Source organism: Camelina sativa, chromosome 7 (genome assembly GCF_030686135.1).
Source record: "Camelina sativa cultivar CO46 ecotype springtype chromosome 7, ASM3068613v1".
Taxonomy (NCBI): domain Eukaryota; kingdom Viridiplantae; phylum Streptophyta; class Magnoliopsida; order Brassicales; family Brassicaceae; genus Camelina; species Camelina sativa.
The window spans coordinates 21,303,611-21,374,800 of NC_141886.1; the positions used below are offsets into that span (position 1 = coordinate 21,303,611).

Genomic DNA, 71,190 nt, shown 5'->3' on the forward strand with positions numbered 1-71,190 from the left:
TAATAAGTCGATAATCACATGGCTTTTAAATATTAACGCTCATGTTCTAGCACAGATATATATATATTCCATTCATAAAAATATTTGTGGTGATTTACAACACCAATTAATCAACAAGTCTCTCAGCCTTCCAGAACAGCGAACCTACGGTTATATGAATATGGGTCTATGGACCAGAAAGAGGAGATAGAGATCAATGGAAAGTATCCATTGAAGCATTATAAAGATCCATGGGGGAAAGGAAAACCAAGAAATTTTCAGTCCCTTTGTTTTGGTACTAATGGAGAATATAAATTATTTACATATCTTATAGATTTATCGTATCTTTTCTTAACTTGGTCTCCAAAACAATACTTCTTTGTAGAGTTGTATATATACTCGACTTCTGGATACGAAGGAATACACAGAAAATTCATTATTCAATCTCTTCTTTATTTATCATGGTATCAGAGCAGGTATAAAATCTTTTGATTTGATCCTGGTTTTGTGACATAATTTACGATCTCTTTATTGAACCTGTTTTATTTTTTCTGTGACGATGACCAAATACAACAAAACGATGGTGTCTACGAAACCGACAACGATGGAGATTCAACGATGAACGATTTCTCCATACGACTTGACCTCGAACGACAATCCCAGAAGCATCATATCACGTCCTCTCTTGAGAGGAGATAACTACGAAGAGTGGGCCATCAACTTGGAGACGGCTCTTTACTCACGAAAGAAATTTGGATTTCTCTATGGCTCCATCAAAGCCCCAACCGAAGGATCACCAGATTACGATGATTGGAAGCCAATCAATGCATTGATTGTCTCTAGGATTAAGATGACAATCGAACCGAAGCTGCTGTCCAATATCTCACACAAGCCACTAGCACGAGATTTGTGGGAACACATAAGAAAGAGATTTCGTGTTACCAACGGACCTCGAGTACAACAATTGCGCAAAGAACTTGCAAATTGTCAACAAGTTGGGATGAGTATTGAGGCATACTATGGAAAGCTTACGAAGATTTGGGATTGTCTTGGATGTTATCGACCTCCGCTGAGCTGTACATGTGGACTTTGCACATGTAATTTCGGTGCCGAAGAAGAGAAGAGAAGAGAGGAAGATAAGGTTCATGACTTTGTGATGGGACTTGACGAAGAGGTTTATGGAATGGTGAAATCTAACCTTCTTTCTCAAGAACCGTTGCCTACGCTTGAGTAGGTTTACTTGAAGGTGACACAAGATGAGGATGCTCAGTTGAAGAAAAAGAATCCAGAAGAAAAATCGGAGAACATGGCATTTGTGGCCCACAAAAGCCAAAGTATCGAGGAGATGACAGAGACGTTGGAATTGTCTGTTCAAACTGTGGACGAACAGGACATCGATCTGAGACTTGTTTTCAAATCTTGGGATTTCCGGAGTGGTGGGGTGATAGACCACGAAACCGTGTGGGTCGTGGAAGAGGAGTCGGACCATCAACCGGGATTTCACGAGGAAGAGGTGGAGTTGCTCGTGCAAACGTGGCAAGAGTAGTTGGACAGACCAACATTTGAGTGGCAAACGTGGCGGTCACGGATGCAGAGAGAACAGCTGTGTGCGGACTCACGGACGAACAGTGGCTCAGTGTTAAGTGTGTGATGAAGGCTGCGGCCATTGGAGCAGACGAACAATCATCGGGTAAGTTGCTTTCTCCTTCTTGGATAATAGAAAGCGGAGCGACTCATCACTTGACTTGTAAGAAAGAGATTCTTACGAATTTAAGAACATCGACACCAACACAAATAATTTTGGCTGATGGACGGACAGTGGTAGGAAACACAGTTGGAACAGTTGTATTAAACTCTCATCTACGATTGATTGATGTGTTCTACATAGAAAATCTAGGGTTTGATTTGATATTGGTTTCACAGTTGATGGAGGAAAATAATTGTGTTATACAAATGTCTGTTCCATTTTGCGTTGTTCAGGACCGCACTACGAGGATGCTGACTAGGATAGGTAGACCAGTTGGAGGTTTGATGTACTTTCAGAATATGAAGATAGTCGCAACGGCAAAGGGTCAAACAAGTCAGTCTGTGGAGTTGTGGCATAGGCGTTTGGGACATCCATCTTTGAAAGTAGTGCAAAAGTTGTCTGGTTTTGGTTTTATTAGCAATAGTAGTGATTTATCGAATAAGGTGTGTGAAACTTGTATCCACGCAAAACAAACCCGTTGTCCTTTTCCGTTAGCAATAATAAGACTTCAGAGATTTTTGAAATGATTCATTGTGACGTTTGGGGTCCGTATAGAACTACGTCATTCTTAGGAGCAAGATACTTCCTCACCATAGTTGATGATTTTTCTCGTGGTACTTTGATTTATCTTATGAATGCAAAGAGTGAAACTCCGACAAAATTGAAATACTTTCTTGCTTTGGTTAAATGACAGTTTGGGAAGGAAGTTCGAACGATCCGTAGCGACAATGGCAGTGAATTCATGTCATTAACGACATATTTTTTAGAGGAAGGGATCCAGCATGAGACATCGTGTGTTGGAACACCACAACAAAACAGTCGGGTGGAGCGAAAGCACCGACACTTACTTAACGTGGCTCGAGCAGTAATGTTTGAGGGACACTTACCGGTTAAATTTTGGGGAGAGTGTGCACTTGCAGCTGCATATCTGATTAATCGAACACCATCGATGGTGATGAATGGCAAGACATCCTATGAAGTGTTGTATGGAAAACAACCTTCTTACGATCATCTTCATGTGATAGGATGTGTTTGTTATATACGTAATCAAGATAATAAGGGTGACAAGTTTGTAAGTCGCAGCAGGAAATGTGTGTTTGTAGGCTATCCTCATGGAAAGAAAGGGTGACGTGTGTTTGACTTGGAAAAAGAAGTTTTTTTTTGTGTCACGAGATGTGGTGTTTCGTGAAGACACCATTCATTTCCTGTCTACAAAAAGGAGTATAACTGAAGATCCTTTTGCTGATAATGCACATGCGGCTCTCACAACTGATGATGATCAAAGAGGTCTGGTGGGAACTGATCTGATGGTAGTAACTAGTGAAAATACGAATGTAATTCTTGATAGAATTGAAGTGTCTCTGCCAGTGAATATAGAATCGAATGAAAGCGATATTGATCACGTTTCTACTGATAATACTGAAGAAGATGATGATATTGAGCAGCACGCCAGCGACACTCCTGCACAGTTACACGTCACGGCTCCTTTGCGTGTTGGTGAACGGGAACGCAAAAAGCCTGGGTATCTTAAAGATTATGATACCAATTTCGTTTGTGTAGACTCCGGCAAGCCATATCCTATTGCAGCTGTGGTTTCGTGTAGTCGGTTCTCTGAAAATCATAAAGTGTTTCTGGCCGCGATCACTAGTGCGCATGAACCACGAAGTTTTGCAGAAGCAATGAAAGATGATCGATGGAAAAATGCAGTGGGTAGTGAAATAGGTTCACTTGAGTTAAATAAGACATGGACACTTGAAGATCTTCCAAAGAACAAAAAGGCAATTGGTTGTCAATGGGTGTTTCGTATAAAGCATCGTTCCGATGGGACAATCGAACGGTACAAAGCGAGACTGGTGGTGTTAGGAAATCGACAAGTTGCTGGAGTAGACTATGGTGAAACTTTCGCTCCAGTTGTTAAAATGACTACGGTTGGATCCTTTCTCTCTATGGTTGCAGCTCGAAACTGGGAAGTCCATCAGATGGATGTACATAACGCATTTCTTCACGGAGATCTCGAAGAAGAAGTGTATATGACGTTGCCACCTGGATTTCCTTCACGCAACGATGGTAAGGTATGTAGACTGCAGAAGTCGCTGTACGGGCTAAAGCAAGCTCCACGTTGTTGGTTTGCCAAGCTTGCGTCTTCACTCGAACAATATGGTTTTGAACAGTCATTTGCAGATTATTCTCTTTTTATCTACAAGAAGAATGGAGTAGAAATCAGGGTACTTGTTTATGTGGATGACTTGGTCATCACGGGAAACACAGTTCAAGCGATAGAAGACTTTATAAAATATCTCAGCACATGTTTTTACATGAAGGATTTAGGTGTGTTAAAATATTTTTTGGGTATCGAAGTTGCAAGGAGTCCAAAAGGGATTCACTTGAGTCAAAGGAAATATGTACTTGATATCTTGGCTGAGACCGGATTGTTGGATTCGAAACCGATATTCTTTCCTCTTGAACAGCATCATCGACTTGGTTTGGCAGTTGGTCCGTTTCTCTCAAACCCGGAACAGTATCGACGTCTAGTTGGTAAATTGATTTATCTTGGTGTTACTACACCCGACCTAGCATACTCGGTGAATATCTTATCACAATTTATGAGTGCTCCGCGAAAATAACATTGGGAAGCTGCTATTCGAGTTCTTCATTATTTGAAAAGCAGCCCAGGCCAAGGAATATTGCTTCGTGTGAACAGTGATCTTCAAATGTATGGGTGGTGTGATTCCGACTATGCAGGTTTCCCAATGACACGACGATCTTCGACTGGTTGGTTTATTCAGCTCGGACAGTCACCAATCTCTTGGAAAACAAAGAAACAAGATGTGGTGAGTCAATCTTCTGCTGAAGCAGAGTACAAAGCAATGGCTATGACGACCAAGGAGTTGAAATGGCTGAAAAACCTCCTTTTAGATTTGGGTGTAGTTTTGACGCAACCGATGCGGCTTTACTGTGATAATAAAGCTGCTTTACACATTAGTGCGAATCCGGTTTTTCATGAAAGAATCAAACATATCGAAAAAGACTGTCACTTTATCCGAGATGAAATCAAGTCGGGCAACATTGCCACAGCTTATGTCTCCACAACAATACAACTTGCGGACATTTTTACAAAAGCTTTGGGACGACGAGAGTTTGATGAGTTTCGGGACAAACTCGGTATTTTGGATCTTCATGCTCCAGCTTGAGAGGGGGGTAATGGAGAATATATATTATTTACATATCTTATAGATTTTTCGTATCTTTTCTTAATTTGGTCTCCAAGACAATACCTCTTTGTAGAGTTGTATATATACTCCACTTCTGGGTACGAAGGAATACACAGAAAATTCATTATTCAATCTCTTCTTTATTTATCAGGTACCACACGAACACGAATGTAATTGTTACCATGCACATTAATTTGCATGTACATATATGCATATACATGTGACTGCGACTGTTTACGTGAGAGTAAATTATAAACACACAGTGTGTTTCTGCGTGAGAAACAGATCGTACATTTCATATATATACTCAAGACTTCGCCGTTGCTTCAATCCGACGTCTCGTTCCACATGCAATTTGCATCATTGCTTCGGTCCATGCCTTTTTTTTTTGTTTGGAGTTAAATTGTGACCTCTTTTTTTTTTTTTTTTCTTCAATTACTGAATTATTTGTAATAAATTGACATATGTAAAAGAAAAAAAACCTGAAATGTCTGAAACTACACATGTCATAAAAATGGTTCCAGTTACAATTTATAATATTATTTGTATGGCTGTAAAAACAAAACTAGTTATATACTTACTTATATATACTTCTATTAAACATTGATTATAAAGATAGGGACTACGGAAAAATAATCACCCTAATTACATATCTTTGAATTTAAGTATTTAACATTAGAAAAAATATAGAAAAATAAAAAATTAATATATGTCGAAAAAGCCCATTTGTTTCTTAACCATGGTTTCTAATAACTATACAGTATGTCATAAAACTAAAAGCCTCCTATCCAATAAGAAGTCTAAGCCCATTTTCTAATGTACAAAGAAATAAACGGTTGCCCTAGATTTCGATTATTTTTCCTGTCAACACACACATACGTTTTCGTCTCGTTCATTATTCCATCAATGTGGTCTCCGGAGACTACGACGAAGAAGAAGAAACCGTCGCCAACGCCACAATCGATCACAAATCCATCACTTCCTGATGAATTAATATTGAGCTGCCTTGCACGTGCTCAAGATTTTACTATCCAACCCTCTCCCTTGTCTCCAAGAGCTTTCGATCGCTCCTAGTTTCGCATGAGCTTTACAAGGTTAGAAATATGACCAAACTCTAACCAATGACACTAATAAGTTAAGGAAATCATTATCAAAAAAAAAAAAAGAAAAGAAGTCAAGAGGGTAAGTTTTGGTTTCAGTTCAAATCATGCATTCTAAAGGAAATCAGAACAGTTTACTCGCTTGAATAGTCTGAATACTTCGTGTATTGAATCAAAAGAGAATTACACCTTTTATAGAAGCATTACAATAATTGAAAGAGAAACTGCAGGAATGAAAACGGAAATAGACTCTAACAGAGTTTACTTATTCAAATCCTAAAAACTCGTTTGATTTATTCATCTTCACTTTGTCAAACCCAACAAATTCCTCCCCTTAAACTGAAATGTCTGCATCAGTTTAATTCTCCAACCTTCTAACTCCAAGAGACCACCTGAGCTTCTCATACTGATCAAGCTTGATGGGCTTAGTCATAATGTCTGCAGTTTGATCATTGGTTCCACAATAAACCAGCTTCATAACTCCATCATTCACCAGGTTGCGCAAGTAATGGTACCTCACATCAATGTGCTTGGTTCTCCGGTGCATAACTGGGTTCTTTGACAACTTGATCGCTGAGCTGCTGTCACACATGATGTCCATGCTTCCTTCACTCAACAAACCTAACTCTTGCAGAATTCCTTTTAGCCAAACACAGTGACATGCTGAAGAGGTTGCTGCTACGTATTCTGCCTCAGTGGAAGATAATATGACAATAGCTTGCTTCCTTGAGCTCCAACATATAGCTGCTCCATTCAACAGGAACACATACCCTGAGGTACTTTTTCGATCGCCAACATCACGAGCGTAGTCACTATCTGTGTATCCCACCAGATTCATGGTTGGTGATCTCCCATAGAAGACTCCAAAATCCAAAGTTCCCTTTAAGTACCTTAGTACTCTCTTCGCTATCATCATGTGTTCTTCCCTTGGATCTGCCATGAAACGTGCAATCAAACACACTACAAACATCAGGTCAGGACGTGTTACCATAAGATACATCAGGCATCCTACAAGCTGCTTGTAGAGCGTTGCATCAACTTTATTGCTCCCCTCCTTCGTGATGACAGTTTCAAGAACAATTGGATCTCTGACAAAGTTGCAGTTCCCCATCTTGAATCTCTCCAAGACCTCTTTTGCATATTTCTTCCGATTGATATGAATCCCAACACTACTTTGATGAACCTCCACTCCAAGAAAGAACTTCATCTTCCCCATGTTAGTCATCTCAAATTCTCTTTGCATTGACGACTTGAACTCAGAACATAAAAGCTCATCATTTCCAGTGAATATCAAATCATCAACATAAAGACTTACCACCAAAAACCCCTCCTTCTTGAAATAACTTTCAATCCTGCTGAACCAGGCTCTTGGAGCTTGTTTTAGACCGTAAAGAGCTTTTCTCAGGCGATAGACTTTATCCTCCTCCCCTACTCTGATAAACCCTTCAGGGTGTACTACATAGACCTCCTCTTTCAGCTTGCCATACAGAAAAGCGCTTTTAACATCAAGCTGATATACAGACCAACCTTGTTGAGCTGCTACTGCCAAAATGCTCCTTATTGTATCCCAACGAGCAACAAGCGCAAACACCTCTGTGTAATCGACTCTGGCAGTTTGAGAATATCCTTTTGCTACCAAACGTGCCTTGCACTTCTCCACTTTACCTTCCTCATTGAACTTTGTCTTATAAACCCATTTAACACCAATTACCTTTGCTTGAGATGGTAGCTTGACCAGATCCCACGTTTGGTTTTTCTCAATGGACTGAATCTCCGATTTCATAGCTGCTTTCCACTTCTCTTCCTTTTCAGCCTCATAAAAATTTTCCGGATCATCATTGGAGATATGAAATGCAAAAGTCATCACAAAGTTCATCACATCCTCTTCTTCTTCGTTTTCTTCTCCACTTATGTAATCTTGCATCCAAACAGGTTGTTTCCTTGCTCTTCTTGATGGTTCATCATGCTCGACACCTTGATTTTCTGCCCTTGGAGTCTCAGTTATCTCCTCTATTTCTGCTTCAACACCGTTTTCTGCTTCAACTGATTCAAGCTCATGTCCCTCGTCGTTCTCATCTTCTGCATCTGTCTCATCTCCATCAAAGACACCATCATCTCCCCAAGCCAGACCTCCGAAGTGCTTAAATCCCAATCCCACTTAGCATCTTCTTCAAACACAACATCTCTACTTGTGGTGATTTTCTTTGTGAGTGGATCAACTATGCAATGCGCCTTGGACTCATCACTCACCCCAAGTAAGATGCATTTGTGACTGCGATCTTCGAGCTTTATCCGCTTTTGAACAGGGATATGAACGTGTGCTACTGCTCCAAATACTCTGAAGTAATCGACCTTAGGCTTGATCCCAGTCCATCTTTCTTCAGGAACCTTGTCTTTTATTGATTTAGTGTGACTTCGGTTTAAGACATGGGCTGTCCATCTAGCTGCATCTGGCCACAAATACCTCAGCATCTCCTTCTCAGACAGTAAACAACGGACCATATTCATGATTGTACGGTTCCTCCTTTCTGCTACGTCGTTTTGTTGTGGAGTGTATGCTGCGGTTAACTGCCGCTTTATGCCTTGCTCTCTGCAGAATTTGTTGAAGTTGTCAGACGTGAACTCCCCTCTTCTGTCTGTACGCAACCCTCTAATGACAGTCTTAGCTTCCTTCTCCACATAGCTTTTAAAAACTTTGAAAGTTTCAAAAGCTTCTGATTTTTCTGCAAAGAAGTAAATCCAGGTTTTCCTGCAGAAGTCATCAACAAGTACGAACAAGTAGCGTTTACCACTGTGAGAAATCGGAGTAATTGGTCCGCATAGATCAGCATGAATCAGCTCCAATTTTTCGGTAGCTCTCCACTTGCTTTGCTTTGGAAACTTGCCTCTTTGTTGCTTTCCCACATTACACGTTGTGTACACCTTTGTTTCATCTTTAAGATTTGGCAACCCTTTCACCATTTCTTTCTTCTGCATGAGCTGGATTGATTTGTTGTTCAGGTGACCAAATCTTCTATGCCAAAGGGACTCCTAGTCTTCCTCCTCCACCTTATGACAGCTCTCAATCAAGGGTTTCTTCATAGCATAAGCCAGAAACATTCGGTTTATTGTCATTTGTGTCTCCACGATTAGCCGTATCTGACGATAGTATATCTTGCACACACCATCCTTGAACAGAATTGTCAACTACTTCTCCTACAGCTGTCCCATACTCAGCAGATTGTTGGTGAGGTGGGGAACATAGTAGGCGTCTGTTATTACTTGTGTGATTCCTTCCACCTCCATTCTGATATTCCCTTTTCCTTGAACAAACATCCTTGAGCTATTTCCCAAACGAACAAAATGTTTAAGGCTCTCATATGTAGCTCCTCCACAAACCAAAAATTTTCTCCAGTCATATGATTTGAACATCCGGAGTCAACGAACCATACTCCTCTTTCTTCTGCATTACTCATCTCAACATGGGCCATCAAAAGTAGCTCCTCCTCTTCATCAAACTCCGCGTAATTGACTCTTTTCTCCACACTATGACACTCGAACAGATAGTGACCCATTTTTCCACATCTGAAGCAGTTTATGGTTGATCGATTCACAAACGATCTGCTTCTTCCTCGTCCTCTGTCACTGCTTCTTCCTCTATGTGGATTCCATCTTCCTCTCCCTCGAGCACTCCTTGGCTCATTCTCCACTTGCAGAACCTGCTCTTCACTTCTCTTCTCAATCACCTTACTTTCATGGATTTGTAATGACGCTTGGAGCTTGTCAACGGTAAGACAATCGATATCTTTCGACTATTCGATAGAGCAGACCACGAAATTGAAATTTTCTGCGAGACTCCGAAGGATCTTTTCAACAATCTTGACATCATCGATGCTTTCACCACAATTATGCATGTCATTTGTTGTCTCCATGATTCTCCCAAAGTATCTGGCCACACTTTCTCCAGCTTTCATCTCCAAGGTCTCGAAAGTTTTTCTCAGCCTTTGAAGTTGTGCACGCTCCACTCTGGCACTCCCTTGATGCTTGACTTTCATTGACTCCCACAATTGTTTCGCTGTCTCCTTCTGTGTGATCGTCTTGAGAGTCGTCTTGTCAATGGACTGAAACAAGTAGTTTTTGGCTTTAAGATCTTTCAGGTTTGCTTCATCAAGCGCCTTCTGTTGGGCTGGAGTTGGTGTTTCAATGCTTCTTAACTCTTCAAACCCTGGTTGAATGATACACCAGTACTCCTTGGATTTGAGAAGATTCTCCATCAGAAGGCTCCAGTGGTCGTAGTCTCCATCGAATTTTGGTACAACAGGTGCGGTGAAATTTCCAGCATCTCCCATTCTCTATGTGATGTTTTTCCTCTCAAACACTCACTATGTTTTGCTCTGATACCAGATAAAGGAATAGTCTGAATACTTCGTGTATTGAATCAAAAGAGAATTACAGCTTTTATAGAAGCCTTACAATAATTGAAAGAGAAACTGTAGGAATGAAAAATGGAAATAGACTCTAACAGAGTTTACTTATTCAAATCCTAAAAACTCGCTTAACTTATTCATCTTCAGACTTTGTCAAACCCAACATATTCTCCTCCTGCGCATTCTACCCAAAGATCTCTTCTAGTGTTTGGACTTTGGATTGGTGGTCTCACACGTGGCGCAAGGCTCCAAGCTTGCCAGTGGAGCCACTGTCATTTTCTGCCAGCGTCCTTGATCGAAAGATATACTTAACAGGACGCTACAGAGATGGTGATTCTAAATAGCTTAAAGAAATCGTTTCAAGTGTTCGACACATTAACACAAACTTGGGATCCTGAGCCCATACCTTGCATAAAAAAAAAACGGCAAAGTTTACTCCCAAACTGTGTTTTAAAAGGCGAGGCCTAGGCGCGCCTAGGCTCAAGGCGAGGATAGTCTCATGATTCACCGCCTCTAGTAGCTGAGGCGAGGCTATAAGGCAAAGGCGCTCGCTCCTTAGACGCCTTGACGTGAATCTCGCTTCGGAGCTTTGGCGCCTATTGCAATAAGAGGTAACAATTGTTAAAAATTGATATTTATTTGCTTTATACTGTTCCGAAATATATGTATACGTGATTTGATTGCTAAAAAATAAAAATCCTATTAGAAATCGTGTATATAAACTACTTTTAACGTATCCAGCCTCTTCTCACATCTCCAGCCTTTTTCTCGACTAGATTTTTCTCCATTCTCCGTACTCTAAATTCTTACTCTTCTTTTTTCAAACTCCTCATCATGTCTAATCCTACTAAGCCAAGAGATCCAGCATTAAAATACACGACTCCAGTTTCGGGTAAAAATGGTAGCTTTATGTGTATCTTTTGTAAGAAAGTCACAATTGGTGGAGTTCAATGTGCAAACTAGTTAATGATAGTGTGAGGGAAGAAGTGAAAACTTTCATGCTTAACAAAGCTGAAGTTAAAGCCACTACTCAAAGGATGCCACCACAAGCCATTATATACGATGTGGGAGATCAAGATGAGGATGAAGGTCAGCCTAGTCAGCCACCTTCCAAAAAACGTAAGGGTCCAATGGATAGGTATGTTCTTACAACTCCTCATGATATCTTGAAAGGAAGAAAGGACAGAAAATAAGTTTTTGAAAAATCTGATAAGGAACTTAGAGACAAGGCATGTGCTTCTATTGCTAGGTGGTTCTATGATGCAAGGCTTCTGTTTAATGCAATTACTTTTGATAGTTTTAGAGAAGCACTTGAATTAATTGGTCTATATGGGTCTGGCTTTAAACCACCAACTATGTATGATCTGCGGGTTCCTTTCTTGAAGAAGGAAGTAAAAGAAACAGAAAATCTGATGGTGGAGCACAAAACAGAATAGGCAACTAAAGGCTGTTCAATCATGTCTGATAGATGGCGTGATTCTGTTGTCCAAAAGGACATTATTAACTTTCTTGTTAACTCTCCAAATGGATCAGTTTTCATCAAATCAGTTGATGTTTCAACAGATGTTAAAGATGCTAATTTGCTGTTTGATAAGCTTGATCGTATGGTGGAAGAAGTTTGGGAATCTAATGTTGTCCAAGTGATAACGAATAATGCATCAAACTATGTAAAAGCTGGTGAGTTTGTTACTTTATAATGTTCTGTTTTTTTCTAGTTTTTTTTCCAAATTGATACTAACAAGGCTTTGTGTTTTATTACTATTGTAGGCCAATTGCTAATGGCAAAATGATCACATTTGTATTGACTTCCTTGTGCAGCCCACTACATAAATCTCATGTTGGAGGATATAGGAAACTTCCTTCGGTGAAATTTGCAATCAAGAACTGCATCTACATGAACGACTACATCTAAAGTCACACTTCTCTTGTGAATATGATAAGGAAATTTACAAACCAAGCAAATCTACATATATCAACAATTACTCGGTTTGCTACATCATCCATCACACTTGCACAGTATCACAAGCTGAGGAAAGAGCTTGAGGAGTTTTGTAACTTCTGAAGAATGGAATGATTCAAAGTGGCCAAAGGATTTATGAGCAGTGAATGTGAAAAAGTTCATCATGAGCGACAGATTTTGGTACAGCGTGTTGTATGCACTGAAGTTAACAGGGCCTTTAGTTAAGGTTCTTAGGTTGGTTGATGAAAGAGAAAAAACCCAGCTATGAGGTACATTTATGAAGCCATGGATAGGGATAAGAGGCCATTGCTAAAACCTTCAATGAGAAGGAGGAACAATACAAATATGCATTTGCAATCATTGTTAGGTGTAACATCCGCGAACCGGAATCCCGGTTTAAGGGATGCATCGATCGATGCACTATGTGCATTGGTTGATGCAAGGTCAGTTTTTGTGCGGACAAGTTAAGTGAAACACTGCGTTTTGGGTTAAGGAAAAATCCTTAACTCGAGTTTCTGTCTCATTATTCATGTTTTAGCCGCTTTTGAGAGAAAAGAAACAGAGAAAAGTGTTCTTAAAAGTTCTTGAGGATTTTGGGAGATTGGAAGCTGTTCTTGTAGAGATCTGTAGCTGGGATCGTTGTAGGAGCTTCATGGAAGTGTTTTCTTGGTTGTTTAAGGTTCAAAATCGTCTTGGCAATGGTAAGTGCATGACCATGGCTTATCTAAGCTGGAGATTTCTCTGATCTGTTTGTTTATGTGTTGTTTAGCTTGTTAGAGTGTTATTTCGGACGTTAGGAAGCTTTCTTGTGGCTTGAGATCAAATTTTATGTTTGTAGGAACGAAGATCCGGCGAGAAGTTTCGGGGGAAAAACGATGCTCGGCATGTGCATTGGTCGATCCAAATGCGAGAACGGTGCGTTAACCCTAGGGTTTTCGTGATATGTCGAGCACTGTGAGTGTCGGTCGATGCAACCCCAGTTGGTGTCGGTCGATGCATGGTTGGTGTCGGTCGATGCAGAGTCCTGGTTTGTTATTGTTGGTTGTTGATTGTTGGTTGATGGTTAGAGAAGTTTCTATTTCTTGTGTGTATAGCATAGTAGATGAGAGGATTGCCTTACTGAGTATTTATAAAATACTCATGCATTGATTTTTGTGTTTGTGGTGCAGGTAAAGGTAAAGTGTGATCGTGGAATCAAGGCAATGAAGAGGAGGATGTTCTAGTGGCTCGCTTGGTTGTCTAGCTTCTGTTAGGTTGATAGAGATGAGTATGAGACCACTAGTTGTAGAATATTTATTATTACTATTATTATTATTAATATTTATTATTTATTTAAAAAAAACGGGTCGGGTCATTTCAGTTTGGTATTAAAGCCCTTACGGTTCTAGGTTTGGATTCGCTAGGCTTTGTGTTGTAGATGTTTGAGGATTTACATGCTTTGATTGATTATGTGAGTTAGTCAACTGTGTGTGGCATGAAGTCCTAGAACATCCTCTTCGAGCCTACTATGTGATTCTACAGTGAGTTTATGTTTCTGTGTTCAGTTTAAATTGCTTGCTTAGCCTTCTGTTCATGGTAGTGCAGATGGTTAGAGAGGTTGCTGTTGATGGTCGTGGTTGAGGACGCGGTCATGGTCGTGGTTGCGGTCGTAGTTGTGATAGGGGCAGAGTCCCCACATTTAGTGATACTGCAGACCAGAGTGCGATAGCTGAGGGTGTTGGCGAGTCGCAGGGTATCCGGGAGGATTCCATGTGTGTGGCCGGAGGGGTCAGTGTTGGTGCTCGAGTGGCCAGTGATGCTAGGGTTCCGGGTGTGGGAGTCACAGCGGGTGGAGTTCTTGGAGTAGATATTGCGGCCTTGTTAGCACAGGTTTTGGAGCGGTTGCCAGCAGTGGTACTGGCTCAGGCTCAGATAGTGCCACCAGTTGTGGCGGAGGAGCGGCAGCGAGTGGCTACAGATGCGGAAGCGTATGATTGTTATATGTCTATGCTGAGGGAGATGCGTGGCCTAGATACAGTGCGGTTTCCGAGTGGTACAGGTTCTACTGCGGCAGATGCGTGGAGGACGAGTGTGGAACGTAACTTCCAGACTCTGAGATGTCCTGAGGAGTTTTGGGTGGAGATAGGGGTCCACAATTTGATCGGTGATGCTCAGGAGGGAGATGACTTGGGCTGACTTTGTGGAGGAGTTTAACCGCAAGTACTTTCCAAGAGAGGCATTGGACCGTTGGAGGTGTAGTTCCTTCAGTTATCTCAGGGGACGCGGTCAGTGCGGGAGCTGGACTTGGAGTTCAGTCAACTTCTATCCTATGGAGGTCGGGCTATGGAGTCTGAGGAGGTCCATATCATGCGGTTTATAAGGGGTCTTCGTGATGACTTGAGGGTCTATTGTAGTGGACGGAGTTACACTACGCGTGTAGAGTTGGTTAAGACTGTAGCGGAGATTGAGGAGGATATCTGGGCACAAGCAGTGACGGTTAGTCCAGCGATGCAGCCTAGGAAGGCTCGGCATCAGGGAGGTTCTAGCAAGGGCGGCAAGCCTGCGCAGGGAACCAAGAGGAAGTGGGAGGCTACGCAGAGACCGAGTGGTGCAGGATGCTTCGGTTGTGGGAGCATGAATCACAAGGTAGCTAGCTGTCCCCAGAGGAGTGCTTCGACGGCAGCGGTTCGTGTTTGCTATCATTGCAGGGAGCCTGGGCACATCAAGCCCAAGTGTCCTAAGTTGCAGCAGATGGCAGTGGCAGCGGTGCAACATGTGGTGCAGCCTGGAGTGCAGCAGGTAGCACGGATTGAGCATGCGCCATGGATTTACACGACTGTCGAGACTGGTGGAACCAGTGCCAGGGCGATCACATATACAATTTCTGGTACTTAAACTTTGTGAATTGTGGTAGGTTCAGATTTTATGTTTGCCTGTGTTAAAGTGTTAGGTTCTCAACACATGAGGTTTTTGTAAGGACCTTTTTGGTGGGAGGGTTTAAGTCCCATGTTATGTTTGATTCTGGAGCTACTTATAGCTTCATTACTCCGGAGTGTGCAGAGAGTGTTGATATCAGAGGAGGTTCAGGGGAGCGTACAAGAGTTGTCAGAGTTGCGGGAGGCAAATTTCTGAGGGTCATTGGACGAGCTAGGGGAGTTGATATTCAGATCGCGGGAGAGTCGAGGCCATCAGATTTGCTTATCAGTCCAGTGGAGTTGTATGATGTTATTCTTGGAATGGATTGGTTGCATCGGCATATGGTTCATCTAGATTGCCATCGGAGTAGAGTGGAGTTTGAGCGTCCAAGAGGGAAATTGGTTTTTCAGGGGATTAGATCGACTTTGGAGAGTCTCGTGATCTCGACAATGCAGGCTGGGAAGATGATCGGGAAGGGCCTTGAGGCTTATTTGGTTACTATATCGATGCCAGAATCAGTAGGGCAGTCTACAGTTAGCGATAGTCAGGTCGTTGAGGAGTTTGAGGATGTGTTTCAATCATTGCAAGGATTACCACCATCTCGGTCATATCCTTTTACGATTCAACTGGAACCGGAGACGACGCCGTTTTCCAAGGCTCCTTACAGGATGGCTCCAGCAGAGATGGCAGAGCTGAAGAAGCAGTTGGAGGATCTGTTGAGCAAGGGATTTATCCGTCCTAGTGTATCACCGTGGGGAGCGCCGGTGTTATCCGTCCTAGTGTATCACCGTGGAGGATCTGTTGTGCATAGATTACAGAGGTTTGAACCGGGTAACTGTGAAGAACAAGTACCCTCTTCCCAGGATGAATGAGTTGTTGGATCAGTTAAGAGGTGCTACTTAGTTCTCCAAGATAGATCTGGCGTCGGGTTATCATCAGATCCCGATAGATGAGGCATATGTGAGGAAGACTGCGTTCAGAACGAGGTATGGGCATTATGAGTTTTTGGTGATGCCGTTTGGTTTGACTAACGCGCCAACAGCGTTTATGAGATTGATGAACAGCGTGTTTCAGGAGTTTCTGGACGTGTCTGCTATCATTTTCATCGACGACATCCTGGTATTTTCTAAGAGTCTTGAGGAGCATGCAGTGCATTTGAAGGCATTTCTGGAGAAGTTGCGGGAGCAGAAATTGTTTGCTAAGTTGAGCAAGTGCAGTTTTTTGCAGCGTGAGATGGTTTTCTGGCTCATAATGTTTCTGCAGAGGGGGTTTCTATAGATCCGGAGAAGATTCAGGCTATAAGAGATTGGCCTAGACCGCAAAATGCCACAGAGATCAGGAGTATCCTTGGTTTGGCAGGTTATTACATGAGGTTTGTGCAGGGCGTTGCAAGCAAAGCATGCCCTATGACTAAGTTGACATGGAAGAATGTTCCTTTTGTATAGTCACAAGAGTGTGAGGAGGGCTTTGCAAGCCTGAAGAAGATGTTGACTATTACGCCAATTTTGGCTTTGTCAGAGCAGGGAGAACCCTATGTGGTTTATACAAATGCATCCAGAGTTGGTTTGGGGTGTGTGTTGATGCAGCATGGGAAGGTGATTGCCTACGTTTCGCGGCAGTTGCGGAAGCATGAGGACAACTATCCTACTCATGATTTGGAGATGACTGTTGTAGTCTTTGCTCTGAAGATTTGAAGATCTTATGTTTATGGTGCAAAGGTACAAGTGTTCACAGATCATAAGAGCATGAAGTACACATTCGCTCAGCCCGAGCTGAACTTGAGGCAGAGGCGGTGGATGGAGCTGATGGCGGATTATGGTTTGGAGATAGCCTATCACCCTAGTAAGGCTAACTTGGTTGCAAATGCTCTGAGTCGGAAGAGGGTAGTTTTGGCTCAGGAGCAGGATATGGAGTCTCTGGTAGGAGAGATCAGTGCGTTGAGGTTGTGTGCTATTTCTCAGAAACTGTTGGGTTTGGAGGCGGTTGATAGAGCAGATCTTCTGAGTAGGGTGCGGTTGGCTCAGGAGAAGGATTTGAGGCTGGCGAATGCCTTTAAGGATGTTGATTCAGAGTATCAGTTCTCAGATAATGGTACTATATTGGTGCACAGGCGGATTTGTGTGCCCAAGGATGAGGAGTTGAGACAGGAGCTCTTGAGGGAGGCTCATGCAAGCAAGTTCTCTATTCATCCAGGAGAGACTAAGATGTATCGTGATTTCAAAAGGTACTATCACTGGGTCGGGATGAAGAAGGATGTAGCTAGTTGGTTCGCGAGGTGCGATATTTGCCAGCTAGTGAAGGCTGAGCATCAAGTTCCAGGCGGGTTACTGAAGAGTCTACCCATTCCCGAGAGGAAGTGGGATATGATTACTATGGATTTTGTGGTAGGATTGCCAGTGTCTCGGACTTTTGATGCTATTTGGGTCATTGTTGACCGGTTGACTAAGTCGACATATTTCTGGCCATTCAGAGGACTGATGGAGCAACGGTCTTGGCTAAGAAATATGTGAAGGAGATAGTTAGGTTGCATGGGGTGCCAGCGAGTATTGTGTCTGATAGGGATTCTAAGTTCACTTTGGTGTTCTGGAGGGCATTTCAGGCAGAGATGGGCACTAAGGTGCATATGAGTACAACTTATCATCCCCAGACAGATGGACAGTCAGAGAGGACGATCCATAAGTTGGAGGATTTGCTGAGGATGTGTGTGTTAGATTGGGGTGGCCATTGGGCAGATCACCTAAGCCTTGTAGAGTTTGCTTACAACAACAGTTATCAGGCGAGTATTGAGATGGCTCCTTATGAGACTTTGTATGGGAGTCCATGTCACACACTGTTATGCTGGACTCAGGTGGGGGAGAAGAGCATGTATGGTGCTAATTTTGTTTAGGAGACCTCAGAGAAGATTCGGGTTCTCAAGCTGAACATGAAAGAAGCTCAGGATCGGCAGAGGAGTTATGCCGATAAGAGGAGGAGAGATCTTGAGTTTCAGGTGGGAGACATAGTGTACCTCAAAATGGCCATGTTGCAGGGTCCAAGTAGGTCATTGTCTGAGACTAAGTTGAGTCCAAGGTATATGGGTCCATTCAGAGTGATTGAGCGGGTGGGACCGGTAGCATATAGGCTTGAGTTGCCTGAGGTTATGCGTGCGTTCCACAAGGTTTTCCATGTGACTATGTTTCAGAAGTGTCTCCGTGAGGATGATCAGTTGTTGGCTAAGTTTCCTGAGGATCTTCAGCCTAGCATGACTTTGGAGGCGAGACCAGTGAGGGTTCTCGAGAAGAGGATCAAGGAACTTCGGAAGAAGAAGGTTCCTTTGATGAGAGTCCTATGGGACTGTGATGGTGTTGAGGAGCAGACTTGGGAACCAGAGGCGAGGATGAAGGCAAGATTCAAGAAGTGGTTTGAGAAGCAGGTCGCAACTTGAACTTGTCTAGCCTGGCCCCAGTTGTAGTCCGTGGCTGGAGCAAGAATGGAGTATTCCAGCTATCTCTCTTGTTTACTTGGTCGCTTAGGGGTGGTTGGTTGTGCGACTAAGTAACAAGATGAGGTGGTGTTTGGAGTACGAAATTTCCGTGAGGCGTAGTTTGAAGGAAAGTTTCCTGGAATAGAAGTTTCTAAAAAAAGGAAAGTTTCCAAAAGTGGAAAGTTCTAAAAATGGAAAGTTTTATGTGAGTTAGAATTTGTCCATTTTTAGTGGTTGTTAGCCTTGGAGAGGCTTGTGTGGCCTTCGCGGTGGAATTTTGAGTCAGTGCACCAGTGTGTGGCGGTCTTTTGAGACATTGTGTGGCCTTTGTGGCGGGCTGTTTAGCCATTATGTGGCTTTTGTGGCGGGCTGTTTAACGAATTGTGTGGCCTTTGTGGCGGGTTGTTTAGCCAATGTGCCTGTTTAGGCGATCTTTCAAGATGTGTGGTCTTCGTGACAGTCCTTCCGGACGTGTGGCCTGTTGAGGCGATCCTTCGGGATGAGTGGTCTTCGAGACGGTCCTTCGGGATGTATGGTCTTTGTGACGGTCCTTCAGGACAAGTGGTCTTTGTGACGGTCCTGTTGAGGATATTTATTTGGCCTTGGTGGCGGTCTTGTTTAGGACATTTTTTTGGTCTTGGTGTCGGTCCTGTTTAGGACATTTGTATGGCCTTGGTGGCAGTCCTGTTTAAGACATTTGTTTGGCCTTTGTGGCGACCCTTGTGGCACGTATATGATCCTTGTGTGGTCATGAGGTATTCTAGTGAGGGGATATGTGGTTGGTAGGACATTGTGATTTTTTTACGCGAGCGACGGAAAGGAAAATTTGTTAGGGATAGGGCTCAGACGTGTTCAGAATTGTTTGCTCGCGACTCTTAGGGGACGTTAGTTCACCTAGTACTACTATATTATGAGACTTTGTGGCTTGAGAGTATGGTTGGTATATCGACTTCGGATGACGATCCAGAGGCGCTGTAGGGTGGCAACCCGAGAGACGAATATTGGACTTCCTTATATATTATGGCATGCGGGCTTAGGCCCGATGAGGAGCCAACAATATGGCATGCAGGCTTAGGCCTGATGACGAGCCAATAAAAATTCAAGGTTAAGGCCTATGAGTAAAGGAAAGTCCAAAAGTCGAGAGCAAATAATGCCTGAAACGTGAGTCTATCGGCTAGAGGTGACCTTTTGTGATCGGTCGGAGGTAGTGCGGGCCGTGGAGACGGTTGCACGGGAGTCCCTGACTGATGGTTGTTTGAGATTCGAGGACGAATCTATGTTGGTGGGGGAGAATTGTAACATCCGCGAACCGGAATCCCGGTTTAAGGGATGTTTTGGGTTAGGGAAAAACGTTAACTCAAGTTTCTTTCTCATTAGTCGTGTTTTAGCCGCTTTTGAGAGAAAAGTGTTCTTGAGTGTTCTTGAGGATTTTGGGAGATTGGAAGTTGTTCATGTAGAGATCTGTAGATGGGATCGTTGTAGGAGCTTCCTCGAAGTGTTTTCTTGGTTGTTTAAGGTTCAGAATCGTGTTGGTAAAGGTATTTGCAGGACCATGGCTTATCTAAGCTGGAGATTTCTCTGATCTGCTGTTTATGTGTTGTTTGCCTTGTTAGAGTGTTATTTGGGATGTTAGGAAGCTTTCTTGTGGCTTGGGATCGAGTTTTGTGGTTGTAGGAACGAAGATCCAGCGAGAAGCATCGGTCGATGCACATTGTGCATCGGTTGATGCAAATGCGAAGACGGCACGGTAACCCTAGGGTTTTCATGCTATGTCAAGCATGCGTCGGTCGATGCAGTGTGCGTGTCGGTCGATGCAACTGTAACTTGCATCGGTCGATGCAACCCCAGTTGGTGTCGTTCAATGCATGGTTGGTGTCGGTCGAGGCAGAGTCCTGGTTTGTTATTGTTGGTTGATGGTTAGAGATGTTTCCAATTCTTGTGTGTATAGCCCATTAGATGGGAGGATTGCCTTACTAAGTGTTTATAAAATACTCATGCATTGCAATTTGTGTTTGTGGTGCAGGTAAATGCAAAGTGTGATCGTGGAATCAAGAAAATGAAGAGGAAGATGTTCTAATGGCTCGCTTGGTTGTATGGCTTCTGTTAGGCTGCTAGAGATGAGTCATAGAATGTTGTTTAGGATTGTTGGTTCTCTGGTTTATGTTGATTGGATTATTAGTTTATGACTGGAATTAATATTGGATAGTGATTATTGGTTATTGGATTATTGATTATTTATTGGTATTGTTATTTCCGCTGTTTGGTGTGTTTGTGGTTAGGTGACTAGTGGGTATGAGACCACTAGTTGTAGAGTATTTATTATTACTATTATTATTATTAATATTTATTTTTTATTAAAAAAAACGGGTCGGATCGTTTCATTAGGCGATGAGATTGTCAACTCCATCATCCTTTGCATGCTACTGGCTACTTTTTGAATCCATAATTTCAGTATAATATAGAATATGGGGTGAACTGTGAGGAAGTTGTGGAAGGTCTCTACAGGGTTATTGAAAAATTGGTTCCTGAAATTGCAACTCAAGATAAGATAGACTCAGAGTTGACACAGTTTAAAAATGCTAAGGGACTCTTTGGGTCGCCCATGGCTAAAAGACAAAGGAAAGTAAAAGCACCAGCTGAGGACGGTCTTCTTATGGAGGATCTACACCAACACTAAGAGATTTTGCCATAAAAGTTCTTAATGTCACATGTAATGCAAGTATACAACTGGTTGTGGGAGAAACTGGAGTGTGTTTCAACATCTCCATACCAAGAAAAGGAATCGATTGGCTCAAGAACGTTTAAATGATTTGGTGTTTGTTAAGTACAATCGTACTTTACAACACCGTTACAAGCTGAAAGACACCATTGATCCGATCATCCTAGAAGATATTGATGATTGTAATGAGTGGCTGGTTGGAAGAATGGATGAGGAGTCTAATGTTGAGTATGATCTAGTGTTTGAAGATGGTGATTTAACATGGGATGTGGTAAGCAGAGCATCTGGAGCTAATGAGCCTAACTATCTTACTAGAAGCAAAAAAAACATCTGCACAGTCCGCAAGTAGAGCTGAGAAAGGGAATAATACAGCCTCAAGCTCCACTCCAGCTCCAATAACATCTCAAAGGTCATCTATAACTCCACTGACTTTGATTGGTGAAGATGATGAGAATGAAATTGAAGAAGACTTCACAGGAGGAGATGAGGACACTCAAGTGGGTGTCAAAGATGTTGAGTATGATGATGAGGAGAATCATGAGATCGATTTTTAGAGTTTTAAGTTTAAAACTTTGTTTGGATTAGCTGTTTTTTTTGTTTTGTTTTCAGTTCCCAGTTTAAAACTTTGTTGGATTGGCTGTTTCTTTGTTTTGTTTTCAGTTTTCAGTTTAAAACTTTGTTGGATTGGCTTTTCTTACTTTTATTTTCAGTTCTCAGTTTTACTATTATTGGATTGTCTCTTTCTATATGTTTCAAATGATCTATATTTTAGACTCACAAATTGTGTTATTATAGCTAAGGGATCAGTGACTAACCTGTACGCTTTTTTTTTGTGTGTAGACTAGCCTCATGCAGCAAAGGCGAGGAGCAATTGGCGCCTAGGTTCAAGGCGAGAGCCAGACCTTCGTAGCCTCACCTCGCCTCTCGCCATTTAAAATACAACTCCCAAAGTGAATGTATTGATGCAAAAATTCACGTGGTGACTGACAAAGAGGTGGTTACTTACAATTCCAAAGACGGTAGATGGCACTGGCCTTGGCGAGGGCTGAGTAAATTAAGCTATTCAGGTTCTTATTGCGAGATAGAGAACGTGTTGTACGCTGTTTTTAACGATGGGTTCAGATGGTTAGACACCAAAGTAGGGTTGTAGAGAAATTTGAATGGTTTGGTAGAATTACCTAAGTTTGCATTTGCTGCTTTTGTTAGATTGGTTGATTATGGTGGAAAGATGATCGTTTTGTGGGACAAGAATTTGCCTTGCGTGCTGTTTTGTGAATCTAAAAAGATGATTTGGTGTGCAGAAATTAAGCTTATAAAGCGCAAAAATAATAAAATTTGGGGGAAAGTTATGTGGTGTAATCATGTGCTTACAGTCCCTATAACATATGAGTTCGTGAAGGTTCTTGCTGCTACTGTTTGATTACTAGTCACAAGGCTTAAACATTATATTTTTGGTAATACTATTTTTATTTGGAATGCCTACACTTTTTTTTGGTGTATGCAACTATGATGAATGATTTATCTTTTATTTCACATATCGTTTCACGTCACTAGCTTGTTGAATAGACTGAGTTTTCTTAATTGCATTCCTAGAGGCAACACATTTTAAGAAGAATGAAAAGAGTCGTCCGACTAAAATAATAATATTTAAAAACAAAGACCCGTCTCTTGCATTGCATTGCATTGCAACTAATGAAACTTCTTTCAATTGATTGTATTAACTGTATACGAAATCACAACTAATGATAGAGCTCAATTCAGCAGTCTTTTGAACTAATTAAGGAGCATTTCTAGCACATAGCTTCCATCCGACCTCGGGTGTGGAGTGTGATTGTGTGAATGTTTATGTAAAGGATGATTTTATGGAGTTGAGAAGAAGACATATAACTACACCTACAAACCTTGTCTAGCACTACAATGAGTAAATTAATTAGATTCTATAGGGTCTTATTTCTAAGTGATCAAAATATAATTTTTGCTAAAAAAAAAGGACTTAAATAACCAACTATTTGAGACAACAATAAATAACTATATAGACGCCAACAAAAAAGAGCTAATAAATATGATGTTGTTTTTTGAAAAAAAAAAATATATATATATATATATTTCTGTATAACATGAAAAAATAGTTGTTGATAGTATTCAATATCTAACATGATCTTTCTTTTTTTTTTCACTTCTAACCACAATAAACATACATACACACACATCATTAAGGAACAGCTAATATGTAAAAACAAATTATTTGCTAAAGAAATCATATTAGAAAGTCATGTTTGTCCCACATGACCAAAGGAGGAGCTTGACCCCAATGTAATGGTGAAAATGTAATATGTCCAATGCGCAAATAATACATGCATGTTATTGTATATATGGGCATTCTTGACTGAGAAAGGGAATAATACAGCCTCAAGCTCCACTCCAGCTCCAATAACATCTCAAAGGTCATCTATAACTCCACTGACTTTGATTGGTGAAGATGATGAGAATGAAATTGAAGAAGACTTCACAGGAGGAGATGAGGACACTCAAGTGGGTGTCAAAGATGTTGAGTATGATGATGAGGAGAATCATGAGATCGATTTTTAGAGTTTTAAGTTTAAAACTTTGTTTGGATTAGCTGTTTTTTTTGTTTTGTTTTCAGTTCCCAGTTTAAAACTTTGTTGGATTGGCTGTTTCTTTGTTTTGTTTTCAGTTTTCAGTTTAAAACTTTGTTGGATTGGCTTTTCTTACTTTTATTTTCAGTTCTCAGTTTTACTATTATTGGATTGTCTCTTTCTATATGTTTCAAATGATCTATATTTTAGACTCACAAATTGTGTTATTATAGCTAAGGGATCAGTGACTAACCTGTACGCTTTTTTTTTGTGTGTAGACTAGCCTCATGCAGCAAAGGCGAGGAGCAATTGGCGCCTAGGTTCAAGGCGAGAGCCAGACCTTCGTAGCCTCACCTCGCCTCTCGCCATTTAAAATACAACTCCCAAAGTGAATGTATTGATGCAAAAATTCACGTGGTGACTGACAAAGAGGTGGTTACTTACAATTCCAAAGACGGTAGATGGCACTGGCCTTGGCGAGGGCTGAGTAAATTAAGCTATTCAGGTTCTTATTGCGAGATAGAGAACGTGTTGTACGCTGTTTTTAACGATGGGTTCAGATGGTTAGACACCAAAGTAGGGTTGTAGAGAAATTTGAATGGTTTGGTAGAATTACCTAAGTTTGCATTTGCTGCTTTTGTTAGATTGGTTGATTATGGTGGAAAGATGATCGTTTTGTGGGACAAGAATTTGCCTTGCGTGCTGTTTTGTGAATCTAAAAAGATGATTTGGTGTGCAGAAATTAAGCTTATAAAGCGCAAAAATAATAAAATTTGGGGGAAAGTTATGTGGTGTAATCATGTGCTTACAGTCCCTATAACATATGAGTTCGTGAAGGTTCTTGCTGCTACTGTTTGATTACTAGTCACAAGGCTTAAACATTATATTTTTGGTAATACTATTTTTATTTGGAATGCCTACACTTTTTTTTGGTGTATGCAACTATGATGAATGATTTATCTTTTATTTCACATATCGTTTCACGTCACTAGCTTGTTGAATAGACTGAGTTTTCTTAATTGCATTCCTAGAGGCAACACATTTTAAGAAGAATGAAAAGAGTCGTCCGACTAAAATAATAATATTTAAAAACAAAGACCCGTCTCTTGCATTGCATTGCATTGCAACTAATGAAACTTCTTTCAATTGATTGTATTAACTGTATACGAAATCACAACTAATGATAGAGCTCAATTCAGCAGTCTTTTGAACTAATTAAGGAGCATTTCTAGCACATAGCTTCCATCCGACCTCGGGTGTGGAGTGTGATTGTGTGAATGTTTATGTAAAGGATGATTTTATGGAGTTGAGAAGAAGACATATAACTACACCTACAAACCTTGTCTAGCACTACAATGAGTAAATTAATTAGATTCTATAGGGTCTTATTTCTAAGTGATCAAAATATAATTTTTGCTAAAAAAAAAGGACTTAAATAACCAACTATTTGAGACAACAATAAATAACTATATAGACGCCAACAAAAAAGAGCTAATAAATATGATGTTGTTTTTTGAAAAAAAAAAAAAATATATATATATATTTCTGTATAACATGAAAAAATAGTTGTTGATAGTATTCAATATCTAACATGATCTTTCTTTTTTTTTTCACTTCTAACCACAATAAACATACATACACACACATCATTAAGGAACAGCTAATATGTAAAAACAAATTATTTGCTAAAGAAATCATATTAGAAAGTCATGTTTGTCCCACATGACCAAAGGAGGAGCTTGACCCCAATGTAATGGTGAAAATGTAATATGTCCAATGCGCAAATAATACATGCATGTTATTGTATATATGGGCATTCTTGACTGATCATATCAGAAATTTCTACCTAACCATAATTATTAACATGTTGGAGGAGATGTGTGTGATACGCATGTTATAAAGATTCATCATCATTAGCTCCTGAGATGACAAACTTTGAGCTCATTTTCTTTCTCTTTTACTTTGACAATGACCTTTGTGGGTTTTCACAGTTTTCAACAGTTAAAACTAAAATATCATCTAAGCAAATTTAAATGAGGAAAAAAAAACAGAGATGTAATGTGCACATATTTCTCTATAGTCAGCAATATTTTCTCTTCAAGAATTTAACTCTTTAAGAAAATATTCCTTAAGCATATATATGTGCCTAAGACTATAGGTATTGGAATATAATTTGTATGTTTAAAATGAAAATACATATGTAGGTTCCTTGAGCGGTTCAATAAAAATCTAAGAACTATAAATTACAATAGATTAACATGAATTATAGAATCGAAACTAAAAATTTTAAGGATTTGCTCATCTTTTATTTTAGAAACTAAAAATATATTTTCATCATCCAAAGGATTTGATGGAGAAAAAGAAAATCGGTGTTTTATCCCAAGTAACATTTCTTAAAACATAATTGAACTTTTAGCACAATATATTCTTACTGATATTATTATCTTCTAAAATGATGGAAGTTTATTTATTCTTAATATTTTTTTATCTATAGTTTTGTAGATAGCAAATTCAAGTGAAAATGACATGAACAAAAATAGACTGTTAATTTTAACATTGTTGGTGTGATATACTTTGGCGTCAAATTTTAAGTGAGAAAAAATAAAATATATGAGAAACAGATTATATTAATATTGACACATTGTTGATATTTACTAGATTATATTTTTTGACCTTAAAAATATATTTTATATAGAAAAATCAGCGGTAAATAATAATCTAAATATATCAGGTGAAATAACTCTTTTAGTTTTCTAACACGTCCCAAAAAGTGTTCATGTTTTCATTTAAATAAAATAGTTTTTTAAAATTTATACTTTTACATGTTAATGAGTTTTCGCTTTAATTTTTCTTCTTCTTAGACTATTTATTACTACCGGAATGGATATTACACTTTCTCTTTTTGGTTTGAAAGGAAAAATATGTTACGATTTGGAGACAATGACCAGTTCATATACGAAGCAGGCCTAAGGGCTTGGTTTTGCATCAAGAGGTCTGCGGTAGATTCACGTAATTTAAACTTCTAGATACTTTCAGCAACTTTTGTATCTCCTGTAACAAAATTTTATTTTTCTTGAATTAACTTAACATCATATTGAAAAAAGAGAGTATTGTTCATAATATTGCATATACATGTTGGGCACTAGTTTATGATATATATAGGGTTTATTGAAACCAAGAATCTTTCATTAACGTGAAAAGGATAAATAATATTTTTAGCGGACAAATACATGATATTTTCTAAAAGCTTTTGAAAACCTTTTTTTTGTGAAATTTTAGAATGTTTGGGATAATTTATAATATTGAAAAAATATATACAATATTGGAAATAATTTATGTCATGAAAAAGTAATGAAAAAATAATTTATGTCATGAAAAAATAATTTAATTTACTACAAAATAAAAACTCCTAAAGCAATTTTGTGAATCTAATTAGCTCTAGACATGGCGATGGTTGTTGCGATTTTTAGGGTTTTGTATTGAGATGGTTGTGTACTGCGGCGTTGGGAGAGGAACGAGATATGGTCTCTCGGTTGCTCTCGGTGGATGTTGGATACGGAATTGGATCGATTCTTCCTCTTTTTTATTATCAGATCTGGCCTCAAGTGGGGGATTTCTGGTTTTTTGGGTTTCACGGATATGGGTCCAAGGAAAAGTGAGAGGTAAAGATACTTGGGTCTCTGGTGTTGGGTGTATGATTAGGCGATTTCGAGGTATATCTGGTGGGATCTGCGTTGTTGGCCGTTTGGATTTGCGGTTTCCATTTGTGGCTTTTCGGGTAAATTTGAATTTCGAGTTGATAATGAGGATTGAGGAGATCTCTGCTATCAGGGATCTGATTCTACTGGTACCGGGTAATGGGATTTTCTTTCCTTGTCTAGAGCGGATCATGGGCAAGAGAATATCCGATTATTTTTCAGTCAAGGAAGGTGTTGGTAATCAAGCGGATAGGATCTTCGATCCTTTTTGGGTTATTGATTTTGCTCTACTGTTGTATATTTATTTGGCTTAGAGCTTTCTTTGTTCTTCACTTACTTCTGCTACTACTCTTTTATCGGTGGGCTCTTTGGTGCTATTGTTCAGGAATAGTTATTCTTGTGGTTCAGAGTGTTTCTCGGTGGTTTCGGTGGTGTATCTGTCTGCGGTTTTTCATGGCTCAGTTGGCTCTTAATAAAGCCAAGCTGCGTTGGTCCGCACAGAGGTTGTGAAAATCTCTGATTTTGTCTTGGCTCAGCGGATTCAACAATTTTCCCTAACTCTCATTGGAAGGTTGATGAACCCAGCTGTGCAGCAGATGGAGTCTCTGCTTGTTAATCTTCCCAAGATTTGGAAGTTGGATGCTAAGGTTATGGGAGCTGATTTGGGTCAGGGGACTTTCCAATTTAATTTTGAAGAAGAAGAGGATCTTCAGGGTGTCTTGCTTAACGGTCCATATCACTTTGATGGTTGGATGATCTCGATGGTTCGTTGGGAACCAATAGTATCTGGTTCATATCCCTCGGCCATCAGTTTCTGGGTGAAGGTGGGAGGGATTCCTATGCATTTGTGGGAGGTTGCAACACTTGAGGCTATAAGGAAGAAGATTGGTCGTATCAAGGAACTTGATGAGGAAACATGAAGTATTTGTGTCATGGTTAATGGATTCAATCCATTGTTATTCAACTTGGTGGTTCCTTTTGCTACAGGTGATGTGGTGGTGGTCACTATTGAATATGACAAGTTGTCTGGGTATTGCAAACATTGTTGGCGTTTAACACATGATGTGCTAGTATGTCCTGATTTGACAAATGCGAATGCTGTTCGGGGTAATGGAGATCACACGGATAAGAGGGGGATACACCAGCGGCAGCAGGTTTCGACTAAACAAGGTTCTGTTCAACATGATGGTGGGTGGGAGAAACCAAGGAAGCATGTTAAACGGGCTTTGGACTTCCATTCAGAGCATTCCAATGAGAGGAGACAGCCACAGTTTCGGGGTGGTGAGTCCAGCGCTTCCGGCTTTCCTCTTCAGGTGAGGAATCATGGTCAAGCATGGGGTCATCAGATGCGTTATCAAAGTAGTGGGTCGGGAACTAATATGGGTTATGTTTCTGGCTCGCAGATGGTTGGAGGCGATATGGTGGATCCTGGCACAGGTTTACCGCCACAGAGGAAGGGTATTAGACCTGTGTGGCCTAAACCAATGTACAAGGTTAAGTAGGCATTTGGTGAGAAAAAGGCTCAGAGTCTTGATTTTGGTGGTGCTTCGTCTGGGACGCTTGAGGATGCCTCCATGGAGATGGATGTGGATCATGGTGCAAAAGGAGGGAACGATGATCTTACGGAATCACCTTTCAATGAAAGTACTGATGATCTGTTAGAAGATGGGGAATTTGATGATGTTGATAATCCTGAGGAGTTAGGGCAAGCGTCGGACACCGTTACAAATGCTGGTACTGAGTCGGGTTTAGGTGTGGCAGACGATACCACTCAAGGTACAAATGTTTTTGATCCTTTTAATTTGAGTTTGAGTGTTATGAATACCGCTATGGAGTCTGTTTCTTTGGGAAAGACGATTTGTGTTAAGAATACTGTGGGTAGTTCCAATTTTAGTAAAGGGTTTCATGGTTCTAAGAAAGTGGTATTGCCCTTGGCTTCACCTGGAAAACGACTGTTAGCTAAAGTTTCATCTCTTAAACTGCAGGTAAGGGCAATAAATTAGGGGTTGTGGGTAAGCAAGGTCAACAGGCAAAAGGTGGCATTGGAGGAAGTCGTACTTTTAAGAAAGGGATGGTGGCGCCCCTGAAACCACCGACTCATACGTGAAGATTTTAAGTTGGAACTGTCAGGGCATTGGGGCAGACCTGACAGAAAATTACTTGGGTGATTTGTGGAAGAAGCATCAACCATAAATTTTATTTTTATCAGAAACAAAGAAATGTTTTTCTTATTTACAAAAATTTCAGAATAAGTTTGGTTTTAATAATTTTTATACTGTTGAACTCCGCGGGTCTAGCGGTGGCCTTGCCTTATTTATTATGGATAAAATAAAACTTTCAATTCTTTTCGATAGTGATCGTATTATTGATACACAAGCTTTTATTGGACAACAATTGGTCTTTATGTCTTTTGTTTATGGTGATCTTGTCCCCCAACACCGAGAGAAGGTTTGGGATAGATTGATGGATATTGGGTCCTTCCGTGTTGATCCCTGGTTGTTGATTGGTGATTTCAACGAACTTGTAGGGAATCATGAGAAAAAGGGTGGCGCGTTGCGACCAGCTTCTTCTTTTGTGTCTTTTAGTTCAATGCTTCGTCATTGTGGGATGTTGGAATTCCCTTGTTATGGGGAGCAATTATCCTAGAGAGGTAACCGATGTAATAATCTAGTGGTTCGTTGTCGGTTAGATCGTGCAGTGGGTAATGAGGATTGGCATGGGTTTTATCCGAACTCAAAGGTAGAGTATTTGGAGATTATTGGTTCTGATCATTGTCCAATTTTGGCAACTTGCCTGAAGATGGATAGGCGACGACTTAGACAGTTTCGTTTTGATAAACGCTAGTTGGGTAAGGAGGGTATTTTAGGTGCGGTTGAATCCGGGTGGAATCGTACAAGAAATTTCCGGATTCCAGGTTTTGTGGATAAGATAAGAAATTGTAGGAATTCGATTTCTTGGTAGCGAAAGAATAATATTAGTTCTGGTCCCTCACTCATTTCTTCCTTGAAGGCGGCTCTGCAGGAGACAAAATTTGATGATTAGATTTCACAGGAGGAAATTCGGGGTATTGAGAGGAAATTAAAGGAGGCGTACCGTGATGAGGATATATACTGGCAACAAAAAAGCAGAAAATTTTGGCTAAGGGTTTGGGATAAAAATACTAAATATTTTCATGCCTCCACTAAACAGAGACGGGTAAGAAATAGGATTGTTGATTTATTTGACATTGACAATGTCTGGCACGAAACACCCTCGGGTATGGAGCATATTGCTACTAAATACTTTGAGGATCTTTTTAAGAAGTTGGCTGGTAGAGGCATTTTTCAGAGATGGTTCAAGAAATCAATCCATTAATTACGGATAGTATGAACAGAGATCTTACTAGGGATATTTCTGAAGCGGAAGTTCGTAAGGCTTTGTTTGCGATGCATCCGGAGAAAACACCAGGACCTGACGGTATGACAGCTTTGTTTTTTCAACGGTTTTGGTCCTCTTTGAGAGGGGATTTGGTGGCTTTGGTTCAGGACTTTTTTCGAACGGATCGTTTTGATCCTCGTTTAAATGAGACCAATATCTGTCTTATTCCCAAGGTTGATAGGCCGCAGCGGATGGCGGAGTTTAGACCGATCAGCCTTTGTAATGTGAATTATAAAATTATTTCAAAAGTATTGTGCTTTCGGTTAAAACGCTTCTTGCCTCTCTTGGTTTAAGAAACTCAGTCGGCCTTTGTCTCTGGTCGATTAATCACAGATAATATCCTTGTTGCTCAGGAGATGTTTCATGGATTAAATACTAACCGTCGATGCCAGACGGAGTTTCTGGATTTTAAGACGAATATGAGTAATGCATATGATCGGGTTGAATGAGATTTTTTGGAAGCCGTTCTGGTTAAACTAGGTTTTGCCAGAAAATGGATTTTGTGGATAATGTGGTGTGTATCTTCTGTGTCATATCAAGTTCTATTGAATGGTCAGCCTCGGGGTTCTATATCACCACAAAGGGGATTACGTCAGGGAGATCCTCTGTCACCGTACTTGTTCATACTATGTACAGAGGTTTTGATAGCGAATATTAAAAAGGCTGAACGAGAAAAGAAACTAACGGGTATTTCGATTGCCCGTGACAGTCCCACTATTTCCCATCTGTTATTTGCTGATGATAGTCTGTTTTTTTGTAAAGCGGAGGCGATTGAGTGTAGGAAGGTAATGGAAATAATTGGTGATTATGGTAACGCCTTAGGACAAGAGGTTAATCTGGCGAAATCTTCTATCATGTTTGGTAAAAAGGTCCCATCTGAAATAAGATCACACTTAAAATTTGTTATTGGTATCTCTAAAGAGGATGATATGGGTTCTTATTTGGATATTCCAGAAAGCCTCCAAGGTTCGAAAACTAAGGTTTTTAGCTATGTTAAGGACCCGTTGGATGACCGGGTGAATGGTTGGTCTGCGAAGTGTTTGTCGAAGTGTGGTAAGGAGATTATGATTAAGTCGGTGGCGGTTGCACTTCCTACCCATGTTATGTCGTGCTATAAACTGCCACAGGAGCTGACTTCCAAACTAACAAGTGCTATTTCTACCTTCTGGTGGAAGTCGAATGATAAGGCTCGTGGTATGCACTGGGTAGCTTGGGATAAAATGTGTCAAGATAAGTGTAAAGGAGGTCTAGGTTTCAGAGCTCTGGATCAATTTAATGATGCCATGTTGGCTAAACAGTTTTGGCGTCTAATTCATTACCGGACTTCCTTGATGGCTCGGGTAATGAGAGGCCGATATTTTAGGAATAAACACCCTCTTATGGCCAAAAAACCATATAATCCTTCCTTTGCGTGGAGGAGTATCTACTCAACTAAGGAACTGGTAGAACAAGGTGCCAGGTGGGCGGTAGGTTCTGGCTGTTCTATCTCGGTTTGGTGTGATCCGTGGTTGCCAGATATCCGGCCAAGACCAGCCAATGGTCGGGGTCGTTTATTGCTCCCGAGCTTGATGGTTAATCATTTAATTAATCCAACTACGAAGGATTGGCATTTACCTATATTAGAGGAGTTTTTGATCCGGTGGATATTCCGATTATTCGTAGTATTGCGGCCAGTAAAGTTTATAAACCGGACCAATTAGTATGGCATTTTACTAAGTCAGGGAAGTATTCGGTGAAATCAGGCTATCGGTTAGCTCGGGAATTAATTGAGGTTGTTGAATTCGGACCTACGTGTATGGCTCTTAGAGCTCAAGCTTGGAAACTTGAGGTTCCCCCAAAGGTACAACATTTCTTTTTTCAGATCGCTTTCGGTACTCTCCCTGTATTGGAACGACTTGCGTATCGAGGTATTCGATGTGATACCCATTGTAAAAGATGTGTTTCTGCGACAAAGACCATTAACCATGCTCTTTTTGACTGTCCTCGTTCACGAAGGATATGGGAGCTGTCTTCTGTCTCGCTTGATTCGGACGGCTTTCCATATGCTTCAATCTATGCGAATCTAGATTTTATATATTGGCGGGCGGCATCGAATTCGGGGATTTCTGATATTACTTCACGTATATCTTGGCTACTTTGGTCAGTCTAGAAAGATTGGAATAAAAAAGTTTTTCAGGGAATAGAGGTAGAGCCGTTAGATATTGTAAATCAGGCGATAAATGATAAATTGTTGTGGGATGATGTCAAATCTTTCACAGGGAATTATTTACAACCTCCAACTAATTTAGAGGACAGGGAGTCCTCTCCCCGCTGTTAGATTGATGGTTCATGGAAAAGTTCGGATCTCCTCCAGAGTTTGGGGTGGTGGTTTTGCGATGGTGACGATTTGACGATTCTTTTGGGAGCCCGCACTAGTAAAAACTTGTCATATAGTTACGAATAATTCTGTAGGTATCTCATGATAATTGTAGCAAAAAAAGATTTGTTACAGATTTGCGACAAAAAAAATTAATAACTATTTGGTCGTAGCAAATTTCTCCATCATCACTAACTGTCGCAAAGTGCTACAAATTAGAGACTATACAATTTGTGAGCAAATGCTACCATTTGCTACGATTTACTGTGTATGTTTGATACACAAAGCGACTGAAAGTTGCCTAACAATTTGCTTTATATAGCCACGAATTTACCAGGTAAATATATGTGGATTAGTAGCCATGAAGTAATCAGTAACTAATCTGTGACCTCCTCATATAGTTTTAATAAAAAAAAAAATTAATGATTATAGATTAAATTAAAATATCAAAACAATTTTGTTTATTAAATTGCGAAAATGATTTTAATCATGCAAAATAAAATTGAAATAGAAAATAAAAAAATGCTTCAACGGAGAAAGGTTTTTGCTCTCCGCCGCTCTCCTCCGCCACCTCTCTGCCGCTCTCTTTCTTTGCTCTCTTTCTTTCGCTGGATAGATTCTTCTCTATATGCATCCCTTCTTTGGAGAAGTAAGCTTCAATTGTTTTTTTGTTGATTTGAGAAGTAAAAACGAGAGATTTACCTTTTATTGACGGCGACGAGATCTGAAAAGAAATGGTCAGATATAAAGGTCAGATCTGAAAAAAATTCTTAGATATAAAGGTCAAATCTTAAACGAAATAGTTAGATCTAAGACAGAGGAAAAGAGAGATTTACCTTTGAGCGAGTTGATTCCAAGCCGAAGATTTACCTTTACACTGTCGAATTTCACAAACATATATGAACCTAAAGCGTTAATGGTTTAAAGGGTCTGGAATTGTTGAAACAGAAAAAGCAAATACATTGAAAGAGAAGAAGGAGACGAAGAAGACGTACCGGCGCATTCAGGTCGAAGATTCGTAAACGATGACAGTCAAAAACTTGGCCAGATGAAGGAATTAGAGGATGAAAATAAGATTAAGGAACAATCGGGAAATTAAAAATGAACTGTGGCCAAACCTTTGGGACTCATCGAGAGAGTGATATTGGCAAAGTAAAGAAAGCAATCGAGAAATAGGTGAAGTGAAGAGAGGCTTGAGAGGCAAAATAACAAACACTAGTAAAAACTTGTCATATAGTTACTAATAATTATGTAGTTATCTCATGATTTGTGTAGCAAGAAAAGATTAGTTACAAATTTGCCACCATAGCAAATTTTTCCATGGTGACTGAGGGTAGCAAAGTGCTACCAATTAGACACTACACAATTTGTGAGAAAATGCTAAAAAAAATTAATTAGAGAAAGAAATTAATAATAGTTTTATTTGTTTCTTAAATTCATTATATGTATAATAAATATATATCTATACAACTATATCTATAGATGGCATCGGCCGGAGATGTATTATTGCGGCGACGGAGCAACGGAGAACAAAACGACGGCGGCGGCCGAGATGTATTGGTGGTGAACTGGCGGAAGCTTCAAAACGTAGTGGCGGTGGTAAAAGGTGCGAGCATCTTCGGTAGTCCTTCACTTCCACCACCATCTCCGACGTCATCGTTAACACTAGGGTCTTCAGATTCACCACCTCCGATGTCGTTGTTGACACTGATTCTTCAGATCTGTCGATGAAACCTAAAATACAAATCAAAGAAATAAGTAAAACACATTGAGAAGGAGAGAGATAGAAGGTGACAAACCAAAACAACAGATCCGTAGACATACTCTGTGTTTCTAACTACGTTACACAGAATCATCACTGAAGCTCCGATTCCCGCTTCAGAATCGGAATCGGAATCGGAATCGGAATCGCTTGGAAGCGTGGTGGTATCGCGATTCCAAAAACTTTGATTTGGAAGCACATGAGAAGCGTATGGTTCGTGTTTGGAAGCGTAGAACAGATTGACCTAGATATAATCCATGTGTTTTGCGGTTAGATCTGAAAAAAAAGGAACAAAAATTTCTCTTACCAACGGCGCTGCAAGGTAAAGCAACGAAGAAGAGCATTTAGGTTTTAGTTTATTTATATAAACTAATGACTTTTTAATTAATGAAATAAAGATATGACATACAGATACTCTACATAATACGTAGCATATATATGACGTGTATCTCTTATAAAGAAAAAATGGGTTTTTCTTGATAAACCAAAGGACAATCTTTGTCATTTTATATTAGCTAATGAGAAAATTCTTTTCTTTTTTTTGATAAAATTTTGGTAATTTGTTTTCATTTAATGTTATAATTTTGATATTGAGAGTTTAGGATCTAAAAAGTATTAGATTTGATTTTAATTAAGGCTTATAAAAAAATATTTTACACTTATATTTTCATTATTTTAATTAATAGTAGATTGTTACACTTATATTTTCATTATTTTACATTTTTTCATTATCTTTAACTATTTTTTGTGATGACTTCAATTGTGTGAAACATGCCTACGACATGTTGTGTCACAAACTATGTCGCAAATTTCCTACAGATTTAAATTGACACTTTCAATAACTAAATAACCACATTTAGTGATACCTTATCTACAAATTTTTTTCCCAACTTATTAGTCACTAATTAGTAACAATCTGTAGTAATGTTTCCTACAACTATTCCCGTAACAAAATCCCGTAGCAATATAAACGTTTTTTTACTAGCAATAAGAGAGAAAATTTAGGGTTTTCTGTATATTTTTTTTAATTGCCACAAAACTTTTGACGCTGTTTGTGGCTATGAATAGAATTTTGGGCTCATATTTTGGATCTGGCAACAAATTTTTGTCTATGACTGACAACAAATAAACTCATGGCTATCCATGGTGTAAGAAAAATATAAAATTTTAATTTTTAATATTTGGGTTTGGATATAAACATATATTGATTAGATCTTTGGTTTATTTTTACAATTTATAAACAAACTTAGTATGATTTAATTTAGGATATAATAAATATATTTTTAATTTTGTTAAAAAATTATTTATTGTGATGTTTAGTTAGAATAAACACAATGTGTTGGAATTTTTATGAAATAACTACAAATTGTTAGAAACAGAATGTATGGATAATTAGCTACGAGAAACTTATGATTTTGATTGTAGCAAAATAGCCACATACTAATTTCTTCCTAATTTGTGGCTAATTAGCTATAAATAGACACAAAACAAAAATTGTGGCTAAATAGACACAAAGTTTGCTACACAGCTACAAGTTGTTACGATTAGTCAAGTGCTACAAAATATTTCAGTCTCTAAGTTTGTAGTAAATTAGCTACAAATCTAAGTTGTATCTTTTTGTAATTGTTTTCTCACAGAAACTTACAAATTTGTCACAAAATAACTTATCTAAAAATTTGTGACTATTTTGTAACTTTATGTAGGTAATATTTGTTATAAATTATTTCGTAGCAATTTTTTGTAACTATATGACCAGTTTTTACTAGTGTCGGAGTCATCGACGTGGCCTGACGCCCTTACACGCGGAACTTCAAGCTTTGATCTGGGCTATGGAGTCTCTGTTGGCGGCAGGGGTGGATTGTCAAGCATTCGAGACGGATTGTGTAGAGTTACTTGCGATGGTGCAGATGCCAGAAGATTGGCCCGTTTTTTCGAACCTGCTGGAGGATTTTTCTTTGCTCAGAGCATCTTTCTCTCTCTCCACCTTGCACAGGATCCCGCGAGAGTCTAACGTAAGGACAGATTGTCTAGCTCGTTCTTCAAGATCTTTAATTTCTGAAAATTCTTTTGTAAACTCTTTTCTTCCGGTTTGGGCGACCAATCTGGACGTTCTCTTTTAATTTATTAATGTTTGGTTGAGAAAAAAATAATAATAATAATTTACTACAACTGTTATAACACATATAAGTTTTATGTCAATTGTATACTAAATTTATAAAAGAAGAATGAAAATACTAAATCTTCAAGAAAAATTTGTGGATGTGTTATTTCAACAGATTCAGAAAAAAGCTTTAAAAATCTTATTTAGCAAATAATTTCTGTAACATTTTTGTATGGTGAAATGAAACGTGGACATCTATGGGGTGACAAGTGGTCAGCGAGTCAAAGGAAAAGCAATGAGAGAGTAGGTATTAATAAAATAGAAGTCTATAAGTTTTGTAGGCTCAGTTTGTGTCTGTCTCTTCTAAGTCCTAGCCCTAACTCCCTACCTATATTTCTCTCCGCCAATCACATCTCCTTCTTCTTTTTCTTCCATACATGAAGCATCAAGAAACTATAGTCTATAGATAGATTTAGAATTTTCGAATACAGAAATCTGAAGAAATAAAATAACAAAGATGTCGACTGTTTTTTCAGCCGATCACGAATCGTCGATATACAAATTTTTTTTTTGTCAAACAAAAAGAAAACGATATACAGATATATATATATATATATATATATTAGTAGGAAAAGTTTGCTAGAAAAAATTAATTACTTAATAAGACAATTAACTTCTTTAGAGAAAAAAGGGTAACAAATATAACCAGGCATGCTTTGCAATTACGTATGTTCTTGTTTAGACTTCTTCCTCTAGTGACAACTTATTTTGAAGATCCATACTGAGTATTTTAATGCACCATTTATAACCTGACCCTCTTTTTTTTTTTTTTTTTTTTTTGGGCACTAACATGATAACCTAACCCTCTATTGCAATATAGCAGCTACATATCCATCCAATATATAAAGTTTTAAATTAAGGGTGTTCACTATGATATTTAAACTCGTTTGTATTAGCAGGGTTTTCCATTTTTTTTTTTTAATTTTAATTTTTATATGTTGTCTTTGTTCTCTCATCTTCGTGTAGCGGAAAACAAAGGAGGATTGTCATTCTTAATTTTGGCGATAATAAAATCATCGACGTAACTGCATCATAGTATAAGTTATAGGAGTGTATGTCTTTTTTATTTTCCAATTGATATCATTTTCTTAGATCGAAATTGGAATCTAAGTCCTAACGAAAATTATATTCAAGAATCACTCGCATTGTTACGTCCGAAGTAACTCATATGCATATTCATTAACCAAATTAAAAGAAGTATTTAGAAGAAAATCGATCTCTCTCTAATACAAATTGGTTTATACCAAATTATTGTAACACATACTAAGATGAAATATAACTAGTTCTATCATGGAATTATACATGTTTTCTTCCTTTTTAATTCAATATGAGATGAATTTTTTATAGTCCTATTAAACACTGAATGTATCCAAATATCTCAGAAACGAGATAACATAAAAAAATTTATATATACTAATAATAGATATTCTCCATCTTTATATAACATGAAGATGCCAAAATTGTGAAGATGCCTTCCTATTATCTTCCAATAAAGCAGAAGCGAGAAAATGAAGGAGATGGGGTTGCTATCAAACAACAAAGCAACGCCCACGTGAAGGGATAAACAAATAGGCCTAGACTTGGTCCCTTTCGTTTTCTCGTCCCACTTTTCTTCTCTTAGCTTTCACCACTTTTTTTTCATTACCCTTAATCACTACAACTCCCACAACCTCCAGCTTAACCTTTATCCCTCCCTTCTACACCACACTTACTATACTAATCCCCCTTTTTCAAATAAAAGCACTTTTTATTACTTAATGCATCAGCAAGTCAGCAACTACCCAGTATAAGAAGAATACATAATTGTTCGCATGAACCTTGTAGACTAACTTGAACTCCGTATAATGAGTTGTCAAAACTATAAGTTCACTTAGCTTTGATGCAAATGTTGACCACTTCTCCGGTCTCAATCATACAATCTAACTTTTGAGTCTGTAATGAAGTATGAACAAAGCTTATTATGCCTCCCGGCCCACACCAAACTATTAATCTTTTCATCAGTTGCGTCTAACGTAAATTAATAATAATTATATGAATACAAATCCTACTACTATACGGAGAGTAAAATTTAATTCATAGTTACCATTTTTAACAATAGAGAATTTCAGTATTCACTTCTATATTTTTGTATTATGTTGTGTAAATGTTATTTAAAGCTAATATATGTATTTTATTCCACAAAATATATTAGGATGAAGATAATATATACATACATACCAAAACTATTTAAAGATGTATAGTTTTACTCATATTCTACATTAGTAAAATAAAAATCGATTCAGTTTGAAAACTTTAATTAGTAATAGTGAACTTTATAAGATTTTCTCTATTGACAAAAAAAAAAAAAAAAAAAAAATTATCTCTGTTTGGTTTGGCCAGACTTTTGAAGCAGAATGTAGGGTCACCTCAACCGGAGGAACTAATCCATATTAGTAAATAGTAACGACCGAACCAATCCATATTAGTAGTAATCTATTTTTTTTTTTTTTACTTCAGTAGTAATCTATTTAGATTGTGTATTGTTAATTAAAAACATATAATACTTTATATATATATATATATATATATATATATATATATTTTCTACAATATCTTTTGTCCGTCTTCCTCTAGCTATCAACCTTTATAGCACACAAGAGAGCACACCCACTAATGAACCAAAGGGCTTAAGTGAAGAAAGGAAAAAAGAAGATTCTGTTTTTGTTACCTGTTTCTCTCTTCAATCTAATGTTTCCTTCTCTAGACACCAATGGCTATGACCTCTTTGATCCCTTCAGTCCCCATCAAGCAACCATGCTTCCTTCTTTCACTACTCACATTCAAAGCCCTAGTTCTCACCATCACTTTCCTTTGCCTTCATTTCCTTTCTCTCCAGATTTTCTTGATAATGTTGATGAATCGTTCTTGTTAAGCCAATTCTTGTTACAGGAGCAAGATGCAGCAGCAAATGTTTTTGAATCTCCAAGAAAAGATTGCAAGAAGCTTGAGAAAAAGAAGAAGAATGAGGAGTGCGTTGAGGACACCACCTCAGAAACGGTTCCACGGAGAAGAACGGTCAAAAAAAGAGACAGGCATAGTAAGATCTGTACGGCTCAAGGTCCTAGAGACCGAAGGATGAGGCTGTCTCTTCAGATTGCTCGCAGGTTTTTCGATCTTCAAGACATGTTGGGTTTCGACAAGGCCAGCAAGACAATCGAATGGCTTTTCTCCAAATCAAAGGCTTCAATCAAACAACTTAAAGAAAGTGCGGCTGCATCGGAAGGAGGAGGAGATGCTGAGCATGTCCCGGCTAATGGTAAGGAAAAGGATGATCAGATTCTGAAAGTGAAAGTATCAAAAAGAAGAACAAAGACGATGGAGAGCTCTTGTAAGATGAAAGAGTCGAGAGAGAGAGCTAGAAAACGAGCAAGAGAGAGAACGATGACAAAGATGAAGATGAGATTCTCAGGACTAACTGACACCTCGGAAACAATCTCAGATCCTCATCAAGGAACAAGAGATATCAAGATAACCAACGGTGAACAAGCAATAGAAGGAAAAAGTCAAGAACAAGAACGGAGTACTAATGTGAACATGGTAGAGTATCAAATGGATTCTGTGAGCATCATAGAGAAGTTTCTTGGACTAACCAGTGACTCTAGCTCCTCTTCCATCTTTGGAGACTCCGAGGAATCTAACACAAGTCTTAGCTCAATAAGTGGTACTACTTCTTTATATATCAAGTAACAACAATATGTTGATTTAAAACCCTAATTAATGCAGTCTTGATTAATGTTTGCTAGTTCCAGGAATCGTAGCACCAAATGAACACAACACAGCTTCAATAGCATCGGTAGATGAGGAGACAAACCCTATTTCATCTTTTTCTCTATATGATTATCTCTGCTACTGATGCGCATGAGTCTACATCCTTCTGAGGTACTTGGAGTTTTTAATCTATGCATCAACATAAGAGCCTCACTGAGCCAAATCTATCACATATATATAAATGTAGACATCTGTATGTGTGAACTAGATGGTTTGGTCTGCCTAACTTGTTTGAGGCTTTGGACTGCTTGATTGATGGATATCTATAAATTCTAAACTTTTTTGTGGTTTCATTTACCTAAGATTCTAGCAAGTTTGTAATTGTTGGTTGTCATAATTATGTAGTTAGTTCAAATAAGTACCTTTTTATATATGTTAGTATTGGGAAAGTTCAAAGACATTTGACAAGCACAAAACAAACTTGTAGAAGATTGTGATGGGCACAATCTTTAGTCAAACGACATAATTCACACAACGTTATTTATTGATTTTTGTTGTTGGTATTTAGAGATGATACATCTGCGTGATTATTTTTCATATACGTCATCGCCAGCATGTTTTACTAGGAAATTTAAACAAATAATGGTTTTAATAATGGTCCCTATCTAATAAGTAATTAGTGATATATATAAATTCAATAAAAGGTAGATTTATTTTAGGATGAATGAAAGTGTAAAAATCACAATAGAAATGTAAAGTGAAATTTGGTTGTCAAATAAAAATTTATAAAATGATACTATTTGTGGATTAATCGTTCTTTGATAAATATATATTGTATAGATAAAAAAAACATTGGATTAGGACAGAATACTCCAAATTCCACTATGTTGTATTTTCTACCAAACTCTCAATCATCATTGTTTTTTCTTGTACTTGAGTTGGGTCCAGTGAAGGTTATTTCTCAGAGAAAATACACTTTCTAAGAAGTTCAAAAAACTAATCTCTCTCGCCGTATATATCTTGAAGGAGAGAGGAGAACTAGAGTTTCTCCGACGTTTTGTGCTTCGTTGGCGTCAGCTTCTTTGCAACGTTTGAGTGACGTTGGCTCCTATTTTTCTCGTCTTTTCGAGTTTCTATTTGTGATATACTTATGCGTCTTCCGTTTCCATTTTAATTTCGATTTTTACTTATGACTAATTTCGATGGTTTTTTTGTTTTCTTTCTTCGGTTGTCTTGTTAGTGACATTTTTAAAAATTAATCTTATGTTTATTGGTTGATTATTTTTTATTTTATATTATGTTGGGTTTTTTTTTTTTGTTAACTAGGAGGAGTTTGGGCCTAACTCCTAATCTCCCTTTATTCTGGGACCAGACTTTGCTAATACCTTATAACACGACGCAAAACATCATTTCCACCATTAATCGAACTAGGAAACACATGAATCCAACAACTGTTAGTATTATGTTAGATTTCCAAAAGCGGTAGATTTCGATCTATTAAAGTCTTCAAAGTTTTTTCCGTTCTAAAATTCATTTTTGTTAAATATTTTCTTTTATTTTGTTTCTTGTACCCTCTATTTCCTCATCAATAGAAGTATATTTTCTTTTATTTTGTTTCTTGAAATCGAGTTAGAGATGAAGAAGCAACCAATTAGGTTATGAAAACTGATGAGCAACTAGAAGTGATTGTCGATCATAAATTAAACATGTCTATCAAACCTAATTCACACGTCACAGTTCAGAGTTCTGGCAACAATCAAAGTTACCATATATATGATATAATTAGGCTTCTAAATATTTTCGTTATTAAGCTAGAAAGATCTTATAAACTCTAGTTTTAAGAGTATTTTTAGCTTTCGGCTTATGATTTGTATTTTTACTAGACTTTTTAGTTTGATGTTAATTTTTATTGGTTTAATTTGTGGATATATATATAGTTTTAGCTAGCACAGCTTTCGATCTTTTTTGATCAGACTAATCTATCTAAATTCTATTACCTCCAGTAACATGATAGAAAAATGAGATTTCTTTATTTCTCCCTGCTTGGATGGCAGAAACCTCCATGCATCTATTGATTTGTCAAAGCATATCAGTGAATCATCCGCTACTACGCAAAGCTACATGCCCTAGTGCTAGCGAAACCAATGATATACAAAATGGACACGTAGGCCCAAAAATCAAGTTTACTAACATACACAACACTTAGTGTAGATAAAAAGAAATGGAAAAATGATTGCAGCTCATTAATAGGATGTATAGTAGATAAAAAAAATAAAATAAAATAAAACGAAAGATAGATTGCCAACTACACAGACGTCACACAGTCATACATGCACAATTTATTAGAAAAAAAGTTATTAGCTACACGAAGTATAATAACCATCACATGGAGTATACTGCTTACAAACACTATGTAGCTATTTTATTTCGTTGTTCTCTTAGCCGGAAATTGGTATTAACCAGCATGACTGTTGTTGACCAAAAAATATATATTAAATTGTTTATTAATTTATTTATTTTTGAGAAACAGTTAGAAATTTAAACTATTACATAATTTTATGAAAAAACTATATATCATAATTTGTTTGTTATATAATTTTTTATTTTTGTTTGATATATAATTTTTTTGTGGTATATGTTGTTATAGAATTTTGTGCTATATTTATTTGTAATAATTAATTTAAAGTTTTCTCAAAATAAATAAATTAAAATTTTATTATCTTTCGTCAACACCGAACCAAACCAACTTTTTTTTTGTCTAATTAATACCAAACCAGATCAAGTTACTTCCGAACAAGTAAATACCAAATCGAATTACTAATTCTGTATGATTTGAAATTATTTCAAAACTAATAAACCAAAAACTAGAAAAACATTACACCTCTAAATAATCTCAACATTGATATAGTATTTAATAACATCCCCTAACTATTGCAATGTATCGTAAGAAACTGATTCCTATTAGAGGTTATATTTTTCTAATTAGCTTTTGTTTTGCACCAGATTTGATATATTTGATATTTTCATGAAACTGACTCAAGTTTGTTGTTTTGTACCAGGAAAATGGATTTTGATACTCCAAACTTGGATGATGAAGATAACTTTTATCTTGAAACTGAAGTAATGGATGTTGAGAATGATGATCAGAACAATGATGGGAATGAGGTAGAACATCATGAAACCGCTTCTTCAAAGACAGCTGCTAAATGCTGGAAATACTTCTTCACCAAAGGAGAGAAAAATTCTGATGGTACAACTAATGTTAAATGTAAACATTATGAGAATACTTATTGCTTGAATCTGCATCGAAATGGAACTAATACCATGAATCGTCACTATAAATCTTGTTTAAAAACTCTTAGAAGTAATAGGAAGATGGATATGACGGTCTTTCGAGAAATGATTGTGGTGGCTTTAATTCAGCATAATCTCCCATATTCGTTTGTTAAATATGAAAAGGTTAGAGAAGCTTTCACTTATGCTAATCTAGCTATAGAATTTTGGTCAAGAAACACAACAACGTCTAATTTCTTCAAGATTTACGAAAAAGAGAAAAAGAAGTTGAAGGAAGTCTTAACTAAAATCTCGGGTAGAATTTGTCTCACAACAGATCTTTGGAGAGCTATAACTATTGAAAGTATTACCTGCCTAACAGCTCATTTGATGTGACTTAATTTATGTGTGTGTATTATCTCAGGGGTTTTATTCTTACATTTCTCAAAAAACTGGTGTTAATGGAAAATTTCCACTAGACACGTATTTGGATGAGCCCGTGTTAGACATGGTTGCATTTAGGAGTTTGAATGTGATTGCTTATTAGAAAGACAATGCAAGTCGATTTGAAGAATTAGCATCAATGGCATGTGTTGTATTGACTATCCCAATCACAAGAGTTGCATCAGAATCATCTTTTAGTATCGACAGTCGAGTTCTGAATAAGTTTAGGTTTTGTCTTTTACCGATCAATGTTCATGCTTTGATTTGTGCAAGGAACTGGTTTCGTGGATTTGAAGAGATTGGTTAGATCTTTGATACATTTTATTTGCATTTGAAATATATTGGTGATGAATTTTGAATAAAATTGATTTGAAAATTGTAGGTGATGACTTCAAGTTTGTTGAAGAGAAAGAAGGGACTATTGTTGATGGTTGAGTTTGGCTTTGATACATTTTATTTGAGTTTGGTTTTGATACATTTTATTTGAGTTCGACTTAAGTTTGTAGTTAAGATTGTGACTTTGAGTTTGATATTTTGTAATGAGGATAGGCTCGTATGAGTTTATTGTTGATGTTTTTTCAAGAATGGAATCATCATTAGATCAGCAACATAACAACAATCAGAAACAGATTCTTAGAGTTTAGAGATTGAAACAGCAGATCTAACGAAATCAAGAACACAATCGCAAATATAAACTTAGATCAGAGAGCAGAGTACAGAAGAACTGAGAGATCAAAAATGAAATGAAGAAACATCAATTCATATAAAAAAAAAAAGAGAAGTGAGCAGGGACACGTGCATGCCTATTTGGACATGGTCCTTATTTTGTATGTACACTTTTTGGATCATTGTCCATTTGGGACTGTCCAACTTCTGCCCATACAAAACAATGTCCAAGCAGATTCGTCCAAATAGTCTATGGATGGACCATTTGACACCGCTATTTCTATATAAGATATTTGGCCAATTTTCTCTTTTAGGTCCTCTCTTAAGGTTGTTATTATTTTATTTTATTTTGTGAAATTACTCTGGCTTTAAAAATATTTTGAGAATTTCAAAATTTTAGAAGCCACTATATTGTAACATTGAACGACTGAAAAACATGACGTCTACTGTAAAATTTATACACATATATTGAAAAGTTGTGCATATTTAGATGATAGATCTTCTCTCTTTGGTCTTTACTAGCGTAAAAGAAACATATGTTTGAGTTTATTTATTTATTTTCAAGTTTAAAAGTTTATATATTCAAGGACAAAACCAAAAGAGACTTTGCTCAGATCTAGCTACGAATAACATGAGAATATATACTAACCTGTAAATGTAATCTCCTGCCTCCTTGCTTTTCCTATCTCTCAGGAGCGCCCAACCTTGATCATCGGTGTATCTATAACTACTAAAACCATATATTTTGTAGAGTGTTGCATATAAGCTGAGTAGGAAATCTATTAAGAACTGACAAGAATGAAGCAGAGGAAGAAACACAGAGGTACGTTGAATGAGCTAGGAAACCTCACTCTCAATTAAAGCCTTTAAAACATGGAGCAGAATGGAAGAATTAAAGAAGGATATAAAAAAAGTAGGCTAGATTGTGTCAATGTGTCCTAAGATTTTACTATGTCTGTTTTAGAAAAAAATATAATAAAAAACTACATAGTAGAGTCGATCGGTTTTGCAGACACAAGCATGGGGTTTTCCAGCTATGTCCAATCAGATTTCGGATTCTCAAAAAACTTATATATATATATATATATATGTATATATATATATATATATATATATCTTAGATTATTACCACAAATGGATTATACCATTCAAACTATTTTTAACAATCAAATCATTGCTCAAAAGACTTTAAAACTCTTTAGGAATTATCACCACAAATGGATTCTATTCAAAACTAGTGTTCTTACCCTTTCTTTATAGACTTGGGAGGTTGGGACCAGAGAAAGATAATTTTTTTTGTTTTCACACGATCAGAACCAGTTTAGAAGTCTCCATTTGAAGAGATTTTATTTTTATTTTTTTATATATACATGTTTTGTCAGTTTTAGTCGGATATTTAGCTAAATAATTAATAATAATAATAGAAATTATTATTGATGGGGATTATTGAAATATTGGAGAACAAAATCTTGTTTTGTCTGCGTTTTTTGTTTTAATAGGCAATAAACTAACTAAAGACGTGGAGAACATAAAAGTACTGCTATTTATTTGGAAAGAAGGGCAGAATGAGATATGGATGTCGAGAGAGAGATCTTTTGGTAAAGTGCTGCTTCTAGATTACATAGACTTGCACTGCAGCTCGTACGGAGCCTTGTCTAAGTTTATTGCCTAACTCTTACAACACGTAAATATATATATATATATATATATCAACTATATATATATATATATCAACTATATATATATATATCAACTATATATATATATATCAACTATATATATATATATATCAACTGTTTGTGTTTCTTACGTATAGCTTCATAATAAAATTTAACTTTTGAATCCTTGTTATTTTTTCTCTATGCATATTATCCACTTAAAACTATACCATAAATATAAAATAGAGAATAAGGATATAGTTTTAAGAGGATAATAGTGAAGATGTATTGGTTTGTCTGAACTAATGTCTGTGTGATTCAAGACGTGATATAAGATTGATGTTGTTTAATGTGCGTGAGAAGTTTCTAGAAGGTTTAAAAAGGTAATATTGAAGGACGGTTTGAGGATGAATTAAAGAGGAAAACTACTATTTATTTGGTTGATTAAATTAGAGTTTTACAAGAAAAAGGAAAATAGCAAAAAGGAAAAAGTCTTTTTCTAATGGAATTTGGAAATATTCTCCTATGGTGATTAAGAAGTCTTGATGGATATATAAGGAGGTGTTGGGCACGTCCTAGAGAGGCAAGAGAGCTGAGAGATAAAGATAATAATCCTAGAGAGCTTTCTCATTGTGTGCGGCTTAGTTTCGCGGTTTGGTGCTTATGTTGTTCAAGCTTCTTTGTTCGTCGGTGTGATGTGTGTGTGAAGTTTGCTCTAGAGAGTTGGAGATCTGAAGTCTAGGCTCAGGGGGAGTTTAGCCCAAGGTTAGGTTATCTTTGTTTGAATCTAGGCTTGGTGTGAGTTTAGTTAAGGGTAGAGATTTATCCTTAAGATTTCATGTTATAGAACGGAACGGTGAATTAAGAGGGTTGTGCTTGATTTACGCGTTTGCGAATAGGTTGTCTTTGCTTTGTTGTTCTAAAGGAATCGAAATCTGGACGTGGTCCCGGGGAGTAGGAAAAACCAAACCTCGTTAACAAAGCTCTTGTGTTATTAACTTTCTGCACTTTATTATTTGCACATCATCCGCATTTACATGTGGTATCAGAGTGGGTTCTCGATAGAGATTTAGTCTAGTTTCGGGTAGATCAAGGGTGAGGGTAGTTCAAGAAGTAAGACAGAGCTTTGAATCAGTTGTGATGCATTCATACAGAGAAGGCACGTCTATGTCAAGACCACTGTTGCTTGATTCAACGAATTACGGATATTGGAAGGTTCATATGCAAGCGTTTATTAGTAACCTTGATGAAGATTGTTGGAATTCGATTGAGCTTGGTTGGGAGCCTCCTAAAGTTTTGGATGATTAAGGAGTTGAGAGTCTTAAGCCAAGAGATAAGTGGACTGTTGCAGAGAAAAAGCTTTCGAGTTGTAATTCAACGGCCAAGACAGCGTTTTACAATGCTATTGATTCAAGTCACTTCAAGTTAATTTCTCAATGTGTATCAGCTCAGAAAGCATCGAAGTCATTGGAGAATATGTTTGAGGGTACTTCAAGTGTTAAGAGAACTAAGTTGGATATGTTGGTATCGCAATTTAAGAATCTAAGGATGGAAGAAAAAGAAACTGTGACTGAGTTCAGTACTAAGTTATGTGATATATCTAATGAGGCTTTTGCTCTTGGAAAGAAGTACAAAGACAAAAAGGCTTGTGAAGAATCTGAAGCGATCATTGCCTGCAAAATTTGAGTCAAAAATTTATGCAGTTGAAGAAGCTCATAATTTAGATGAGATGGCTTTTGATGAGTTTGTTGGGATTCTTAAAGCTTTTGAATTAAGCAAAGCATATGAAGCTGGTGGAGTAAAGAAGAAAAATGACAAAGTTAAGGAAGAAATAAAGAAGGAAGTTGACATTGGAGTAGCTCTTAAGGTATCATCTTGTGAAGATTCAATGGCTATGTTATCAAGACAATTTGCTAAATTTCTGAAGCGTAAGGGCGAAGAGAAGAAAAGTAGAATGGGTGAAGAGATGAAGACTTCATCAAAGAATGTTCAATGTTTTGAATGCAAAGGATACGGTCATGTACGATCTGATTGTGCCAATCTATAAAAGCATAAGAAGAAGGCTATGAATGTTGTTACTAGTGATTCTGAAACTGATTCAGATGAAGAAGAAGAACTGAAGAATTTTGTGGCGTTTACAACTTTTGAAGATAGTTCTGAATTAGTGTCTGCATCAGTGTCTGCAACTGCTTCTGAATCTGTAGCAAAACCTGCAACTGCATCTGAACATGAATCTGATAGTGATAGTGATGTAGAGGATATGAGTTATGAAGATCTTGGTAAGAGCTATGAGAAGTTGTATGCACATTGGCTTAAGGTAGTTGAAGAAAATTCAGTTTTGATTAAGGAAAAGCTCGAGTTAGAGGCTAAAGTCGTTAAAGCAGAGAAGCATGCAACAAAGAAGGGAGAAGAAGCATTACAAGCTAAAGTGCAACTTGAAGAAACTCAAAAGAATTTGAGAATGCTTAATAATGGTACAAAGAAGTTGGATCGCATTCTGAGTATTGGCAAGACTGATAAGTGTGGCCTTGGGTATGAAGGAAAAGTTTCAAAATCGGATATGATGTTTGTTTCAAGTGAAAAAATCATGTATACATCAGGAACTGTGCCAGAGACTGCTTCAAATAGTGCTTCAAAGACTGTATTTTTGAAATAGCATGGTAAAAGAATTTCTGAATTGGAGAATGCACCTAGACAAGTGTTTCGACCTGTTTGTCATCATTGTGGTGTTGTTGGCATATTAGGGCAAGATGTTTCAGATTGTTGAGAGAGAGGAGCCGCATGGAGAATGCTTTTGATGTGAGGATTTGTGGTCCTACATGTTATCATTGTGGAGTTCAAGGACGTATTAAGAGGAATTGTTTCAGGTTTATTCAAGAAGTTAACTATGGAGGTCTAAGGCGCAACAAAATATGGGTTAGAAAAGATAATTACAATGGAGGTGGTGTAATAGGCTATCAACCGCGTATTGCAAAGTGGAGAGAATTTTCCAGTTAGTTTTGACCATGTTGTGACTCATTCAGGGGGAGAATGAAGATGTGTTTGGTGATGGTGTTTAAGTGTTTGAACTGATGAGTTCACAAACATAGTCAAAAAGGGGGAGAATGAAGATGTATTGGTTTGTGTGAACTAGTGTCTGTGTGATTCAAGATGTGATACAAGATTGATGTTGTTTAATGTGCGTGAGAAGTTTCTAGAAGGTCTGAGAAGGCAATATTGAAGGACGATTTGAGGATGAATTGAAGAGGAAAATTACTATTTCTTTGGTTGATTAAATTGGAGTTTTACAAAGAAAAGGAAAATAGCAAAAAGGAAAAAGTTTTTTTTCTAATGGAATTTGGAAATCTTCTTCTATGGTGATTAGGAAGTCTTGATGGATATATAAGGAGGTGTTGGGCACGTCCTAGAGAGGCAAGCGAGCTGAGAGATAAAGATAATAATCCTAGAGAGCTTTCTCATTGTGTGCGGCTTAGTTTCGCGGTTTGGTGCTTGTGTTGTTCAAGCTTCTTTGTTCATGGATGTGACGTGTGTGTGAAGGTTGCTCCAGAGAGTTGGAGATCTAAAGTCTAGGCTCAGTGGGAGTTTAGCCCAAGGTTAGGTTATCTTGGTTTGAATCTAGGCTCAGTGTGAGTTTCGTTAAGGGTAGAGATTTATCCTTAAGATTTCATGTTATAGAACGGAGCGGTGAATTAAGAGGGTTGTGCTTGATTTACGCATTTGCGAATAGGTTGTATTTGCTTTCTTGTTTTAGTGGAATCGAAATCTGGGCGTGGTCCTGGGGAGTAGGAAAAACCGAACTTCGTTAACAAAGCTCTTGTGTTATTAACTTTCTGTACTTTATTATTTGCACTTCATCCACATTTACAAATAGTATTTAGAGTTTAAGGTTTAGAATTTAATCATTTTGTATACTAAAAAGAGGTATTTTAAAAAATAAAATACCTCTTTTTTATGTCACTTTTCAAGAATATTTTTTTCACGTTGTCTATTTTCATAAATACTATTTTTAATATACAAAATGACTAAATTCTAAACCTTAAACCCTAAATACTTTTATCCTCTTAAAACTATACCATAAATATAAAATAGAGAATCCAAATCTAACAAAAAATTCTGAAAATTAATTTAAACATATTGTAATTTTGTAAAAAAAAAGTAAAAATGAAAAATGTTCAAAAAAAGATATTTTTAAAAAATGGTATTTCAAAATAGATATTGCTAACAAATTCTCTATTATAATTAGGGTTATTACCCATAATGACATTCTTAACTTAGAATTGTCTTAATCGATCAGTTTAGGTTTTTGTTTTGTGATTACATCTAATAGAAAAGAAATGGTTGAGCAAAGAAAGGTGAGTTCAGCCACAGTCAGTGTGATGCATGACTAACAACAAATTCATTTCATTTTCACTCAAGAATGTAATATATTTGGGATTTGATTCATGATATATACTATCTCTTAATTTTTTTTTTAAAACACACACATTTGACTAAACCCACTAGTTACCCAACTAAATTACCCATTTGGACCACGTTTGTAACGATGATGAAAATTTCAGTTTTCAAATCTTTATACGAAATTTTCATTCTAAAAACACATTTAACAATTTAACAAAAAAAAAACACATTTAACAACATAACATTTATAAATTGTTCTATGACAAAAATCAAAGTTTCTGTGAAACAAAAAACCTATATGTTTAATGTGTTTTTACCGTGGTGCTATGTGTCTTCAAGTTTACGTATTTTGGATATTGGACTTTTATAAGCGTTATATATATATATTTTTACATTTCATTTAGGATCGTATGCGTTTAAGTGCAATGTGGTTTCTTTCAACTTTTCATAGATTTTTTTGTTTGTAATATGAGAAATTAAGATGAGAGAGATATCATGCATTAGCGTCTGAAAGATTGTATCCAAAACACGACTATTCATTATTAGATCACGCTCAAATTTTTACAGCATAGACTGTTGGAAGATACATCGGTTTGGTATGTTTTATCATTTTACAATTGTACACATTTAAAATATGTAAGTTAGTAACATAATAACAAAATAATCATACTTTTACATTTGAATTCCTAGAAATGTTTTGATTGCAATGTCAAGTTAGATAATTTTCCTTGTAATTGACAATATATTTTTAAAATATTTAGATATATATTTAAATACATTGTCTAGAAGGCAGCCGCTGAGTTAACGATCTTTCATGAATGGAGGTTCTTGGCATTTGAATTTTATAATATGGATAATATAGATATTAATATTGTATGCATTTTGTTTTTAAGGAATCGTGACACTGAACTGTCGAATACAAGAAAAAAATTGATGTTCGTTTTACCAGTGTGCAATCATATCAAGAGCACTAACATTAGTGCAAGAGAAGATATACACAGTTAAAAGGCTGGTTTGGAATTGCACAATGCACAATATACACAGTTCCAAAATCCACTCAGGAAACCTCTTTCGTGCATTGGAAGACCTTTAATCAATTGTACATCTCATCATCTTTTTTTTCTTCACTATGAGAGATTCACAATCCAAGTTATAAAGAGCTGAAATTCCTTTCTTACTTAAAAAAAAATCAAATGAAATACAAACGGTAAAATATGTTTATAATTATAAATTTAAATATGTATAGTTAAAAATAAGAAAAGAGAGAAAATATTTATATGACTTAAGGCGATCGAATTGATCGTTTAGACGTTCAAGATGTCTAGCGCCTAAATGATACCTAGCTAGACGTCTAAACGAGTTTTATAAAACTATCTCTATATAAATAGTTGATAGTAAAATTATGTGATTCTATAAAACTAGATTATGTGATCTTACAAAATTATCCATGATATAGTAAAATCATATTATTGAATTGATTTAATATATAGAAATTAACAAGTAATATATATAAATTAATATGGTATATAATGTGCGAGAAGACAAATTATCAAACACATTGAATATATGAAAGTCAACCGCTGATGAAAGAAAAAAAATGTTATTATCAGAAAATATCATAGAAAAAGTAATCTATCCTGGTATCATTAAAAAGTCCACGACGCAATATCTAATTTTTTCAGAGCACATGTAAAGGCAATGGATCGATAACTCTTTAATTACTCTGTTCACACGTCGATATAATTAGACCTATAAATACGATATGAATTATTGCAATCGTCTGCTGCAAATACAATACCATTGATTACAAGGCTTTGTAATCAAAGGTTTCATTATTCCAAAGATTTTTAATTTTATTTGTGAGAGTGTCAAAGATTTTTTCATAATTGCTAAGTTGCAATCATGCCTCTTTTTCGTTCCTTGAATTCTAAGAAACCCTGATGCATTAGTTTTACTTCCCTTTAATACTCCTCAATTATGGTTTATGTTTTGTACACTAACTAGATTTTAAACTACGGTACATCGCGTATATATAATTTTTATTACTATTTATATTTTATATTATATTTGTTTGTTAAATATTGGATGTTTTCTATATAAAGGGATAACTAAATTTTCTGACCGTTTGTGCGGCTAAATGCAGAGCTAGCCCTTGACATAGGCAGGTGAAGCACATACTTGTGGTCTCCAAATAAGATAGTGAATATTCGGCCTTTTTTTTCCTAAAAACTTCATTAGTTCTATTGGTAAAAAAGTAGGATATTAGTACCAAATGTCAATAATTCAAATATTTTCTAGTCTTCTTTGTGTTTTTCAAGTTTAAAAAAAAAAATATTAATGTATAATTGGCCCCACCAAAAAAATGGGCTTGTAGTCTTAATATTTTCAGAGAAAGCTCTGGCTAAATGTTTATATTAATTTTTTAACCTGCAATATACTTCGTTACTATTTGTTTGTTATATTTAGTTTGTTTTGTTTAGTGTTTAAAATTCTATTTTAATTGTTAATTATTATAACATAAAATAAGGGATCTAAATACATTGTAAGTCCTTTACAAGCTATGATTAAATCACGTTTTTCCTAATGATTTAATTATTTTACACAATCTTAGTTAAATCAACTTAATTTTTATGTGTCAAATATTCTAATATTAATAGTGTTGACAAATAATAAAATGAGTATTTAATCCATGTTAGCACAAATTTAATGATATTTTATTAATTTCAACATGTTCTCTTTATAACATATCTACTATACAACCATATTATATAGTATTTAATTTTTTTTTTACATATTTGTAATATTTTAAAATTTTATTAAGTTTATATATATTAATTATAATATTTAAATAAATGTGAATTGTAGTTTTTCTTACGTTAAGAATCAAAGTTCATAGGTTTTGAAAAACAAAATAGGAATCAAATTATTGTTTTATTTGTTTGCAAATGATTCATAGATAGAATATCTTTAAAACATAATAGAAAATGTGGTTAAATATATCATAGTTTCTGTTTCCATATTTATTCTGCTGTATTTTTTTTAGTTGGAATGGTATGTAAAATATTTAGGAAATAAAATCTGAATTAATGTTATTTTTGGAAAAAATTTAGGGATTAATGTTGTAAATAAATTTTTAAATAAGCAAAACTAAAAAGGCATAACAGAAAATGTACTTCAAAAATGTTAATATAGATAATTGATCTGTATAGATTTTGTTTATGTAGGTGTTATTATCGTGAAGATATTATTCGTTCTCATGATCTAATTCTATTAATGTTCTCCAGTTGATATTTGTTTTGTTGGTTTCTATCTTTAAAGACTGTGTTCATTTTCTATGAATGTAAATATAATAATTCTAAAACATTGTAAATGCCTACAAATTTACTTTCAAAGGTCAAGAAATAATGTTATTACGCCCAATTTTTTTGTCAATATAATAATCTCTCAACTGTTATCTTGTAAACAATAATTTACAATGTAAGATATAGAAATAATGGATTATATATGGTACATTATACTTTTTTTAGTTAACATCTGGATTTTAGTAAAAACAAAAAAAGAAATACATTGTTACAATAAGATAAAATATTTTTAAAACGACTCAAAATGAAAAAACAAACACTAGTAACGGAAGAACTAAACATAATCATATGATAAAACCTATAAAAACAGAAAAATACTATTATGATTTAGAGTTACCAACGATTTCTCTAACAACAAAGTAACACAGGTCATAAAACTAAATCTTTTACGGAATATAATAACTTAGTGGTCGTAAAAAAAAAAAAAAAAAAAAAAACTTAAGTGGTCGTAAAGCTTCTCCATCGTTTTCAGTTTGACTAGATTTGAACTCGTTTTTTTTTTTTTTTTTTTTTTTTTTGGCAAACTCGTTTCCAGTCTCTAGATTTGAACTCGTTTTGAGAGTTAAAAAAGCGGTCATGTGACCACTAACCTAGAAGACAGAAAAAAGAAGACTACCGCCAAAGCTAAGAAAGGTCAGCCACTAGATTATAAACCAAACATATGTTTTTGCCTAAATTTTATGACACAAAAAATAGCGAATACTTTAACGAAAATAGAGCACATATGTCATATGATAAAGCATCCAGCGTTGAAAAGACAAAATCCCACTCCCTTCACATCTCTTAAGCTTTACATTTTGTCAACCATATAATATAATGATATATATAAATATAGCTGAGCTCTCTTACCATACTACTATCTTCCAAACCGTCCTACAAAGCTTTTCATTACATCTTTCCAAATTCATACATAAACACAAAAAGACAATATCTTATATTTTATTTTTATTTTTGGCCCTATTCTTATTGATTAACACACCCATATGCTTAAAACTTCCTTCAATCATCTTCCATGGCCTTGAAGTTCTCTCAAATTCTCTTCATAGTTCTATGGCTCTCTCTCTTCTTCCTCCTCCTCCACTACTTGTACTCCCTCAACTTCCGCCGCCTTTATCTAAACGCAACGGAGGAGCCATCGTCAATATCGAAGCAACACCACCACCGTTTTCACACTATTAGATTAGTCAGCAGAAAAGCTCTCTCCCAAAGATACGACTTCACGCCTTTCAACCGCCGCCATGATCACCATCGTTCCGAAGAGCAATACGACGGTGATGAGATCGACCCTCGTTATGGGGTGGAGAAACGCCGTGTTCCCTCCGGACCGAATCCGTTGCACCACTGATGATGACGCGTGTTTCATTTGTGTGGTAACATACTTTTGTCTAGCTTAATTTTTTTTTTCTTTTTCATATATTTCCGTAAAGGAAAAAAAATTAAACAATAGAGGATACATTTCTACAATTTGGGTGTTAATACATTATATTTTTTTCTTATAATTTTGACGATTTGTATTGGTGAATATGTTGATTTACTAAAGATATTGACATCTTGATTATTATTTTAAATTTTGTTTTGTTACTGAATGTAGTATGTACATTGATTACTATAATTAGTTTTCATAAATTTAATAGATCAAACTGGTCGCTGATTACAATGATGGATGTTTAAATAATTGCTTTGACTTTGGGATTAACCAACCAGTAGCTGCAACGGCACGTCACAACTCACAACTCACAACTCAGAGATATTATACCAAAAATAAATGGTGTAAGATAAACAAATTGTACAATACTATAAAGGAAACTAATAATTTTTGTTTCACATAAATGAAATTTGGATTACAAGGTATACTTTTCTTTTCATGCTTATATAGTACGCAAAAAATTACTGTAGACGTATTCACATTTCGACAAAATATAAAATACAGTTAGAGTATTGATTTATTTTAAAAAGAAAATTTATAAAGAGCAAATCAGAGAAACTCACTCAAATAATAACAAACAAGTGTTGTAATTTTGTAAAGAGAATAGATTAAAAACGTTAATGACATTTATTTGGTACGTCTAAAAATGACTTGGCCTGTCTTTTCGATAGAAATAAGGAAATTGTCATTTTACAAAAGCTTCACTGTCTCTCAATCTAAGGATGTGCCGACTTTTTCCTATTTTGAATTCTACACCATGAAAATGTTATTAGTTTTCTTTCTGATATTGACATTACATAAATGCAAAAAGGGACCAAAGCTTTTACCAATAAAAAAAAAAAAAGGACCAAAGAATCCAGTGCAAATAAGAAAGTTACTGGATATATGCGTAACGTTAATTTATGGAAAGAAAATTAGAGGAATTTGAGTAACATTTTTTAGTTGTAATTTTTTTTCTTATAGTATTCCTTTTTTTTACATTTTTTTTCAAACAATAATATTGTCGCTATGATTTTTCTTTTTGATTTTTTTTTTCAGTTCAGATTTCCGGGATTAAGAGAGAACTATTAAACTGAGGATACTAGTGATCTAATTGCCCCAAAAAGTAATGATCTTTTTATTAGAAAGTTGTTATCTAGTAAATAAGCAAAGTCGCCATTACACAGTAGTCTAAGACTATAGTAGTGGTTGTGTGTCCATCATTTCAATGGACCCCTTTCAGATATTAGGTTTGTGTGACATTGAAATATATTTTCTATGTTTTGTAGAAAGCCAATAGAGTAAAAGCAGAAACAACTAGCTGATTATTACAAAAAAAGAATCAACTACTTGAATACTATTTCCAAAAAGATATATACATTTTTCATATTTTATAAAAAATTAAAGCGCATGGCCAAAGCATTTGATTTCCAAAATTTACTAAGCAAAGAGTACAAGAACTGAATCAAGATTTCAAAATGAAAAAGGCTGCCATGCTCATATGGTAATATTATCGGATGCCCACGAAAGGACGATATTCATCAATAAACAGTCCAGATCAGTAAGTAATCATTCTTTTTGACTATGTCTATAACAGTAAAAATATGCACACACTCTTAACGGAGTGATCCATTCCACTGATATTACAATCAGTTTCATAAAAATTTAAAACATATATAGCGTAGTAGATTCCATAGAATTTTTCGTATAGTTAATTATTGGGATGCCATTTTCTTTGAAGTACGAAGAAGAATGGGAGTAAAAATAGTTAAATATGATTGACTTTTAAGAAATACAACATTTTAAAAAATTAAAACAAATTTTCCTAAATCAATTAAATAAAGAGAATTGATTATAACTTTATTACTTTGGTCATTGTACATATATGTAAAAAATACATATATGGTTTCTATCTTTTCTTTTCAAAAAAAAAAAAAATCAGCATTAGTATTTAGTAGTGACAACTTGAACTTAGTTACGGATCGACCTTTCAACATACAACACATACGTTGACTTTGCAAAGACTAATTAAATCCACGAAATTTTGTTTTGAATACCAAATATTAAATATTTAAATACATAAATATATTTAATCAATAATCTTTATCTAATAAGTCATAAGTAAATTCACAAGAAACTGCAACCTTCTCCCTAACATGTTTCCCAAATTTGGACTCGATTAATTTTCTCTAACTTAATTCATTTTACACAAAAAAAAATAAAAGAAAAAAAAAACACCTTTTTAACTTCTTCTACGAAACTGCTTCTATCTCCACATCTTCTTTCATTATTATATAAAAAAAAAAAGTTATCCAAAAATCTTGCCCACGATCCTATAAATATCAAGGGAAACAAACAAACTTGGACCAGCTGAAGAAGAAACAATTATAATTGGATAATGAAAGAAAAAGCCCAAACAGGCCCAATAAATAATTTACACGACCTCGTTTGCAACTTGCAAATGCAAAGCACCGAAGAAGATACTTTGCCACTTTGAGGTTGAAAGAAAGGTTGTGTGATACAGAGTGCGCAGTTTCGGAGCGGAGGACACAAGTCTCTTCTTGTAACTGATACTGCTTCCACGACGGTCCGTCTTAAGAAAAAGATTTCATATTGGTGCAATTTGCTTCTTCAATTCAATTCCTCCGAAGTTGTCAAATTAGGGTTGTTTGGTCTTTCATTCTCCAATTGATGCATCTGGGTCTTTAGGGTTTGCACAGAAATGTTCACTCCGCATAGGAATCGGTGGCCGGAGACTGACCGGAAAGGAAAGGCCATAGCTTTTGCCGATGAAATCAAGACGCCGTCTCCGTCAAGGGGACTCCTCCTAAGAGAGGATGATGATTGGCGAAAGTTCAAAGAGGTTGGTTTACTCGATGAACCTTCTCTGGAAAGAAAAGATCTTGATGCTCTTACAGAGAAGATCTCGAAGCTTGAGAAAGAGGTAAATTAATAAAGTTTTGATTTTTTTGCTGTGTGAGTGTTCTTAAGGTGCAATTGGGTTTGAATTGAGAAAGTATTCTTTTTTCTATTGGTACAGCTGTTTGATTACCAACATAATATGGGGCTTTTGCTAATGGAGAAGAAGAAGTGGACTTCGACAAATGAAGAGCTTCAACAAGCATTAAATGAAGCTACGGAGATTCTCAATCGTGAAAGACATCAAAGTTGATTGCTTTAAACGAAGCTGACAAAAGAGAAGAGAACCTTAGGAAATCTTTGATTGCCGAGAAACAATTTGTAGCTGAGGTATCTCTCATTTCTCAGTTCGTGTTATGTCTGTTTGTTGTGGTTTTATTTGGGTTTGATGTTTATTTTAGACGTTTCTGCTATTTGTGTATTTCAGCTTGAGAAGGATTTAAAATACTGGCAGCAAGAACATTTGGAGGTGAAGTCTACTTCTGAGGCAAAGCTAGCTGAAGCAGATGCTTTGGTTATTGGTATGAAGGAAAAAGCTTTAGTGGTGAATAAAGAGAATGCTTTGGCTGAAGCAAAGCTTTCAATGATTAATAGAAAAAGTTCTGAGGTAGAAAGGAAACTAAAGGAGGTGGAGACTCGTGAGAAAGTGCACCAAAGGGAGCATCTTTCTCTAGTTACAGAGTATGAACAAACACTTTTTTTTGACTCATCGGTTCTGTTTCTTGTTTGTTGGTATGGAGATTTGACCTCACATGCTATCTTTTTCTTATGTTTCTTAGACGAGAAGCTTATGAGGCAGTGTTTTACAAGCAGAGAGAAGAACTACAGGATTGGGAGAAGAAGTTGACACTACAAGAAGATAGGTTGTCTGAAGCTAAAAAAAGCATTAACCATAGAGAAGAAAGAATTATGGAAAGTGAAAGAGCTATCAAGAAGAAAGAGAAGCTCCTTGAAGAGACACAGCAAAATATTGATATCGCCAAGTCAAAATTAACAGAGAGAGAAGAATCTATAAACAATATGCTAAATGACATTTCTAAGAAGGAAAAAGTGAGTTTTCAAGCTGCAAATTTTTTCTGCTTCCTGTACATTTTTGCTTATATAGGAATTCGTTTCTGTTTTAGGACTTTGAAGCCATGAAGGCTAAAGTTTATATCAAAGAGAAGGAGCTCCATGAGTTTGAGGAGAAGCTTATTGTGAGGGAGCAGGTCAGCCTCAACTTGCCTGAAACTTTTTTCTATTTGTTAAATATATATCGCCTTTTCTTCCTTGGTCATTGTAATGGTTATTTTTTGGTTTCACGTAGTAAATCTTCAGTAAATTGATAGAAAAATTTAAAGGTAGATGTGTCTTTGTGTTTTGGTGTTGTATTACACACACATACCCACCCACCTCTATTTGCCTCATTAATTTTATGTGGCAGTGCGGGAAGTACGGCTTACAAGATTATTAGTGTCCTAGTTATTGTGAATACCATGTCTTGTTGCTGTGAAATGTTAGTTTTGTAGTATTTAACAAAATCAGAGTTTGTATACAGAGCTTGGGTTAATGTAAGGAATATTTTCAAACTATGGTGACATTTCATGTCGATGCTACAAAATTTAGTAACTGACTAGAACAACTTACAGAACTTAATATATTCAGGTTATTATTTTCGTTTCTGTCTGTTTAAGTGTCAAAATACATACTTCAAAGAGAAATGATACTGTGATTAAATTTAACAGATGGAGATTGGGAAGCTCCTTGATGATCAGAAGGCTGTTCTAGATTCCAGAAGGCAGGAGTTTGAAATGGAGCTTGAACAGATGAGGAGATCCCTTGATGAAGAACTTGAGGGAAAGAAAGCTGAAATTGAGCAGCTGCAAGTTGATATCAGCCACAAGGAAGAGAAGTTGACGAAGAGAGAGGCAGCTTTGGAGAAAATGGAGGAGAGAGTGAAGGTGAAAGACAAGGATCTTGAAGCAAGGCTGAGAGCTGTGAAGGAAAATGAAAAATCTATAAAAGCAGAAGAGAAAAAGCTGAATTTGGAAAATCATCAATTTCTCGAAGAGAAGGAATATTTGCTTAAACTTAAAGATGAGATTAAAGAGATCGAAGCTAGGACAACAAAGCAGGAGTCAGTGATTCTCGAAGAACATGAAAGTCTCAGGATTACAAAAGAAGAGAGACTTGATTTTCTGAGAGAGCAGTCTGAACTGAAGCAGCAGATAGATAGAGTTAAGCAAGAGGAGGAGTTACTCTTACAGAAACGTAAAGAACTGAAACAAGATAAGGAAAGATTTGAGAAAGAGTGGGAAGTTTTGGATGAAAAGAGGGCTGACATAGCTAGAGAGCAAAAGGAAGTTACTGAAGAAAAGGAGAAACTGAGAAGGTGGCAAAGGAATCTTGACATGGAGTTGCAAAGGCAAGAAGAAGAGGGTGAGAGAGATTTTAATGAAAGGGAGAGAACATATGAGAAGAGAAGCCAAGAAGAGCTTGAAAACATTAATTACACAAAGAAGCTGGCTAAGAGAGAGATGGAAGAAGTGCAATACGAGAAGCTTGCTCTTGAGAGGGAAAGAGAACAAATTTCTATCCAAAAGAAGTTGTTGAAAGAACAAGAAGTTGAGATGCATAACGACATCACTGAGCTAGATGTACTTAGAAGCTCTTTGAAGGAGCAACGAGAAGAATTCATCAGTGCAAGAGAGCTTTTCCTAGTATTCCTGGAAAAACTTAAGAGCTGCAGCTCCTGCGGAGAAATAACCGAAAATTTTGTTCTGACTGATCTTCGACTGCCTGATGTTGAAAATGGGGACAAACTTTCTGAGAAACGGAAATTAAATGCAGAGGACGCTTTCAACATTTCTCCCAGTGCAGAAAATAGCAGGAAAACATCTTTGATTGGGAAAATTGCTTCAAAGCTGTTGAGTATATCACCGATTGGGAAGGCAGATAAAGTCACTGACCTGGGTGTAACAGTTAAGCTTCCAAAACCTTCCCAACGTGATGATCGTCTGGATACACTGCCAGAAGATGATCATGAGCCATCTGCTACCGAACAGAGTTTCACAGATAGTAGAATACAAGAAGGTCCTGAAGTTTCCCTGCAATCAGAGATAAAGAGTGATAAACCTAGACGTGGTAGAGGTAGGGGTAAGTCTGTTAGAGGAAGATCGCAAGCAACAAAAGCTGCGTCTAAAGATTCAAAACCATCTGATGTAGGAACTCCAAAGAAGCGACAACGCGAACAGGCTTCTAGAATCACAGAAAGTGAACACACAGCTGGTGATAGCGATGAGGGTGTAGATAGTATCACAACTGGTGGACGTAGGAAGAAGAGACAAATAGCCGTTCCAGTCTCTCAAACGCCTGGGCAAAGCCGGTATCATCTCAGGAGACATAGAAAGTAAGTTCCTACTTTTAAACTGGGAAAATGAGTTCAATACGTTTGAAACTAATAATTGTATGGAAAATCCTTTCAGTGTAGGAACAGAAGAAGATAAAGCACAAGCATCAACAGGTGCCACAGAAAAACAAGAAAGTGTCAATGGTGATAGCAGAACAGTGCCAAGTCCGAAGGATACTCTTACTCCACCACTAGGTGAGAATAGGGAAAATGGCAAAGCTGACGTATTAGTGGAAGCAGTAACACATGAAGAGATTGTTAGGGTATGGTTTTCTGAAACATCGAATTGGGTGTTCTTTCTTTCTTACTTTATTTCCCATTGTGTGCAAATGTTCTTTCTTTCTGTCTGAGTGGAACATGTGGGCATGTTAATCTTAGAATATATATAATCTGAACCATAGTTTTGATGTAGGTTGTTGCTGAGACTGAGTTCAAGGATAACAACACGGGAAAGAGGCCAGTCATACAGTTGGAAACAGGAGGCAGCGGTGAAATAAGAGAGCATGGTGAAGATGATGATGAGGATATCAGCATGATCGAAGAGGAGAAGGAAGGAGAAGAAGACGAAGAAACAGAGCGCCAAGGTGATGCTTCCATAGGAAAAAAGATTTGGGTCTTTTTCACAACCTGATCATTTTCCCTCTATTTCTCTTTAAAAAAGACAAAACTGTCCCACAAGTAGGATTTGCAACATCTTGTTATGTGTTGGTTCTTTTTTAACTTCACTTTTTTTTTCTAAGCAACTGAAACAAAAAGGAAGTGATTCTTGGAAGGCATGGACATGTTAGGAAATGTAACATTTGATTTTACTCTCTATTACTCCAACTCCATAGATAATGCTGGTATCCAAGGAACCAAACCAGAATTTAGAGGTAAGAAACAAAGTTACTTAAGTCATTGTCATGGACCTGACATCTTTTTTTGGTTATGTTTGCTTGAAAATCGCCAAACCAAAAATAAAGCCCAAAGCAGAAAACGGTAAAAAGCAGAAAAGGACTACACAACGGCTTATATGTAGGATCTTACCAAGATTTGAAACTTAAATTGGATGGATTTATAGTGAGTAGATAGTAGATACGCCTCACCTGTCAATGTTAAGACAAAAAAGAGTGTGGTCCAAAAGAAAGGACATGCAAGAGCATCAAAAACTCACTCTTCATTACACTCCACTCTTCATTACACTCCACTCTTATAACATCTCCATTAATTCTCTCAATGGCAAGGTTTTATGACTTTTGAATCAGTTAAAAAAATCCATCTTCTGGTTCTATTTTATTAATGCTTTTAATTATTACTAAATCCATCTTCTGGTTCTATTTTATTACTAAATCCAAAGTAACAAAACATTATTCTTTAATTTCAACCACCGAGTAAGCTTCTTCCTTTTTAAGTGTTTTCTAAAATTCTTTTTCAGGAAATATAATAACTACTTTTGAAGAAAGGGACAGTTGAGGAAATATCAGAAACATATAAATAAAATATAAAAATGTGGAAGCTGCTCTTTTTCAAAAAAAAAAAATTGTGGAGGCTGCAGAATAAACAGATCCTCTTATTAGAGAGACTCACTCGATCTTCTCTGTCTTTCGCTTTCACTTGCATTATCAACACAAGATGTTGGACCTCTCTCTTCTTATCATTTTCATTACCATTATTGTTTCTCTGCTTTGGTAACTGTGTCTTGCTTTTAAAGATTTGTTTTTTACTTTTTCTTTTTCCGGTTTATGAATTTTAATTGCTAATGCTAAGTCATTGTCTAAATCCCTGGCTATGTACCCTATTACTTCACAATGCTTCTAGTCTATGGATCAAACAACCATAAAATGAATATGTAAAAGTTGTAAGATCCTTTACATTTAGTCTTTTATCAAATAGTATTTATAATTCGTATTTTAAACCCAATATTTCAGTTTTGACATATTATATAGTCTGTGCTATAAGTTAGAGAAACAGATTTGGCTTTTCCTCTCTTGTTCTATGGTTGTGTCTTCTTCATGGCTCTCCTCTATACTAAACCATAAAGAGAAACGAAACAGAGAGACCTCTAAAGCTTTTCATGAAACCAAGCTCTAGAGGACAAAAGATTAATCAAAACAATTCGTATACAAATCAACCAACATTCGTTGTTTTCAAAAAGGGTCCCATAACCCAATTGTGGTGAATGGTGATAGTTTTGTTTTCATCTTCCAACATTAACACCCACCCAAAATTCTTGATTATCTTTCTTGTTGGTTTTTTTTTAACTTTCCCTTGATAGAAACATATGCAACAAGTAGAATAGTTCCAATACAGATAAGATCCCAACAAACACTTTTCTTTCCTTCTCTTCTTTGGTATCTTCTCATTATAGTCTCAATGAAGATGCTTAGATTCAGAAAGAAGCAACATTTGGTTTTTTTACTATGTGTGTGGTGTTTGGTGGTGGATTTGAGCAAGGCAGAAACAGATGAAAGTGAAGGAGGTCCCATGGAGAAAACAGAGAAAACTGCTCTCTACTCTACAATTCAAGGCTTTGTCGGTGACTCATGGAATGGATCATATCTTTATCCTGACCCTTGTGGCTGGACTCCAATCCAGGTTCTTTCTCTCATCATTCTTCTTTGATCTTATTTGAATCCGTTCAAGAACAACAGCAACAAAAATATCAATATTTTTTAGAAAACTATCTTACTAATGTTTTAAACCTATCAAGATTATGATTCTTGAATTTGAAAGCAGATGAAAATGGTTGAACAGCTCTGTTTGTGCATGTGTCTACAATGTAATCTCAAGCCCGACGATAGAAAATAAAATTCTTTACTCGTTTTTATTAGTAACAATTATTTCGATATATCTGTCAAAGAATTTGTTTATTTTGATAAAAACATATTTGTTATTTGTTACGTTTGTTTCTCAAGAAATTTCCAATTCTCTGTTGTTTAACTCTGCAGGGTGTGACTTGTGATATGTATGATGATCATTGGTATGTAACTGCTTTAAGCTTTGGGACTGTGCAAGAAAAATCTCTTGCTTGTACTGACGTTCCAGTGATCAGACCACAGCTCTTTGAGCTAAAGCACCTCAAGTCCCTCTCTATTTACAGCTGCTTCACATCGCCGAACCGATACCTAGCTTCAGTCTCAGATGAAAAGTGGTTGGAACTCACTAAAAGCTTGGAGAGACTTGAGATCAGATCAAACCCGGGACTGATAGGTGAACTCCCTTCTGTCATTACCAATCTCACCAACCTTCAATCTCTGGTGGTGCTAGAAAACCAGTTAACAGGTCCATTGCCGGAGAACTTGGCCAAGTTGACCAGACTGAGACGCTTAGTATTGTCAGGAAACAAGTTCACAGGGAGAGTACCAGAGGTCTTTGGGTTAACCAGATTGTTGATATTGGATTTGAGCCGGAACGTCTTATCCGGGTCGTTGCCCTTAAGCGTTGGAGGATTGAATTCACTGCTGAAACTTGACGTCAGTAACAATTACTTGGAAGGAAAGTTACCTAGAGAGCTACAGTACTTAAAGAATCTGACTCTTTTGGACCTTAGAAACAACAGATTCTCAGGTGGATTGACTAAAGAGATCCAAGAGATGGGTTCTTTGGTAGAGCTGGTCCTGTCCAATAACCGCCTCGTCGGGGACTTGACAAGATTAGAGTGGAGAAATCTGAAGAATTTGGTGGTTCTAGACCTCTCCAACACAGGATTAACAGGGGAGATTCCTGGTTCAATCTTGGAGCTCAAGAAACTGAGGTTTTTAGGTCTGAGCAACAACCATCTCGGAGGCAAACTCATTCCGCAAATGGAAACCAAAATGCCTAGTCTCAGCGCTCTCTACGTGAATGGAAATAACATCAGCGGAGAGTTGGAATTCTCTAGGAAGTTTTATGAGAGGATGGGAAGGAGACTTGGTGTTTGGGGGAACCCTAATCTGTGTTATAACGGAGATGAGATCAAGAACCTTAGTGAACATGTTCCTTTTGGAGTGAACCAATGTAAGAGAGTCAAGGCAGATAAATATTAAAATCCCTCGTTTTGAATCAAAGGGTTTGTAATATAACCTAACACTTGCTAAAATACAATGGAAAAAGCCCATAGTAACCTAACACTTGCTAAAAATAAATTACTAAAAATGAATCACTTGTTTTTAAATTACTAAAAACAATAAAATAAATATTTTTTAGTAAATAATAAAAATAATAACTATATAAAAATAAATTAAGTAACATAAAGTAAAAAATAGTAAAAAACAATACTATGAATTTGTTTTAGTAATAATGTTATTATTCAAATTTTAACCAAAAAATAATCATATTCCAAAACTTAGAAATTTTTAATTTGGTTAAAAATTCTATTATGGCAGGTGATGCAATTGGACAATCCTGTTATAGCGACATAAAACTAAAAATGTTCATGAAACTTTGTATATTTGTATTTAATATGGGATATCGACATGGTCAAAACCCTCAAACTCCAGGGCAGTTAATCAATTGGATTGATCACCAAGTTTAGGATCAGATATTGGCTATTCAACGACAAGGGGATAGGCGGTTCGATAATGGTCTTCAGGCTTAGTTTCAAACAAGACTCTGACAACTTTTTCCTCTTAATGTAGTTTAAACTCTATATGTTTGTTCAAACAACCGCTGCACTAGTTGTACAATTGTTATTTTTTGTTTGAATATAATTTAACATTAAATTCAAAAAAAAATTTAAAAATATGGGATATAGATATGTTTAAATGATCTCTATAATTAGCCCAACGATCGACATTCGACGTTAGGACTTTTTAAAATATGTTTTCATGAGATATGAATATGGAATGAACTCTTCTAGAAATAAAAGGTTAGAAGATTAACGACTCTTCCACTGACGTTTTTAATTAAGTCATTTTTTTGTTACCATCTAAGATATTGTTGATTTGCCAAGAAAACATTTAGATTTATCTTTTAAACTTCAAATGATTATATATATATATAATGATTTTTATTGATAAAAAAAATAAACCAAAATCTCGCGTAAATAGATATAACAAAGAAAAATTATCTTCGATAATATATATTTTGTATATTTTTTAGTAAAGTAAGTTTAGTGTTTTTATAGATTTATACTCAAAAGCTTGAATGATTTTATTTGAACTCAAGAATTTATATTGATAGAAAATATTTTAAATTAAAATCCCAATATATATGTCGTCGTTGTCTTCTTCCTCGTGAAACTTCGAACTCGTAAGATTTTTTTAGGAATCGCACTACAAGAAAACAAGCGTTTAGCGACTCCAACAATCGTCGCTAAACCGTCGCAAAAACCTACTTTGCGACTACTACGCGACTATTTCAGATAGTCGCTAAAAAATGGTCGCAAAATTTAGGTGTCTCAAAATGGTCGCAATTTTAAAACGGAATTATGACTCCCCTTATATAGTCGCTAATAAGCGACTCTTTACAGACTCTTTATATTAGAAAGCTTCGGTCGTAAAAGTAGTTACAAGTCAGTCGCAAGTTAGTGACTAAATTGTGTGACCATTTTCAAACTCCTTGCTGTCGTCGCAAAATAGTCCTCGTTTATTAGTAACCATTTTGCCACTAGTCTGATAATTTCATAGAAATAAATTTGGTCGCAATTTGGTGACATTTTAGCATATAATAAACCTGTTTTATCTATCAAATTTGGAATGAATCACAATAAATTAAAATTGAAAACCGAATTACCACAAAAGATATCATAATCATTCATTAAACATAAAGATTAGCATAATCATTGTATTAACCAAAAAGATCATCCTAAAGCAAAAACAAGTAAAAAGTCTCAAACAAGCAATTCATGTTTTTTTAGAAAAGACAATGTTTAGAACTTGGAGTAAGTGGAGAAAGGGGATGTGGTGGCTGGTATTGTGTCTAAGGCGGTGGCTGGTGAGTACCTGACACGGTGGCTGGTGGTATGATATCTTCAGGTGTGGTTGCTGGTGTTGTTGCTGGTACTCTTGGTCGCAAGGAAGCAATAATAGTATCATATGCTGGATCTTTCTCTTTCATGTAGATGAGAAGCTCTTGATGCTCCTTCTCACGTCGGGCATTCTCAGCATCTAGATGAGCTATCTTCTTGCGAAGTTGTTCATGAAGCTCGAGAAGTGATGGTGGAGAAGATTCTACATAGCTTTCCTTCCTTTTCCCTTTCCTAAGTGTCTCAACAAGAGATCCAAGACCAAAAAAGTTTCCCTTCGCATATGTTTGAGTACACTAAAACAAAAACATCAAGGCTAGAAACAAGTCTTAAGAAATCAAAATGCTCAGCAAATAAAGAAACCATACGGATTAAGAAAACTAACATATGGATTAAGAAAGGAAAATACTCATTCTTTTCATCAAAATAAAGAAAGATACCATTAAGAATAATCATACACACTCATCAAAATAAAGAAACTAAGGAGTTACCTTAAGAAATATATCATTCTTTTCATCAATGCTGAGAGTATGATGAGTTGAACATTTAGAAGAATTCCCTGAATTTTCTGGACCATCATCGTCCACTTCACACAGTCTCTCCTCTAATGTTTTCTCATAAGTCTCAGCTACTTGTTTAGTTTTTTGATCAACAAACGATCCGTCAGCTCGAGTATGTGTCTTCATGAACACTTCGGCAAATGATACCGGACGGCCCAATTCTTCTTCCTACAAAGAAATTGTGAAATGTTAAAATCATGGAAACAAGGTGTTTATGGTGTTATAATCATGGAAGCAAGGTGTTTAGGGTGTTAAAATCATGGAAGAAATGTTAAATTACCATTTCTTGATGAACTTGCACATATGATTTCTGACCGGCAATGTGTTTGTGGACTCCGAGACCACCACGATCGGAGTTTCTGCACTGCGAGGCATTTGAGCTCCCATTACATTAGGTTCGTTCAAATGATCACACATCTCAGCCCACAGTTCTGCACTGGTGATCCAAACATGTTGTTTACCCCTGCTTTTAGCTTGACTAACAATGCCTTTCATTCGTTTCTTGGCTATCTTTAAGAACCCCTCTCTAACAAGCTCCGTAATCCCAGTATCCCAATAAAACTTCCGCTACATATTACAATTGAGTTAAGTTAGTGATGATACTAAGTTAGTTATGAGAGATAATAAAACTTTGAAAGCTATAAGACATTACCGCAAATGTCCTGAAATATCTCTCTTGAATGGGTCTAGGAGTAACCTTCCAGCTGTAGTAAGGACCATTGAATTTCCTTCTAAATATTCCAGAAATCACCCGAGAAATTTTTTCTTTGTGTCTGTTAAACCTGTCACAAAACAAACACAATCAGTCTTGACCAATACAAATTAACACAATTAGTCTTAACCAAACAATCAAACACAACCTCTAACTTAATCAACAAAACAATCAATCTCAACCTACCACTAAGAGCAAAGAGAACAATCTCAATCTCAATCTCAAAACAAAAAAAACAATCTCAATCTCAATCTCAACTTAATCAACAAAACAAACAATCTCAATCTCAAAACAAACAATCAATCCCAACCTACCAAACAATCAACCTAACACTAAGAGCAAAGAGAAATTACCATAGAGTCTCAACATCGGGGATGGGATCGACAGACAGAACTAGGAGATGTTGTCAGCCTGGAAGAGCTAGCATATCATCTAACAAATCTTGGTAGTCGTGTTCGGCTGGACTAGGGATAGGGTTTTCTTCTTCGGCAGGTTTTCTTCTTCGTAATCCTCTTCCATGTTTAGGTCTGGTTGTTCTTGTATGAGTGGAGGAACAGGAGGCGGTGGTTGAGGAGCAAGACGCGGTGGTTGAGAACCAACCCGCGATGGTTGAGAAGCAACCCGCGGTGGTTGAGAAGCAGGAGGCGATTGTTGTGTCCTCAGCGGAAACTGGGACGATATAGTTCTATTTGAATTAGTCGCGGACTGAGAGCCTGATGAATTTGATGAGTGAGATGACGTTCCGACACCACTTCGACCTCCGCGTGAAGTCCCACCATTGGAGGCCTGATTAACTGTGGCAGAACTGGGTTCCGTTGTACTCGCACAATTGTAAACCCTAACACCTCCAGTGGATCTGCCTCCGCGCCCCCTAACACCTCCAGCGGATATGCCTCCACGGCCCCTACCAGCCATTAGAGAGAGTTGAGAAAGAGGAGAGATTTGAGAGGAGAAGAGGAGAGATTTGATCGATTTGAGAGGACAAGAGGAGAGATTCGAGAGGAGAAAGAAGAGAGATGTGAGAGGTTTTCGACAATTAGTCAAAAAATAGAAAGAGAGAAAGAATAGAGATTGTTGTGTTCTTTGCCTAGTAATTAACGAAGAGGAGTCGCAAAGTAGTCGCAAAAGGGGAATATTACCCGCCTAAACCTTGGCAAAAAATAATAAAATGGTCAAATAGAGTAACACAATGTTCATAAAAGGGTAGGGAAATCATTGCAAAGTTAGTAGCAAGATAGTCGCAAAAAACAAGAGTCGCAAAGT

General features: G+C 36.7%; 4 protein-coding genes, 2 long non-coding RNA genes and 5 pseudogenes across 10 annotated transcripts; 8 read left to right on the forward strand and 3 right to left on the reverse strand.

Annotated features, from left to right (window-relative positions):
• The first annotated feature begins 583 nt into the window (after nucleotides 1-583).
• LOC147941539 (uncharacterized) lies at nucleotides 584-1,525 on the forward strand (annotated as a pseudogene).
• A 7,574-nt stretch (nucleotides 1,526-9,099) lies between these two features.
• Nucleotides 9,100-10,366, reverse strand: LOC147941540 (uncharacterized; annotated as a pseudogene).
• A 1,028-nt stretch (nucleotides 10,367-11,394) lies between these two features.
• On the forward strand, nucleotides 11,395-22,805 carry LOC147941541 (uncharacterized; annotated as a pseudogene). Its single transcript, XR_015561996.1, has 3 exons — nucleotides 11,395-12,121; nucleotides 12,212-12,771; nucleotides 21,148-22,805. The product of XR_015561996.1 is annotated as an uncharacterized LOC147941541 (transcript).
• A 4,714-nt stretch (nucleotides 22,806-27,519) lies between these two features.
• Nucleotides 27,520-30,072, forward strand: LOC147941542 (uncharacterized). Of its 2 annotated transcripts, none has more exons than XM_087460333.1 (3): nucleotides 27,520-29,089; nucleotides 29,180-29,552; nucleotides 29,762-30,072. In XM_087460333.1, the coding sequence occupies exons 2-3, from the start codon at nucleotides 29,351-29,353 to the stop codon at nucleotides 29,881-29,883; spliced, it is 324 nt and encodes a 107-aa protein (XP_087316459.1). In that variant the 5' UTR covers nucleotides 27,520-29,089; nucleotides 29,180-29,350; the 3' UTR covers nucleotides 29,884-30,072. Both variants share the same exon structure in this region; 1 of them encodes a protein (XP_087316459.1).
• A 3,887-nt stretch (nucleotides 30,073-33,959) lies between these two features.
• On the reverse strand, nucleotides 33,960-34,465 carry LOC147941543 (uncharacterized). The gene is made up of 2 exons (XR_015560890.1): nucleotides 34,386-34,465; nucleotides 33,960-34,273 (listed from the first exon to the last, which is right to left on the reverse strand). It is a non-coding gene; the product is annotated as an uncharacterized LOC147941543 (long non-coding RNA).
• Nucleotides 34,466-34,915: 450 nt separating this feature from the next.
• On the reverse strand, nucleotides 34,916-35,758 carry LOC147941544 (uncharacterized). Its single transcript, XR_015560889.1, has 2 exons — nucleotides 35,374-35,758; nucleotides 34,916-35,283 (listed from the first exon to the last, which is right to left on the reverse strand). It is a non-coding gene; the product is annotated as an uncharacterized LOC147941544 (long non-coding RNA).
• A 4,290-nt stretch (nucleotides 35,759-40,048) lies between these two features.
• Nucleotides 40,049-41,572, forward strand: LOC104701519 (transcription factor TCP12). 2 transcript variants are annotated; one of them, XM_010417216.3, is made up of 2 exons: nucleotides 40,049-41,172; nucleotides 41,255-41,572. In XM_010417216.3, the coding sequence occupies exons 1-2, from the start codon at nucleotides 40,200-40,202 to the stop codon at nucleotides 41,362-41,364; spliced, it is 1,083 nt and encodes a 360-aa protein (XP_010415518.1). In that variant the 5' UTR covers nucleotides 40,049-40,199; the 3' UTR covers nucleotides 41,365-41,572. The 2 variants fall into 2 exon arrangements, with proteins under 2 accessions (XP_010415518.1, XP_087312817.1); XM_087456691.1 differs by having other exon boundaries at nucleotides 40,073-41,172; nucleotides 41,261-41,572.
• Nucleotides 41,573-48,989: 7,417 nt separating this feature from the next.
• On the forward strand, nucleotides 48,990-50,257 carry LOC147941545 (uncharacterized; annotated as a pseudogene).
• Nucleotides 50,258-56,012: 5,755 nt separating this feature from the next.
• LOC104701520 (CLAVATA3/ESR (CLE)-related protein 12) lies at nucleotides 56,013-56,588 on the forward strand. Its single transcript, XM_010417217.3, has one exon. It carries the CDS (start codon nucleotides 56,033-56,035, stop codon nucleotides 56,363-56,365), a length of 333 nt encoding a protein of 110 aa, XP_010415519.1. The 5' UTR covers nucleotides 56,013-56,032; the 3' UTR covers nucleotides 56,366-56,588.
• A 2,313-nt stretch (nucleotides 56,589-58,901) lies between these two features.
• On the forward strand, nucleotides 58,902-63,548 carry LOC104701521 (protein CROWDED NUCLEI 3-like; annotated as a pseudogene). Its single transcript, XR_015562182.1, has 8 exons — nucleotides 58,902-59,369; nucleotides 59,466-59,674; nucleotides 59,772-60,025; nucleotides 60,124-60,394; nucleotides 60,469-60,552; nucleotides 61,069-62,732; nucleotides 62,809-62,995; nucleotides 63,145-63,548. The product of XR_015562182.1 is annotated as a protein CROWDED NUCLEI 3-like (transcript).
• A 984-nt stretch (nucleotides 63,549-64,532) lies between these two features.
• Nucleotides 64,533-66,757, forward strand: LOC104701523 (uncharacterized). Its single transcript, XM_010417218.3, has 2 exons — nucleotides 64,533-65,306; nucleotides 65,660-66,757. Exons 1-2 carry the CDS (start codon nucleotides 65,085-65,087, stop codon nucleotides 66,734-66,736), a joined length of 1,299 nt encoding a protein of 432 aa, XP_010415520.1. The 5' UTR covers nucleotides 64,533-65,084; the 3' UTR covers nucleotides 66,737-66,757.
• Nucleotides 66,758-71,190: the final 4,433 nt, after the last annotated feature.

What these genes read in the sequence shown, in the direction of transcription:
- LOC104701523 (XM_010417218.3), top strand. Translation starts at nt 65,085, where the DNA reads ATGAAGATGCTTAGATTCAGAAAGAAGCAACATTTGGTTTTTTTACTA. An exon ending in GTGGCTGGACTCCAATCCAG is followed by an intron (nt 65,307 to 65,659) that starts GTTCTTTCTCTC and finishes TTAACTCTGCAG; the next exon opens with GGTGTGACTTGTGATATGTA.
- LOC147941542 (XM_087460333.1), top strand. Translation starts at nt 29,351, where the DNA reads ATGGAGATGGATGTGGATCATGGTGCAAAAGGAGGGAACGATGATCTT. An exon ending in GGCAGACGATACCACTCAAG is followed by an intron (nt 29,553 to 29,761) that starts GTACAAATGTTT and finishes CTTAAACTGCAG; the next exon opens with GTAAGGGCAATAAATTAGGG.
- LOC104701520 (XM_010417217.3), top strand. Translation starts at nt 56,033, where the DNA reads ATGGCCTTGAAGTTCTCTCAAATTCTCTTCATAGTTCTATGGCTCTCT.
- LOC104701519 (XM_010417216.3), top strand. Translation starts at nt 40,200, where the DNA reads ATGTTTCCTTCTCTAGACACCAATGGCTATGACCTCTTTGATCCCTTC. An exon ending in AAGTCTTAGCTCAATAAGTG is followed by an intron (nt 41,173 to 41,254) that starts GTACTACTTCTT and finishes AATGTTTGCTAG; the next exon opens with TTCCAGGAATCGTAGCACCA.